Source organism: Zeugodacus cucurbitae, chromosome 5 (genome assembly GCF_028554725.1).
Source record: "Zeugodacus cucurbitae isolate PBARC_wt_2022May chromosome 5, idZeuCucr1.2, whole genome shotgun sequence".
NCBI lineage: Eukaryota > Metazoa > Arthropoda > Insecta > Diptera > Tephritidae > Zeugodacus > Zeugodacus cucurbitae.
Window position 1 is genome coordinate 21463703 of NC_071670.1, and position 72089 is coordinate 21535791.

General features: G+C 37.6%; 1 protein-coding gene, 1 non-coding gene and 2 pseudogenes across 2 annotated transcripts; 3 read left to right on the plus strand and 1 right to left on the minus strand.

Annotated features, from left to right (window-relative positions):
- The first annotated feature begins 30322 nt into the window (after window positions 1-30322).
- Window positions 30323-30529, plus strand: LOC128922391 (small nucleolar RNA U3). The gene has a single exon (XR_008471630.1). It is a non-coding gene; the product is annotated as a small nucleolar RNA U3 (small nucleolar RNA).
- A 21401-nt stretch (window positions 30530-51930) lies between these two features.
- LOC128922329 (uncharacterized) lies at window positions 51931-53634 on the minus strand (annotated as a pseudogene).
- Window positions 53635-57112: 3478 nt separating this feature from the next.
- Window positions 57113-58091, plus strand: LOC105220392 (39S ribosomal protein L16, mitochondrial). The gene is made up of 3 exons (XM_011196828.3): window positions 57113-57270; window positions 57335-57376; window positions 57432-58091. Exons 1-3 carry the CDS (start codon window positions 57222-57224, stop codon window positions 58031-58033), a joined length of 693 nt encoding a protein of 230 aa, XP_011195130.1. The 5' UTR covers window positions 57113-57221; the 3' UTR covers window positions 58034-58091.
- Window positions 58092-66468: 8377 nt separating this feature from the next.
- Window positions 66469-66567, plus strand: LOC128922395 (small nucleolar RNA U3; annotated as a pseudogene).
- The last annotated feature ends 5522 nt before the right edge of the window (window positions 66568-72089 follow it).

The following is a 72089-nucleotide window of genomic DNA, read 5'->3' on the forward strand; positions in this document are numbered from 1 at the left end:
TTTTACACCTAAAACTAGCAGATCCCAACTGCAACACTCCATCACAAATAGATATTCTATTAGGCAGCGACCTTATACCGCAAATCATACTAGAAGGTGTTGAAAAAATTTCAAACACCCTTCTAGCTCAAAACACAATATTCGGTTGGATACTGAGTGGGCTAATTCCGGAAACAGTTTCCACCATGACAACTCAAGTTGAAGAAATTTCAAATGAATGCCTTAATTCACAATTAAGGAAATTTGGGAGTTAGAAGAACTCCCCCCTATACCACTTGAAACCCCAGAAGATCAGTATTGTGAAAACTTCTACAAAGCCACAACTACTAGATCAAGAAATGGTCGGTACGTCGTACGACTACCCTTCAAACAAGAATTCCCAAAAACACTCGCCTTAGGTCACTCTCGCACCTCTGCAATACAGCAGTTTCTAAGTATGGAAAAAAACCTACTTAAAAAGGGCGAAATTAAACCAGAATATGGTGTCTTAGAAGAATACCTTCATTTAGATCATATGGAAGAAGTAAGCCCATTGGAAAAAATAATTAACGGCAAATACTATTCATTTTACTTGCCACATCATGCGGTAGTAAAGCCGGACAAAAAAACAACAAAGGTAAGAGTTGTCTTCAATGCATCGAGATCCACTAGTTCGGGAAATTCCCTAAATGACATTTTATTTACGGGACCAACACTGCAGCCGGACTTAATGCTCCTCGTTCTAAATTGGCGTTTATTCAGATATGTATTTAACGGGGACGTTGAAAAAATGTATCGACAAATAGTCGTGCATGAAAAATATCAAGATTTTCAACGAATTATTTTCCGAAAATCTCCCAATAGTCCGCTACGCGACTTTAAATTAAAAACAGTTACCTTTGGCGTCAACTGTGCTCCATATCTGGCCATTCGTACACTTCACGAATTGGCAGAAGACACAAAGTCATAATTTCCTCTGGCAACCGATGTATTAAAAACTCACACGTATGTTGACGATATTCTGTCTGGAAGCCACAGCCTTCCACAAGCATACGAATCACTATCACAGGTCATAAAAGCTCTCAATACCGCAGGGTTCCCCTTAAGAAAAATCGCAGCAAATCACCCAAATATCATAAAAAATATACCAATAGATAATTTTTTGGATACTAATTTCTTTATATTCGAAAAGGAAAGTACAACAAAAACTCTAGGCATACAATGGAATGCGATATCTGATCAGTTTTCATACACTAGAGATTCAATATCTGCATTATCCGCCAAAACAAAGAGACAAATTTTATCATCTGTGGCAAAACTTTTTGACCCCGCAGGATGGCTTTCGCCAATTATGATACAAGCTAAAATCATGATACAAGAATTATGGCTAGACGGAACCGACTGGGACGAACAAGTGAAACCTCTTCGCTTAGAAAAATGGTCGCAGTTCGCTAACAATCTCAATGATATCTCGCAAATCCAAATTCCACGGTGGGTAAACTACTCACCCGAATATAAAGTTGAACTACACGGCTTCTGCGACGCCTCTGAAAAGGCATATTGTGCCACCATCTATGTGCGCACACAAAACGTTACCGCAACCACAAGCCACTTACTGGTGGCCAAAGCAAAAGTGGCTCCTTTAAAGACGTTAAGTCTACCACGACTTGAGCTCTGCGGCGCGCTGCTACTAGCGAAATTAATATCCATGGTACAGACCCATTTAAACTTGGCGACGTATAAGGTATATTTATGGTCTGATTCCGAAATTGTTCTTGCCTGGTTGGAAAAACCACCACATGCGTGGAAAACATATATTTCCAACCGCTCTTCTCAAACACTTGACCTAGTGGGAGCAGCCACATGGCGACATAGCCATATAGCCAGTGCTGACAACCCTGCTGATCTAGGTACAAGAGGATGCAAACCTCTGCATCTTGCCACCACCACCCTATGGTGGAATGGCCCCAGATGGTTAACAGAATCTCCCGATTCTTGGCCACAATCGCCCATGCGCAACATCATTGCTCCGGAAAGTCGAAAAATAGAAACCTATCTTACAACATTGGATGATACGGACATCCTTGAACGATTTTCATCGTTCCCCCGAGCCCTCAGAGTAGTTGCCAATATACTAAAATTCACAGAACGACTCAAACTTAAAGTAAAGGGGGCAACTTACACTCAATGCGATACATTAACGCACCTAGACTTACAAAAGGCAAAGGTCGCCCTTATCGCATCAACTCAAATGCGCTACTTCAGCCGCGATATATCGTTACTAAGAGAATCAAAACCGATTGATAAAAGGAGTTCACTCTTAGTTCTGAACCCATTTCTGGACACAAAAGGTCTGCTTCGTGCAAATGGCCGGCTTGTAAATTCCTGCCTAACCTATAATGAACGTCATCCCATAATAATTCCAGAGAAATCATCATTTGCCAGATTAGTTACATCCACATCCTAATGCCACATAACGCCGAACATCACCTCATGCAATAGATGGTTCGCGAAGAATACTATATTCCCCGTCTCAAGCACCAAATAAAGAAGTGAATTTTCAAGTGCAAGATTTGCACCATGCACAAGCAGAAAATGCGAACGCAGATTATGGCAGCACTTCCACCCGAACGCTGCAATTTCGCTCCGCCTTTCACCACTACAGGTGTCGATTTTGCTGGGCCTTTTCAGATAAAGGCGTCCATGCTAAGGTCCCCCACCCTTATGAAAGGCTATGTGGCTATCTTTGTCTGTTTCACGACAAACGCAGTACAACTTGAGCTATGCACTAATCTGACAACGGAGGCTTTTCTCGCGGCATTTGCTCGCTTCGTCGGACGACGTGGATTCCCGTCAAAAATTATGAGCGATAACGGCAAAACATTTAACGGAGCTCAAAGAGCCACAGAAAAGCAGTTTGTGGATTTCATGAAACAGGTCTCACCTGACATAGTACAAAAATATGCCCCGCAAGGCATCAATTGGCAATTTATCCCGCCAAGCGCTCCTCATATGGGTGGTTTATGGGAATCAGCTGTAAAAAGCTTCAAATCCCACTGCAAAAAAATAGCAGGCAACTACAAATTTAACTATGAAGAATTCGCAACACTATTAGCTAGAATCGAAGCCGTTCTTAACTCACGGCCTATAGCTGCACTCTCGCAAGATCCCTCTGACTTCACAACCTTAAACCCAGGACATTTCCTGAAAGGAGCACCCATTCTGGCCACACCTGAGTCAGGCATGGAGTCGCTATCCTTATCCAACAGATGGGAAAGAATCAAAATTCTCCATCATAATTTCAGCCGTCGATGGAAGGAAGAATATTTAAAGGATCTCCATAAGAGGTACCGATGGCAAACGCCAGAAAAGGCTCCAAAGCTTGGAGATTGCGTTCTAATCCACGATGATTGTCTTCTTCCTACCGAATGGCCGCATAGTGAAGCTTTATTACGGCTCCGACGGTCATATTCGCGTAGTTGATCTCCGTACGCAAAACGGGACACTAACCAGACCGCTCGCCAAACTATGTTTCTTGCCAACTACCGACTCTATCGAAAAGTAATTAAACCGATCAAATTAATAAACCGAATAAACCATTTAATAAACCGAATAAACCAATTACAATCCACAAAACCGACAAAGCGCAAACGAAATCCAAATCATATAGATGTCAATCAGAATGACAATAAATTCATACCACCTAATGTGGCACCAATATTCATATCCCTCATATAAAACTCATTTTAATCATTAAAACCTTTTCCCATTCAGGTAAAATGGACGTAGAAATGGCAAGCCCCATAGCTACCCCCCGGTCGGCGGTCAAGACGCCTCGTTCAGCAGCTATTCCCATAGCTGCACCTCGAGCAATCCCCGTAACAACGGCGTCAACTATTCCACGAGCTGCCTCCCGGGCAACACCACAGTCGCCGCTAACACCTTCCGAGCGGCCGCGCGTTCAATGCCCCATATGCCTCCGCCAACATCGTCTGCAGCACTGCAACATTTTTAAGGGTATGACTCCAGCGCAACGTCAACAGGTCGCACATGCACATGGATATTGCCTGAATTGCCTGTCGGCTGCGCATGTAACCCAATAATGCATATCCGGCAATCTATGCCAAATATGCATGCTGCCGCATCATACACTACTGCAGCGCGACCTGAGACGCGACGTTGTCCAACGACATGCACCACGCAGCCGCAGTGCAGCCCCTCATCCGCGGATAAGCCGAGCATCACGACCACGACGATGGGCAAACCCACCAGAATCCAGTTCGAGGCACCCACCGACAAGGACATCGAAGCGCCCCAGACAAACTAGACGACAATCTCGTCACAACACTGGTATCAGTAGTGTTGTAGCTACGCTGCAACAACTACAACGTCTGCTAGGCTAAACATTCGCCTAGGGGGGCCGGAATGGACAAATGAGATTCGGTCATCCACGCATCTAAACTTACAACCTAACACTGCACACTCACCACACTTACCACCTCACTCAAGAGAACACTGCGCACCAATGCACACACAACTACACCCATACACGATGAAACTACATGATGACCCTACACGATGACACCACACTGCACATCCGAATAAAATCAACAAAAGGGACGTACAATGCGACCCGAACGCCACTTTTTTTTATCGTTCGAGATTCCGCATTCCCGATCACCCGATCAGCGACTATTCTCCGCCTTCCGTTGTAATTTTAAACAAATAAAATTGTCAAAATCATTCTATAAATTCCATTTGAATCATTCTGTATATACACTTAAAGAACACATATAATACATCAAAACATAAAACATATCAACACTATTACTTGCGCTTTCTTATTTATTAACATTTAAACTAATCTAACATACGAAGGTGAGTCACAGTGACGAAAAAGTAAAATGCTTTAGTTACCATAGACCAATTGTTTCAGTTTTAGAAATTGATGAAAATCCTGATAATAATGATGATGTAAGAGTTGTTGAAATTATGGATGAGAATTGATAAATTTTGTATTTACTATTTACTAATATTTACTCATTTAAATAAAACCGCTCCTTTCGAATATAGTTTCTATATTATTATATTTCATGTCCATTCAAAAAGTGCCCACATTGTTTTGATAAACTTGATTTTTATGTACAATTTCTCATGTTGCGAGCGCACCTAAAAATGCTCACCCAAAAAAGTGCCCAACGCGCGATAAGTTCAAGTTTTCACTTTTGCCTGCACTCCCGGAGTGCAACCCCACTAGGTTTACTTACCTCTTGAATAATATTTTTCAAGGTAGACATAAATTTAGTCATACATTGCATATGGTTTAAAGTCCATGTTTCAATGCTTCCATTTGGTTGATTTTGGGGTAATTGCATTCGTGCAGTGTTGCCTTTCACCACGTTTGCATAGTTCCCTTGTGTAGCATTATTTTTAAGAATACCTTGTTTTGAAGTATGTACAAGGTTTTCAATAATTTCGTTAGAAGGAATATTTATCATTTGAGTACGGCCTGTTTGAATTCCAATAGACAATTTCGTTTTTAAATCTTTGTATATAGGGAAACCCCTATAGTTTCCAGTGTGATTTCCAACACAATTACTAAATTTTTTATTTAAACCCTCTTTTTTAAGAGTACATTTTGATGTAGGATGTAGATCACCGCACACCACACACGCACTTGGTACGGTACAATATGCTTCCGTGTGACCGCACTCGTGGCAGTACAATGCACCGTACCGGACCATTTCTTTTATGTTGTTCCTCGACGGTATATATATATATTTGGCGTAGGAACCGCTTTAAGCGGTGCTTCTTTAACATCGTTAGGCTTTGCTGGTGAGACTGCGCAGCACTCATTATTGTTTACTTTAATTTTTTCTGTTTTTATCTTTTGGTTTTGTGCACTATTTGTTTATGTTTATTATTAACAATTTGTATGCAATGTTTTATTTTATTGTTTGTTTTCAAACTTAATCAATCTTATTGACTTTTCGTTTGTTTACTTTTTGAAATGATCAGAATTCATGGAGCGATTTAAAAACACATCCGTACACCTTGATCGCTTCTACAGTATCAAAGGTAGGTAGGAGCTCACACACTAATCCGAAAGACTATAGACCAATTAGTCATTAGTCTTTTATTCTAAAAACGCTTGATATATTGATTGAAACACATATAAAGCCAAAATATCTATAGAAAACTGGCAGACTAAATATTATTCAAACCGAGTCCTGTCTTGTTTTATGTTTTTATCCATTTTTATGAAAGTATCTATCTTTTAGTTAGGAAGCAATTATTTCGCAATATTGTTTGGGTAACATGTATTTCAGTTTTAGCAGTAGACCCGAATGCCAAGCTCTATCAAAAGCCTGAGACACGTCTAAGAAGGCCGCCGAACAAACGTTCTTTTTATACTCTCGCAACAAAAGTTGCTAAGAGAGTATAATAGTTTTGTTCACATAACGGATAACTAGAGTAAAAATTGAGATTTTTTAACGAAACTTGGAACACGTATTCCTTGGCACCTTGTGGAGGTTGCTTTCGAAAATGGGCAAAATCCGACCATTGCCACGCCCACAAAAAGGCTAAAACCAAAAACCGTTAAAGTGTCATAACTAAGCCATATATAAAGTTATAGAAGTAAAATTGGGAATAAAAGATCGCACTAGGAAGGGGCATGTTTGGTGTAATTTTTTTTGGGAAGTGGGCGTGGCCCCGCCCCCAAATCAGTTATTTGTATATATCTCGCAAACCAATAAAGCTATATAAACCAAACTTTCTGCAGTCGGTTCTCCTACATACCCCACCACGCACTATGAAAATAGTTGAAATCGGATAATAACCACGCCCACCTCCTATACAAAGGTTAGGTTGAAAATTACTAAAAGTGGGTTAACTAACTAGCGAAAAACGTCAGACACACTAAATTTCACAGCGATAATAGCAGAAGGAAGCTGCACTGAGATTTTTTTACAAAATGGAAAATGGGCGTGGCATCGCCCACTTATGGGTCAAAAACCATATCTCAGGAACCACTCGACAGACTTCAATGAAATTCGGTATATAATATTTTCTTGATACCCTGATGACAAATCGAAATCGGTTCACAATCAGCACTACTTCCCATGTATTTTTGAATTCCATCGGATTCCTTCACTTTATAATGTAAACTTAAGGAACCAATGAAGACAGCGGAATAAAACTTTACACAAATAGTGCATATCATCTCTAGCTTCACTTGTGAAAAAATTGTCGAGAACGGACTATAACTTTTCAAAGCCCCAGATATCGAACATGTTGAACTCAGCTCCTAAGGGTAAATTTTAAACGAAAATATGGGTAAATCTCTGAGATAATTTAATGTAATTCAGAGGAAATTGTTTTCTTCTAATAATGTGTCTCTGTTCCAAAAATTATTAAAATCGGGTCATAACATCTCCTAGTTCCCATATACTTAATTATAGGTTTTTCAAAAATATCATCTCCTAACTCCCATATACTTAATTATAGTTTTTTGAAGTGAAAACTTCTAATGGCGCTTTAGGCACTTTTGTGGGTGAGCATTTTTCAGCCGTTTTCGCAACAGATGAGATTTTCCACAGATATACACCTGATTGAGTACTAATGAAATTAGTGCACTAACTCATGAGCCAACCAAATTAGTGCAAATGAGTACTAATACTAATATTGAAAATTACTAAGACTCATTTCCACGAAACCAAAAAAACTCATAGTATTTCTACACTTATATGTGCCGTCAATTTATGACTCAAACGAGTGTATAGTAACAATTTCATTTTACTCAATTATTCATTGGTCACGATGAAAATAAACATGAATGAGTTCGGTACACTGATCGGAACGAGTGGAATTGTGACTTCGTAGCTGAGCACGAACGTTAAGATACCCAGTGAGAATTTTGTCACATTAAATTTTTCATTATTTCATTGAATATGCATTTTCGTGCCTAGCGGCGGCACAGACTGTGTGCTGTGCGTAAATGTGTTTTAGTGGATATTAGTGTTTGATGAGTTTTGACTTATATGCACTAATGCTATTTTTTATGTTACTCAGCCAATGACTCAATGGAATAATTGCAGTTATCTGATATACATCGCGTGTATTCTTATAATATACTATGTATACTATACGCAGTCTTTGCCTGGGAATTCGTTCGTGCCCTCGCGACAGACAAGATTGAGAGTTTTTTATAATTATTTTATAAATGAATATTAAATGGAAAATTAATTTATTTAAATATTTCATTTGACATTTATTGATTGAATTTCTACAAAAAAAATGGTTATCTATTTTTCATTCAATTGTCAAAGCTTACGACGACATGTACAAGACCTATCAGTTGATGCTCTTGTTGAGAAAATGAGTGTGTTAATATTATCAGAAACTCATGTGAGTAACGAAGAAACCATTGACATTCCAAATTTCAACTTTATAGCAAGAGACAATCGTCCAGCAGGTGGTAATATCCGATTATACTATGGCCACATTTTCTACAGATAATATGGAAGTGCATGCGATATATACCAGTATGTTTAGCACTAATGTTTCGAATATTGGTGATATATGTATTTCCCAATGCCATTCTAATGGACAAACAATAATAATGGCTGCCGTTTATATTTCACCAAAACAGTCTTTACAAGCAATACGAGAGTTCTTGTATTCAAATTTATTCATTTATTCTAAAACTGCTTCCGCACTATTTATGATGAAAATTAATAGAAGATTTGACCATTATCCTACGATTTTGAGTGGAGATTTCAACATAAACTTTGCAGTTGTCAAAAATCAATCATTAATTGAATTTTTATATAAATTTGATTTAACGATGTCCAATGATCGCAATCTTAGCACAACAAAATACAAAATTACTATTGATGCAGTATTCACAAGATAAATAAATAGATTTAAATCACAATTGTTCATTTCATACTTTAGTTACCATACACCTATTGTTTCAGTTTTAGAATTTGATGAAAATTCTGATAATAATGATGAAAATGCTGATAATGATGATGTAAGAGTTGTTGAAATTATGGATGAGAATTGATAAATTTAGTATTTACTATTTACTAATATTTAATCATTTAAATAAAACCACTTCCTTCGAATATAGTTTCTATATTATTATACTTCATGTCAATTCAAAATCCTAAAAATGCTCACCGAAAAAAGTGCCCAACGCGCCATAAGTTCAAGTATTCACTTCTGCCTGCACTCCCGGGGTGCAACCCCACTTGGTTTATACAAATTGCGAGAGTATAAATTGTTCGGTTGCACCCGAACTTAGCCTTTCCTTACTTGTTTGAACTGTATTTGTTTGACCTTGCCATTTGCGCAAATGTAAGTTTAGAAGTTGAGGGTCTTACTTCGTTCCTTCCTTTGTCCGCAAAGGGATTTTTCGCCAAAGCATTGACATTCTCCTCAACTGTATTACCATTCTTTTTCTCTCTAATTTTTTGCAGTTCTTTTGCAACGACACAATCAAGGTAGCTTGCAGGATGAGAATCGCCGCAGTTGCAACATTTGGCAGGATATTTTTCGGCTTTGGTGCATTCAGTTGTAAGATGTTTGCCTCCACATTTCACACATCGCGATGGCTAACCGCAGACGTTTTTTGTATGTCCAAAAGCTTGACAGGGGAATAATTTAGAGGCTTTGATAGGCTCAACCTTGATAAGGTCGTTCAAGATGGATAGAGTATCACATGAGTGGTGTAAATTTTTTATCATTACCTTTATTGGCCTGTTATATTTGTTCTCGTAGCTTAACCAAGATATATTTTCGTTTGACTAGAATTTTGTTGTTGTTCGATAGTCAGTAGGATCAAATGTATTTAGTTTGTATGCACCGTTACTCAAAAACTTTAATAAAAATTTGTTTTTTGTTAGAGCGGTAATATTTGAATGTAATTTATTAAAATCTTTAACATCGTTTATTATAATTGGTGGTGGTCGATGAATTTTTGTACTAGCAGGCTTGCTTTTGCTGACTTCCAGTTCTTCGTTTTCTTTTTTGAGTTTTACACATCGCTTCTAAAGTTTTAAGCCTTTCATTTACAAGAGAGTTAGCCTTTTGTAACTCTTTAATTGTATTTATTCTAAACGTGCTTAGACTATTTCTTGGCGTCACCTCATGTTGAGGTTCAGCTATTTCCCAACTGGGTGTTAGCAACCTGTCGTTTGGTCAGTAATGCAGTTGGGAATAAAACTTTTTATTCTGCATTTATTAAACCTGTATGGCAGCTTTGATCACAGCAGGTAATTGTAAGAATAGAACAGCTGATTGTACATATAATCATTTGCTTACGCACGTGTTTAGTACGGCTGTCCCCATCCACAAGAACGCTTTGTGCTGTTTTTTTCTCCCTTCTCCTTTCTCTTTCTACAAATTGTTTTTATTAATTTTCGGTTCACTAACAAAACGCAGATTCCGCATACCACATAAGTGAAGACACATTCAATCCACGCCAGGACTCTGTTACTTTATTTCATGCACAAAAATTCGGTTTCGCATTCAGTTTAACAATGTAATTTAGACTTTTCCACGGCACCGAAAATTGCACTTGCGTTCACTTCAACTTTTCACTTATATCTGAAAAAATGTAAATGTATTGATTTTAAATGTAATACATTGTTCTATTTTTCGATATTCAAGGTGGTCAAGGTCAAGAAAGTCGTTTGTCGTTATGCAAATTGCAAGAAAGTGAATTTTGAACATAAACCAGAGAAACTGCAAAATTAATGATTATGAAAAAATTGTTTTTATGTTTCTATTTATCGATACACACCTTGCAAGAATGTTCTTTATGTTCCCATTTGTCAATATACAACTTGCAAGAATAAAATGTGCTTCAGGATTCCATTCGTCGACATAGAACTTGGAAGAACGTGAATTTTGATAACAAATCTTAGAGAACCGAAAAATTCTTTATGTTTCCATGTTTTTAATATACAACTTGCAAGAAAGTGAATTTGATAACAAATCTGAGATAATGCAAAATTAATGATTATGAGTAAATGTTCTTTGCAAGAATAAAGCTATCTTTATGATCCTATTTGTCGATATACCACTTGCAAGAAAGTGAATTTTGATACTAAATCTGAGAAAATGCAAAATTAGTGATTATGAGTAAATGTTCCTTCTGTTTCTTTTTGTCGATATACATCATGAAATAAAGTGAACACAAATGCTAGAAAATGTAAAATTAATGATTATGAGTAAATGTGATATATGTTTCGATTTGTCGATATACAACTTAGAATAAAGTGAATTTTGAACATAAATCAGAGAAAATGCAAACTTAAAACATGAATCTGAACAGATGTCAAGATATTGATTTAAAAAAAAGTAAAAAAAATTGTTCTATTTGTCAATGTACTAGTTACAGGAAAGTGAACTTAAAAGATATATCTTAAAATATGGAAAGGTATTAACTGTAAATATATGTGATGCATGGTTCTATTTGTCGATATTAAATTTACACGAAGGTGAATTTTGATATAAATATATGTTTCTATTTGTCGATATACAACTTAGAATAAAGTGAATTTTGAACATAAATCAGAGAAAATGCAAAATTAATGATTATAAATTAATGTTCGTTATGTTTCTATTTCTCGAAACACGCCTTGCAAGAAAGTTTTTATGTCTATATTTTTTGATATACAACTTGCAAGAAGGTGAATTTTGATAATAAATTTGTGAAAATGCAAAATCAATGAATATGAGTAAATGTTCTTCATGTTTCTATTTGTCGAAATACAACTTGCAAGAAAGTGAATTTTGATTCTAATTGTAAGGAAATGCAAAAATAATGATTATAAGTTAATGTTCTTTATATTACTATTTGTCGATATATAACTTAGAATAAAGGGAATTTTGAACATAAATTGGGGAAAATGTAAAATTAATGATTGTAAGTTAATTTATTATACTCTCGCAACAAAGTTGCTAGCAAAAGTTCAAATCCGAATGTCTGCCTGTCCGTCCGCCCGTCCATCTGTGCAAGCTGTAACTTGAGTAAAAATTAAGATATCTTGATGAAACTTGGCACACTTATTTCTTGGCAACATAGGAAGGTTACTTTCGAAAATGAGCAAATTTTTTGGGGAGGTGGGCGTGGCCCCGCCCCCAAATAGGTTTTTTGTAAATATCTCGGAAACCAAACTTTCTGCAGTCGTTTTTTTTTTCGCCACTTCCTAATACAGTCTAAAATGTTCTTTATGTTTCTATTTGTCGATATCATCTTCTTGACTGGTGTAGACAGCGCTTACGCGATTATAGCCGAGTCCACAACAGCGCGCCACGCATCTCTCCTTTCGGCAGTTTGGCGCCAATTGGTAACACCATGTGCCAATGTACGTAGTAAACACAATACCATAATTTTTTTATCATGGTATTTTTACCACATGTGTGTAACGGGTATTAGATTGCCTTCATCTAATCCAATAAATTTATACAATTCATTTTACATTTCAGTCAATGACGTAACCGATTGCACTGTATATGCATATGTCCCTGATGCTAATTGTTTCATTCCTGAAAAAAATCCTCATAATGTCACCATTTTCTCTTAGTGCACTATATTCTGTTTTATTATCTACGATTTCCTTTATTCTTTTACATAATTCCGCTATACATTTTACCCTAAGTTGGGAAATTTATTTTCTGATCGTCATTTGATCTTTTGTGTGTCTGTAATGCTGCCTTAGTTTAGATTTACAACTTGCCCTATCTCAAGGTTTGTTTGCAAGAAATTTTTTGTTGAACCACCAATTTTTATACTCTCGCAACATGTTGCACAGAATATTATAGTTTTGTTCACATAACGGTTGTTTGTGTCACCAAGAAAGAAAAAAGTTAGGTATGGGGTTATATATATAAATGATCAGGATGACGAGTGGAGTTGAAATCCGGAAGGCCCCGCTAAATCCCGCTGAAGTGCCTCGAGCTACTTACCAACTCATTCTTTTAGAATGAAAATCAGATTTATTTCTTTTTAATAACAAAAATACTTATTAATAACAATAAATATGGAAAAAACATTACAAAACTATGTACAGTAGTTTTCCGAAATAACGAATATTGGTTTTAACGAAAACCGCTTATAACGAACAAGCAAATTTTTACATTCAGTACCATAAATAACGAAAATCGGGACATTTGAAGAACACATATGTAGAAAGAGTCAAAAATAAAATAAAATTGTGGTAAAACAGAATTAAAAAGAATAACTTGAAAGAATCAAAGAGATGTGTATATTTAAAAACTGAGTACAAAGAAAATATTGACTTTGATCGGCACCAAAAAAAAATTACATATAATTGTGTAAAAAAATTAATTGAAATACTAGTCATTCGGATTTTTCCCGTAGAGAAGAGTCGGCCGCTTCTCACTCTCGAGTCTCTCACAACGCAGGGTTACCAGTACCCATACTTTGTATTAATTAAATTTAAAATTTTCTCAAAATCGCATTCGAATTCAATTACAGTGGAACTTCTTTATAGTGAACTTCCCTACAATGAAGCTCTCCCTATAATTAAGTCATTTTGAAGACACAGCTTTTTGGTTCTATTTTCGGTGCATTTTTGTCTCCTTATAATGAATTTCTATATAGTGAAGTTTTCTATATAATGAACAAATTTTACTGCTTGAAAATCAAGCTTCATACGTTTTTTTCTCCGTATAGTGAATTTTTTTAAATATGTTTTCGGTTACACTCAATTATTTGTAACTGCGTATTCTCAGAAATAAACGAAATGTAGAAATGTAATACGGGGAATCTCAAAATGAAAATACATACATATGTACATTGTAGTAGGAGTTCAGTTGTGTTAAGAAATTGAAGTAAAAATGACGCATCGAAGCACCACTTCACTTGAAAAAAAGCTATTAATTATTAACAAAATTAAAGAAGGAAAGGTATGAAAAAAAGATATTGCTAATCAGTTTGAAATACTTCCCAGCACTTTATCAAATATTCTAAAAAATAAGGAAATGATTTTGAAAAATGTAGAATGTATATGGAAGAATGTAATTCAAACCAAACTTACTGATTATTTTAAATAAAATTAGAAAAGAAAAAAATGAATTTCTATATAATGAAGTCTCCATATAGTGAAGCGATTTTCAGGTCCCCTGCGAATTCACTATAAGGAAGTTCCACTGTATTTATAAATCGTTAGACTATTTTTATTTGTTGGATATGAGTTTTGATCTTTTATATTATGAAAAAAAAAACAAAACTGAAAATCTAAATGTGTGAAAAACAATTTAGACAAGTTGTGCTATGGCAACATTCATTTCTCATTTTTTCTTTGCTTCTACGGTCATATCTTTTGACAAATTTTGGTAGCTAACTATAAGTGAGTACTCGAATTAACGAAAAAATCTTTATAACGAATTGATCTGACAATTAATGTGTTCGTTATTTCGGAATACAACTGTATATTTTTTCCTTTTGACAATTCTCAGCGCATTAAATGTCAAAAATATGAAAAGGCACTTAAAAGAGGAAAATTGCAAATAATTTTGTATTTGTGGCTAAAATATTACAGGCATTTAAGCGGATGATTTTATATGTAAATTTAGAAACAACGATGTCGCAAAATATGGTCACTTAAACGGGAAAGGCACTTTTTTGGGGATGTGGGCGTGGCCCCGCTTCCAAATAGTTTTTCTTTACATATCTCGGAAACCAATAGAGCTATATAAACCAAACTTTTTGCAGTCGTTTTTTCTAGCCACCTCTTAATACAGTCCAAAAATGAAAGAAATCGGATAATAACCACGCCCATCTCCCATACAAAGGTTAGGTTGAAAATTACTAAAAGTGGGTTAACTCACTTACGAAAAACGTCAGAAACACTAAATTTCACATAAGAAATGGCAGCTGGAAGCTACACTCAGACTTTTTTACAAAATGGAAAAAGAGCGTGGCGTCGCCCACTTATGGGTCACAAACCATTTCCCAGGAACTACTCGACCGATTTCAATAAAACTTGGTTTGTAATAATTTCCTTACATCCCAACCACGACTACTTTCCTTATAACACAATTTTGAATTCCATCTTATTCCTTAACTTTATAATATATACATAAGGAACCAATGAAGATAGCGGAATAAAACTTTACACAAATAGTGCATATCATCTCTGGCTTCACTTGAGAAATAATTGTCGAAAACGTACTATAACTTTTCAAGGCCCCTGTTATCGAACATGTTGAACTCCGCGCCTAAGGGTAAATTTTAACCGAAAACGTGGGTAAATCTCTCTGATAATTTAATGTAATTCAGAGGAAATTATTTTCTTCTAATAGTGAGTCTCTGTTCCATAAATTATTAAAATCGGGTAATAATATCTCCTAGCTCGCATTAATCCCCTAATTATAGGTTTTTCAAAAATACGGTGGGAGGAGGAAGCATCGAAAGCCTGAACCCCATGTCAGTGTGGAACTTTAATCCGAACTAAACCTCCTACCGTCCTGTACCGTTCCCCCCGGTACCACCGTCAAGTATTACGTCGGGTGGATGGTTGAGTTACACTCATGCGTACGTGATGGTCACAATGCATTCAGTCAAAAGTTACATTTACCTTGCCCCACCTCCGTTGGTCTATTACCCCGCCTCGTACATTGTTCGTCGCCAACCCTTCCCGACACGTTAACGTTTGTGTGTTCAAGTCGTAGTTGTTCGTTGTATTTAACAGCTCACTTCTCCGCCGCTGTTCGCTGGTTCGTTGAGATTTCATGATTCTGGCAGCAGCTTCGCAAACTGCTTTCCAATTCTCTACTGATTCGACCATTTGGTTTACAAGGTTATCAAAAGTAGGGTCTATACCAAGCGAATTTTTGAGATGTTGCCTCTCATGGTTATATTTCGGGCAATGGAAGAATGTGTGCTCTACATTTTCCACGGTTGCGCCTCCGCAATAATCGGATATACCGTTAGTTTCGTGCCCGAATCGTTTCAAATATGCTTTGAAGCAGCCATGTCCTGTGAGGATTTGAGTTAGGTGGAAATCCACTTCACCATGCGTTCTAGTTAACCATGGTTCAATGTTGGGGATCAAACGAAAAGTCCAACGCCCGTTTCCGCTGTCTTCCCAGCGTTTTTGCCAGCAATTTATCGTTTCATTCCTGGCACTTCTTTTTAGTGCCGTGTGCGGTAAACTACCATTCATCACATACTGAAGCTCCTTGGCTAAGAGGTCTAAGGGGTATAAGCCCGCAATTACTAGAGCTGCGTCTTCCGATACTGTACGAAAAGCGGAGCATACTCTCAGTGCGCAAGTGGCATATATAGAAAAAAGGCCATGGCGCACAGTGGGGCCAATGGAGATCATTTCTCGGATTAATTAAAAAAAAATATATGAAGATCCTTCAAAACTAAGTATACTTGCTTAAAGTACACAAAATTCTACATCAGTAAGCAAAAAAATAAATGTCAAATACGTAATAGTGCTTACTTAGTGAAGCTACAAACTTGATATTTGTGAAACAAAAATCTAATTTTTTGTTTTTTAAAGCCGCAGATCTTTTGTACGTAAATTGTGTTTTTGTAAAGTAATTCTAAAAATTTGTAAAACTTAACCATGGAACCATCAAACTCAGGTAATAATTGAACTAGTTTGCTAAATTGTGTGTAAAGTTACAATTGCAAAAGTATGTCTTTTTGAGATTATATATATGGTGTCCAAAAAAAAATTAATTAGAGAAATTTAGGTTGCGCATCAGTGCGCCTCAGAAGATATCCTCGCATTTGTAATAATATTCAGTATGCAATTTATAAATTAAATTTGCTTCTGGACTGTAGCTTGTGCGCCTAACGGTTTTGTTGTTGTTTTTGTTGTTACATTTACTGTTGTTGTTTATATTGTTGGAGTTTCGTTGCTTTTGTTGTTGTTATTTTATATTTTTATTTTTTGTTTTGTTTTAATATACCATATTTTAAGAGTCATGTGATTAAATTTTGCAGGAACATGCTCAAACGTCGTTTTTTTTTACTCGCCTCAGCTTGTACAATATTTTCAATTGTGTCAGCTGTAGGACAATGGATGATAAAATCATGCATTTAAAAGAAGAGCTAAAAAAACGTACTGGTTATTCTGAAGACAACTCTCAAGTTTTCAATGAACGAATAAAAAAATTTGTATTTGAGTTTAAGAAAAAATGGAATAAGGCCCATAGAAGGGAAGATAGATTTCTATCTGATATTAATAAGAATTGGCTACAATCGTCAATTGGGTTTCCACTAGGTCAAGCATGTAAAAGAGGTCGAAAAGAAATTTCATTTAGTGACTCTAGTGATTCGTCTAAATTAAAAAAAAAACAAAATTTTTAAGAGATACCACAGAGTTACCAGTTTTACTTCATGCAGCAGAAACTAAATTAAGAACAACCGGCTCCGTAGAAAAATCAAAAGCGATACGTAGTATCGTACATTTTTCACCATCAAGAGCCAAAAGGTTTAACGAAAGTTTAAAGAAACCTGTAGTCAGTTCAAAAATGTCAAATCTTAAAGCTCTAGCTGTCTTCGTAGAAGCTAAGCTATCTCGCTACCAATACAATGTTGTTAGACAATCTGCTCCAGATAAGTTTCCGTCATATAAAATTATACAAAACGAGAAAAAAAAGTGCTATCCAGAATATCGGTGCATTACAATAAGCGAAACTTCCGCTGAAGTAAGTTTACAAGCACTATTAAACCACACAGCAGAACGATTAATACAAATTCATGAAAACCGTATTGACTCGTTAATTAACCAAAAAATCCAATTGTATACTAAATGGGGATTTGATGGAAGCTCTGGTCACAGTTCGTACAAGCAAGCTTTTCATGGATGTGATGGTATCGATTCCTCCGTATTTTTAACTACAATTGTGCCTCTAAAATTTATGTTGGCTGAACAAGTAATTTGGAAAAATCCTCGACCATCATCAACTAGATTTTGTAGGCCCCTAAAAATTGAATTTGTGAAGGAAACCAAATCTGTGGCGATTACGGAAAAGGAAAGGGTAGAACAAGAAATTAAGAATTTAATTTGTACAATTATACTAGTTAATGACAAAGTTTTATATGTGGATCACAAATTAATTTTGACAATGATTGATGGGAAGGTGTGCAATGCTTTAACTGGAACTACATCAACACAAAAGTGCTATTTATGTGAGGCAACTACAAAGGATTTTAACAATATAGAAGACATGATCGAAAGACCTGTAAATGTAGAAAACTTGAAATTTGGCTTATCTATTCTTCACGGCTGGATTAGATTTTTTGAAAACCTCCTACATATTTCATACAAATTGCCGATACAGAAATGGCAAGCTAGAACCGATTCAGAAAAACAAATCGTTTCTGAGACGAAGCGAAAAATTCAGAAGCAATTTAAAGAAACTTTAGGATTAATAGTGGACCAACCAAAACCTGGCTTTGGAAACACAAATGATGGTAATACCGCCAGACGTTTTTTTCAAAATGCAGAAAAGTCTGCTGAAATAACCTCTATAAATTTAAATTTGATAAAGCAAATGCACATTCTTTTAATTGTGGTATCTAGTGGGTATGAAATAAACAACAAAAAATTTCGATTTTTTTCACGTAAAACAGCAAAACTTTTTGTTAAGTTGTATCCGTGGTACAACATGCCCCCGACTTTGCACAAATACTTTATACACGGACCTGAAATTATTGATAACGCACTTTTGCCTATTGGCCAATTATCAGAAGAAGCACAAAAAGCTCGCAATAAAGATTTTAAAAAATATCGGGAATTCCATTCAAGAAAGTGCAGCCGCGAAAAGTCTAATCAAGATATTCTCAATTCTTTTTTTTTAACCTCAGATCCAATAATTTCAAGCATGCGAAGATTGCCAAAAAAGAACTTGCAAAATTTACCAGAAGAGGCTGTCGATTTACTTATAAGTGATGAGTATGGAAATAGCGATGATGATAGTGAAGATGTTGATGATGATGATAATGATGATGATGATGATGACGTCGACGATGACGATGATGATGTTAGTGACGGTGACAATTATTACAATGAGAGTTTAAATACAGATGACATCGATATTAAATAAGAACTTTTTGGAATTGCTTCAATTCTATAGTCATATATAGTAAACCATTATTTTAATATTACAGCTGCATCCAAATCTTCTTAAAAACTACATATTTGTTGTGACTAACTGGATTTGAATAAAATATAAAATAATCAAAAATTATAAAAATAAAGCTCCAGTTAATTAATCCGAGAAATGATCTCCATTGGCCCCACTGTGCGGCGATATGATTTTATAGCGAGGGCTTTCCCCCATATTTGGGCGCCGAACAGCGAGACGGACTTGAGTACCCCAGCTAGTAGTCGTCTTCTATTTTGCTTTGGCCCACGAGTATTGAGCATTAAATGGTTAAAGCTCTGCACACTTTTGTAGCTTTTTCGCATGCATAAGCTACGTGTTCGCGGACTTTTCTGCCGGTAATAAGTACCGCTTCGGTCTTGTTCTCTGCTAGGGTCAATCCGTGAGTTTCGAGCCAGTCGCCTATTAACGCTATTGCCCTGTTGGTTATCAGAACTATATCCTGAATGTGTTTTGCTATAACAACAACAGCAATATCATCTGCGAAACCGATTATGTGAACGTTTTTGGGTACGTTTAGTCTCAGTATTCCGTCGTACATTATATTCCAGAGAAGCGGCCCAAGTACAGATCCCTGGGGTACTCCACTAGTGACTTTAGAGACTTCATTCGTATTGTAGCTCAATGTTCTTTCCTCGAAATAGCTTAAAATTATGTTGTAAAGGTATAGAGGAGAGAAGCTTCTTAGTGCACTCAGTATACTTTTCCAGGATGCCGAGTTAAAGGCATTTTTAACATCCAGAGTTACAACCATACAGTACTGTATAGTGCCTCCCTTCCATCTTTTACCGCTTATAGCCCGCTCGGCCAGGGTTTTTACAAGAGTTACAGCTGCGGTTGTGGATCTTGCCTTCCTGAATCCGAATTGGTTTGGGGACAGTCCACCAACGTCGTCGATTGCCTTATTTAGCCGTTGGTATATGATTGCACTCCTGCTCTCTGAGAGCACTCATCAGCATCTCGGTATAAGGGAGCTGTGGGACGGCATATCAAACTCCTTACGTACAGCTGCAACCGAAACCATTGGCTTTCGGAAAAGCCAAAAAAACAGCTGGTATGATGAGGATTGTCGTCTCGCAGTGGAGAGAAAACAGACTGCCTACCTCGCAATGTTGCGATCGACCGCAACACGAGCGGGATGGGAAAGATACCGAGAGCTGAAGAGGGAAGCGAGACGCATTTGCAGAAAAAGAAAGAAAGAGGCAGAAATGCGTGAGTATGAAGAGCTTGACAAGCTGGCCGACAGGGGTAATGCTCGAAAATTTTACGAAAAGATCCGGCGACTAACTGAAGGTTTCAAGACCGGAGCACACTCCTGTAGGACCCCCAGCGGTGATCTAGTGGTTGATGACCAGAGTATACTGTGTTTGTGGAGGGAACACTTCTCCAGCCTGCTGAATGGCAGTGAAAGTACAACACCAGGAGATGGCGAACCCGATTCCCCAATCGACGACGATGGAACAGATGTTCCATTGCCCGACCGTGAAGAAATTAGAATAGCAATTACCCGCTTGAAGAACAACAAGGCGGCGGGGGCCGATGGATTGCCGGCCGAGCTATTCAAATACGGCGGCGAAGAGCTGATAAGGTGCATGCATCAGCTTCTTTGCGAAATATGGTCGGAAGAAAGCATGCCCGACGATTGGAATCTCAGTGTACTCTGCCCAATCCACAAAAAGGGAGACCCCACAATCTGCGCCAACTATCGTGGGATAAGCCTCCTTAACATCGCTTATAAGGTTCTATCGAGCGTACTGTGTGAAAGACTAAAGCCCACCGTCAACAAACTGATTGGACCTTATCAGTGTGGCTTTAGACCTGGAAAATCAACAACTGACCAGATATTCACCATGCGCCAAATCTTGGAGAAGACCCGTGAAAAAAGGATCGACACACACCATCTATTTGTCGACTTTAAAGCTGCTTTCGACAGCACGAAAAGGAGCTGCCTTTATGCCGCGATGTCTGAATTTGGTATCCCCGCAAAACTAATACGGCTGTGTAAGTTGACGTTGAGCAACACCAAAAGCTCCGTCAGGATCGGGAAGGACCTCTCCGAGCCGTTCGATACCAAACGAGGTTTCAGACAAGGTGACTCGCTATCGTGCGACTTCTTTAACTTGATGCTGGAGAAAATTATAAGAGCTGCAGAGCTAAATAGAGAAGGTACAATCTTCTACAAGAGTGTACAGCTCCTGGCGTACGCCGATGATATTGATATCATCGGAAACAACACCCGCGCCGTTAGTTCTGCTTTTTCCCGCCTGGATAAGGAAGCGAAGCGAATGGGTCTGGTGGTGAACGAGGACAAGACGAAATATCTCCTGTCATCAAACAAACAGTCAGCGCATTCGCGTCTTGGCTCCCACGTCACTGTTGACAGTCATAACTTTGAAGTTGTAGATAATTTCGTATACCTAGGAACCAACATTAACACCGATAATAATGTCAGCCTTGAAATCCAACGCAGAATCACTCTTGCCAACAGGTGCTACTATGGACTGAGTAGGCAATTGAAAAGTAAAGTCCTCTCTCGACGAACAAAAACTAAACTCTACAAGTCCCTCATCATTCCCGTCCTACTTTATGGTGCAGAAGCGTGGACGGTGTCAACATCCGATGAGACGGCACTAGGAGTTTTCGAGAGAAAGGTTTTGCGGAAGATTTACGGTCCCTTAAACATTGGCAACGGCGAATACCGCAGAAGATGGAATGATGAGCTGTATGTGTTGTTCGACGACATAGACATAGTCCAGCGAATAAAAAGACAGCGGCTACGCTGGCTGGGTCATGTTGTTCGAATGGATGAAAGTGCCCCAGCTCTGAAAGTTTTCGATGCAGTACCCGCTGGTGGAAGCCGAGGAAGAGGGAGACCTCCACTCCGGTGGAAGGACCAGGTGGAGAAGGACCTGTCTTCACTTGGTATTACCAATTGGCGCCAAACCGCCAAAAGGAGAGATGCGTGGCGCACTGTTGTGGACTCGGCTATAACCGCGTAAGCGGTTTCTACGCCAGTTAAGAAGAAGATATGATTCGCTCCAAAACTTTCCCCGCGGAGTCTAACATGCAAAGGGGTCGGAAGTGGGACGGTTCTGTAATTGTTTTATTAGGTTTTGGCAGTAATATGAGATGTTGCCTTTTCCATATGGTGGGAAAGCGGCCTTCTTGAATGCATATATTATACATTGTTCGAAAAGGATCTATGTTTCGAAAAATCGCTGTTTTTAGCGCTAGGTTCGGGATTCCATCTGGTCCTGGGGCTTTAGATGGGTTCAACCGATCACATGCTTCTCGAACTTCTTCATTAGAAACAGCGGGTATAGTCTGGCTTTGTTGAACCCTAACGATCTCCTCAAGGAATTGTGGTCGGGTAGGGAAGAGTACCGAAACTATTTTCCCAATTGTTGAAGGGGAGGTTGGCATCTGTCCGCGAACGCGAAGTTTTCCCATCACCGCTTTATATGCGAGTCCCCAAGCGTTGTTTTCAACTTCGTCGCACATTTTAAGGAAACATTCCTGCTTACTTTGACTGTTTTAATAATTTTCTTTTGTCTTTAAAATGTCTTTGGATAGTGGTATATTTGGGGGTACCACGTGACCTTTGGTATAAACGCCTTGCTTGCTGGCATTCTTTGCGTAGGTTAGCTATCGTTCCGTTCCACCAATGCACTGGATGGTGGTGGTTGCGTCCAGATCGCTTGGACATTGAAGCATCGCATGCGTTCTTGATACAACTCATAATCGAGGCAGCAGCTTCGTTAGCCGACAACAAATTGTCGGAAATAACGGTGGATCTAAATACTTCTTCAAAGAGGTCTGGGTCGAACGTTTTGGGGCGCCAGGTACTTCTGTTTTGGGTCGGTAAACATTGGCGTGCTTGTATAGTATTTATCTCGAATATGATGGCATAGTGATCACTAAAAGTGTAGTGGTCACTGATTTCCCATTGAGATCTACATACTAGGCTTGAGTGTACAAAAGTTAGATCTATAACCGATTTTCGACCACCTTTGTTGAAAGTACATTGATTGCCTGTATTTAAGAGCACTAGATCCAGAGAGGCAAAGGCTTCTAGTAAGGTCTTTCCTCAGCTATTGGTTCTTTTGCATCCCCATTCGATAGCCCAGGCATTAAAATCAGCTATTATTATTTTTGTTTTGCATCGGGCATCGGCCACCAGGTTATTGATAATGCGCTTATAATCTGCATCATTGATGCTGGGAGGTATATAGCAGCTGTATATATTAAAATTATTAACAGCTGTGCGAACAAATCCATCTGAAGAGAAGGGTGCTTCGAGTTGAGAAAAGTTGGGGTTACATTTCCATATAGCCGCTTTATTTCGTGTGTCGCTTATCCAATTTAAGTCTTGCCCGATTTTATACGGTTCGCTTAATAGGACCACATCAATTTGCTTTTCGGCAACTGACTGTTTTAATAAGTCGTGAGCCGCTTGGCAATGGTTTGCGTTAAGTTGTAAAAACTTCATGTGACCAGTTGAGCAGCTTTCTTGTAGACTGGGCACCTGAAACTACCAGTGAAGTGATCAATTTCATCTGAACCTGCTTTCAAGCATAGCAAACATTTGGGCTTATTGTTGCAGTCCTTTGCCTGATGCTCACCTTCGCCGCATCTTCTACAGAGTTTGGACCTATCTTCGTTTTTGCCCGTTTTCGCAGTGTGCCCGAAGTCCAGACATTTAAAACATCGTTGTGGTTGTCTACATTCCCGAACTCGGCAATAAACCCAACCAACTTTCAGCTTTTTATTGATCAGAAGCTGTCTAGCTGCTTCATTAGGGAGTTTAACCAGTGCTGTTTGGGTGTCTCCGTAGGACTTTCTTAAACTCTTGATTGCCGAGTTCGTCAGCTCTGAATTTCCTAACTCTCTCTGTAGGGCATAAAGAACTTCTTCCTTGCTTGTGACTTCATCCAAGTCTTTGCACTCGATTAGGGTCTCCTGGGTCAGAAGTTTAACGCTGGCTTGATCGCCAAGGCATCTCCTCATATTGTCTTGGGAGTCGGTTGACATACCTGTTCCGCTAAATTGTAGCAACATTTCTCCACTTTGAGTTTTTCGTATCTTTGTGACTATATTTCCGAATCCGTTAAGAGTTGAGTCGGACTTGATTTTCCGTAGAATCTCCGCATATGTGAGGCACCCTCTTTTTGAAATTAATATCGCTTGGGGTTTTGTTTTTGGCAGTTTAATAGACTTCTTATTAGCTTTCTTAGTTACTGTATTCCATTGTTCCTCCAAAGGATTTGTTTTTGTTGGGTTATTATCAGGCCCTTTCATTGGCAGTGTGCTTAACGGCGACTTTGCAGTGGCTTCAGACATTTCAGTATTGGGAGCAGCATTTGTTATTATTGATCGTTTGAACTGACCAATTAAATTGTTCTTGCTCGGGTTTTTGGCGAATTGGTACTTGATCGCTTGTTTTGTTGTTGGGTCTGCTCCTCTGCATATATGTATTGGTTAATATGTGAGATATCTTAGCGAAATTAAGTGAGTGTATAGTCCTGGATATTGTGTACCTTGCTGGTGAAAATGAATGAAATCGGTTCAGGAATTACTTCAGCCCTAAGACACTATATATGACGATTTTCGTTATTCTATTAATTATGCCGAATTTATAGGTAAATTTGTGTGTTATCTTAATAAAATTTCTTCAATAAATTGCGAGAGTATAAAATGTTCGGTTGCACCCGAACTTAGCCTTTCCTTACTTGTTTTTGATATACAACTTGCAAGAAGGTGAATTTTGATAATAAATATGTGAAAATCAAAGTAAATGATTATGAGTAAATGTTCGTCATGTTTCTATTTGTCGATGCACAACTTGCAAGAAAGTGAACTTTGAGCATAAATCTAAGAAAAAGTAAAATTAATGGTTAGGAGTAAATGTTCTTTATGTGCCGATATACACCTTGCAAGAAGAAAATGTGCCTTATGTTTTTATTTGTTGATATACAACTTAAAATAAAGTGAATTTTGGTAATGAATATGAGATAATGCCAATTTAATGATTATAAGTAAATGTGCTTTATGTTTCTAACTATTTGTTGGTATATAACCTGCAAGAATGCAATGTGCTTTGTGATTCTATTTTACGTTATACAACTTGGAAGAAAGTGAATATTGCTTATAAATCTGAAAAAAACGCAATATGAATTATTAGTAAATGTTCTTTCCGATTCTTTTTGTCGATATACAACTTGCAAGAAAGTGAATTTTGATAATAAATCTGAGAATATTCAAAAGTAATGATTATGAGTAAATGTTCTTTATGTTTCTATTTGTCAAATTGCTAAAATGTTCTTTATTGTTCTATTTGTCATTATACAAATTGCAAGAACGTGAATTTTGATAATAACTCTGAGAAAATGTAAAATTAATGATTATAAGTAAATGTTTTGTTTGTAAGTCCTAATACTAAACGAGGGAGATATAGGGTTATATATAGCAACGCCATCAGGGTGACGAGTCAAGTTGAAATCCTGATGTCTGTCGGTCCGTCCGTGAAAGCTGTAACTTGAGTAAAAATTAAGATATCTTGATGAAACTTGGTACACGTATTTCCTGGCACCATGAGAAGTTAAGTTCGAAGATGGACGAAATCGGACCACGGCATCGCCCACAAAATGACGATAACCGAAAACATATAAAGAGTTATAACTAAACCACAAATTAACCTATGAAATTTGTTAAAAAGAATCGTTCTAGGAAGGGGTAAATTTGGATGTAAATTGGCGAAAATGGGCGTGGTCCCGCCCCCTACTAAGTTGTTTAAATATAGCTCGTAAAGTATTAAAGCTTTAACAACAATCAATTATATATTTCAATGCAATTCGATAGACTTTGAAGTCAATCTGAATCGTTTAGTTTACAATATACATATATAATAAGCACTAGTGTTGTTATCGGAATAGAACTTTGCACAAATACTACAAAATAAAAACAAAGAGGATTAAAACAATCTTTTTAATCAATTCACGCAAGCTTATCGACAAGCTTAAGAGGTGGCCTGTCTGTTAACACGCAGTAGCTGAAGACCTGGGCTCTCTGGTAGCCACAGAAAACTGCAGAAGGCAATTTTAGAGGAACTGCTTGGAATTTTTTGCAGTGATATAGTGAAAAATCCTACAAAGTCTGCTCATAACACAGGATATCTTCAGAAGCCGGATCATGGCAGCACGACATCCAGTGAAGATTCCCTGGGACTACCAATGGATACCTACTTCCCAAGCAGCTCAGAAAACCATGCAGCTGCATTATACACAGGAGAAAAGGTAGATCCCATTCCATGGTTTAAAACGTTACAAAGTGAATTTTGAAAATAAATCTGTGAAATGCAAAATTAATGAATATGAGTAAATGTTCTTCTTGTTTCTATTTGTCGATATACAACTTACAAGAAAGTAAATTTTGAACATAAATCAGATAAAATGTAAAATTATTTTTTTCAATGCAATTCGGTTCATAATATCTTTCTGGCTTATCAATGATATGTTATGAAAATAATCCAAATCGGTTCACAACCACGCCTACTTCCCATATACCAGAACTTAGAGGTCAATCTGAATCGTTTAGTTTACAATATGTATAATGAGCACTAGTGAACATATGGGAACAGAACTTTGCACAAATACAGTAAAATAAAAACAAAGACAAAAACAATCTCTTTAATCAATTCACGCAAGCTTATTGATATTGTTGCAAAAACACTCATATGTTAGTTGTTAATTGGATTGATTTTAGGCATGCGATTAGCCTGTTAGTAACAGTTGATCCAGGAATAATTGGAAGAATCTGGCGTAAATCACCTGCTAACAAAATCATGGCTAAACTAAAAACGTTCATCGACAATCAAGATCTTTTCAAGTCCTGTGCAGTACCTCCAGCGAATCCTCGTTATAGTGGTATTTTTGTTCGTTCATTTGCATTTTAGGTAATTTCAAGGCCGAATGTGCCGTTTGTTTGCCTACTTACAAGTGCCAAGTTGCCCATATTCCCGTTAACCTTGGTGGTGAAAATGAGTGAGATTGGTTCTGGAATTACATCAGCCCTCATATACTATATATGATGATTTTCTATTGGACTTTATGCCGAATATATAGGTAAAATTATATTAGTTAAAAACTTAGCTTTTCCTTATTTGTTACAAATTGTTTTGGGTTATCGACACAACCTTATACCATTGAACTATAACAAAAATATTTTAACAAAGCTACAATTACAACCTTCAAAATATTATAATATTTTTTTTTTTGTCTTTTTATATTTTTCTTGTCTACTCGAATAAAATTCTCTTAATGTTATCTTCCTCGCAATTTTTCCATATTTACTCACTTTCTAATGCTTCCACGAATATTTCAATACTAAAATTACCGAGATCGGTTTGGCCGTTCTCGACTTTTTGCGAGACTAACTGTGGAGGTCTGTACCTGTAAGGGAGTGACAATACACTCTCATAATTTAGCAATAATGAATATCATATGTAACGTGCCTGAATTAGTAGTTGACTCCGACCGTACCGGGCGGGGGAATTGAATAATTATTAATATTTAATTAAGAATTATATTAGTTTAACATTTGTACGGATATATCTGTGAATTATATGAACTATAATAAATTGAAGGATATTACATTGGCGACGAGGATAATCGGGAAGTAATTTAAAAATTATAAAACCTAATATCGGCAGCAGCATAAAATTTTTGAACTCAAACGAAATGTAATTGGGTATCGTATTGAGAGACTATATTCCAAATGGAATAGCAACGCTAAGCACACTCACATTTGCACAAATTCATACAGGTATTTTGGTTGAGTATGTGTGTAGGTAATCGTAAGCAAAAGAAAAATTTATTCAGCGTTGACTGAATGACGGGGTTCATTCCAAATGGAATGAGATTGAAATAAAATGAAATTTCAATGGAAAAATTGAAAATGAATTGAGAAATGAGAAAAATGGAAAATTTTAAAAAGTAATTGAGAATCAGTATAAAAAGTTTAAAATTTGAAGGTTTGAAAATGAATCAAAAATTTCAAAAAAAAATGAAAAGAAATAAATGTAAGAGCGAAATGCATGGTTGAGATTTCTTATAGACAAAATATGCGTAAATATGTATGTATATATATTTCAAATGAAATAAAGAAGGCGACGAAATATAATTAGGTATCGTATAGATATTCTCATGCCCCTATTCTCATGCCCTCACAAAAATCAACACACTCACTACTGTGAGGTTTTTGGATTTTGTGATGATTACCTTATGCTGGAGAAAATTCAAAAGCTCAAATGCTCACAATTTTCTCAAAAATATTTGTGTTTGTTTTGATTTTTAGCAATATTTGGAAACAAATGTATAAATATTTGCGTGCTATAACGAGCATGGAGGAATTGTTTTTTGAAAAAAAGGGCCTCTATAAAAGTTCAGTTATCGAATAATTGTGTTTAACCGAATCTGGAGCAATATGGACGTACCTTGCATTTTCATTTGTTGAGCGATTTGCTGCCAACCACCAGCCCTATTCTGAAAAAACCTCATAACTGAGTTGTGAGGAAAAATTTGTGAGGTTTCTTGTGACGTATATTTTGTGAGCTTTAAAAAGTCACCAATTGAGGTAAAAAGCATTTTGCTGTCAAACAGTTGTTTCAAAAGAAAAAAATTCAAAATAAATACAAATTGATGTAAAATTTGTAAACAAATGAAACAAATGAAATTGCGTATTTACAGTCGAAAGTTAAAAAACAAAAGAATTATAAAACAAGTAAGGAAGATATGGTTTTTGACCCATAAGTGGGCGGAACCACGCCCATTTAAAATTTTGTATACCATTTTGAGAGCAGATCTTCTGTTCCATCTTTACAATGAAATTTAAGGTTTCTGGTTGTTTTCCTTACTGAACTTACTGCATTTTTAGTAATTTTCAATATAACCTTTGTATGGGAGGTGGGCCGTATGACCCGATTTCCATCATTTTTGGACGGTATAAGGTAGTACCTAAAAGAAACGACTCTAGAAAGTTTCCTTGATATAGCTTAATTAGTTTGCGAGATATGTACAAAAAACATAGTAGCCACGGGGCCACGCCCAATTCCCCAAAAAAATTACATCCAAATATGCCCTTTCCTAGAACAATCCTTTGTACCAAATTTTCGGTTATCGCCATTTTGTGGGAGTGGCAATAGTCCGATTACGCACATTTTCGAACTTAACCTTCTTATGGTGCCAATTTCAATTTCATTTTCATTAAGATATCTCAATTTTTACTCAAGTTACAGCTTGCACGGACGGACGGACAGACGTCCGGATTTGAACTTTTTTCGTCACCTTATCATTTTGATATATATAACCCTATATCTAACTCGTTTAGTTTTGGACTTGCAACCAACCGTTATGTAGACAAAACTATAATACTCTCGTAGCAACTTTGTCGAGAGAGTATAAAAATAACCTGGGTGTAAATCTTCGTCTATAGAGGCTGTGCGTCAGTGTCCTTTGCTTTACAAAAATAATACGTCCTTATCGGATTGTAGAGTTTTAGGACTCTAGAGTTTTAGGACTTAGGCAGCAAATCGCTAACAAATGAAAGTGCAAGGTACGTCCAAATTTCTCCGGATTCGGTTAAACACAATTATTCGATAACTTAACTTTTATAGAGGCCATTTTTTCAAAGAACAATTCCTCCATGCTCGTTATACCACGCAAATATTTACACATTTGTTTACAAATATTGCTAAAAACCAAAACAAACACAAATATTTTTGTATTGTGATGGCTGCTTTCACACGTCACAGATATTTGAGAAAATTGTGAGCATTTGAGCTTTTGAATTTTCTCCAGCAAAAGGTAATCATCACAAAATCCAAAAACCTCACAATAGTGAGTGTGGTGATTTTTGTGAGGGCATGAGAATAGGGCTGCACATCTACGATCCGATAAGGATGTATTATTTTTGTAAAGCAAAGGACACTGACGCACAGCCTCTATAAGACGATGATTTACATCCATATTATTTTTATACTCTCGCAACAAAGTTGCTCCGAGAGTATTATAGTTTTGTCCACATAACGGTTGGTTGTAAGTCCTAAAACTAAACTGTTGTCAGAAAATCTGTGCCTATAAGAACGCGTGTATTTTAATATTTGACAGATGTCGCTCGTCGCTTGTCGTCTTCTATGTGTTCAGCACATCAGTCTGCATTCTTTCTTTGCAAATCGAAAGTATTAGCACCCGCGATGAGGAGGTATATCGTTTTATCTGACAGCGTGAGGTTTATGAACTTCATTTCTAATTTTGTATTGTGGCATATTAAAAAAAATGTTTCTTCGATGATCGCTCGGTTACAACGGATAAAACGACTTCTGAGTGGTGATTTTAATGAATAAATTTCAAGGTTTTATACAAATAATTATATATAATAATGCAGTCAATAAGTACAGTAGGGCAATTCACAATCTGGTGCAAATAGTCTTGCATATTTGCAATTGCAAATTCGATGTAAATTTTGTTAGTGTAAAAGCAACAATATGCCTCAATATGTCAACTGCAGGTTCGCAAGCTTTTGCAGATATTATCGGAGAACCAGTTGAGTGCAAGGTACTCCTTGCGGGAGATATCAATGTAAATTTCTCATTGCCAGAAGCTGAACCACTACTGGCATTCCTCAGAGGGAAATTTTCATTAGATATTTTCAATGGAAGAAATGATCCTACGACAAAAGGATGTACGACTATTGATGCGGTATTCGCGAGAAATTTAGAAAAAATAGATGTTCTCTTATCAAAACTGTGTGTTGCTGCCAGTCCGGCAGCACTTATATAGTCGATTATAAGCGATCTGGCAAGTTATCGATTTCGATTGTCAATTCTAGTTTCTGTCATCGGATCGTGGATGTGATGCAGCTTCAAATATTTTCCGGACACATAGCTGCTGGCACATCTCCCAACTTTTGATGTCCACGTACACCATCTCGTCAGTTTCTTGGCTTAGAATTGGGTATTTCTTCATCCTAGCCATCAAACCACTCCTGTTTCCTGATTTGCTGGTAGCTAAAGGACCCTCTACAACCATGGCAAATCGCTCACATGGAGCTTGGAGTGGTACATATCCACCAATTTTTTAAAATGCTCTTCCAAATTTCGGATGAATCTTTCCACCCTGTCATCGGATCGTGGATGTGATGCAGCTTCAAATATTTTCCGGACACATAGCTGCTGGCACATCTCCCAACTTTTGATGTCCACGTACACCATCTCGTCAGTCTCTTGGCTTAGAATTGGGTATTTCTTCATCCTAGCCATCAAACCACTCCTGTTTCCTGATTTGCTGGTAGCTAAAGGACTCTCTACAACCATGGCAAATCGCTCACATGGAGCTTCCGAACTGTATTGCTTCATCTCGCTATGAATCCTGAATCTCAATGCTTCAATGTACTGAGCACTATTAGCCTTGCACGAAGTGACTGAATGACGACAACCAATCCAATAAAATCTTTGCTTTAAGTTTCCAAAGGTTTCCGTGATTCTTATGTGCCCTTCTCTTGGACCTTTGTGCATATCGTAGCGAGCTTTAGGTGATCTTTCGTTTCGAGCAACCATGAGAGATCGTGAGCAGAATCCTCCTTTGCCTTTGTCTTTGTGACTACAGGTTCTACAGATGTATCTTCTTTCTTTGGACGTTTCACAATTGGAGCTTCATCTTGAGATTCTTGTTCCTTCATATCACAATCTTTTGTCCATGACACGTCTGTCTTCTCTGGGATCATCTGCGTCAATATATGTGCCTCCTGCTCCTTCAATTGTGTAGACACCTGTGTTGAAACCTGCTATGGTATACACTCTCCATGCACTTCCAACTGTGTTAACACCTCTGCTCTATTTAAGGTCACATCCATAAACTCGTCCTCCTTCAACTGTGAGGACACCCCATTCGATTCCAACTGTGTTGACAAAATCTCTCCATGTGTTTCCAAAGGTCTTGACATACGCGCCTCATTCGCTTCCAAGTGTGTTGACAAAATCTCCTCGTGCGCTTTCAGCTGTGTTAACACGTCTGCTCCTTTTGAGGTCACATCCATTGGCTCCTCCTCCTCTTCCAACTGTGTTGACACATCCACTATATATGAGTTCACCTCATTCGACGGACTTTCCTCCTGCTCTTTCGACTGTAATGTAATTTTCGGTGGCATACTAGAGCACGTCCTCTTAAATTGGCTACGCATATGATCCCCATACGCTTCTATCTGGCTGGACATATGCGATTGCTGTTCTATGAACTCTGACAATTGTGTTGATATCTGGGACATAGCGGTCCACAACGTGTTCAAGTCTTCTTGAGTAAACTGAGCCATTTTTTTTCTGCAGTTTTATTTGGCAATCCCACTTCTGACACCAATTGTAACGGATTTCCAAAATCTGTCGTTAACGCTGAAACTCTACCCTGAGTTCGATCACTGGATTGTCAAATAAAAGTCACACTTTAATAGCTATACACTAATCTTTACTTCTAAATCCTCATAACTTAACACTTTATTGCTCAATACTCTACTTTACAACTCTAACTTGTTTACACTTTACTCGACAACTCTCTCCTTAGAATTGTCTTCACTCGACAACTCTCTTATCAAAACTGTGTGTTGCTGCCAGTCCGGCAGACATTATATAGGCGATTGTAAGCGATACATGGCCACTCGAACATTCTGGCAATTACTAATATCGATGTCTAGATACATCTGGCAAGTTATCGATTTCGATTGGCAATTCTAGTTTGTTCTGGTACCATATTCGTTACAGTAAGTTAGTGATAACTAAAATCATAATCCAATTGTAAATATTATAGATATCAAGTGTATAACGGCGTAAGAAAACGAAAATTTAAAGTTGCATTTATAACCTAACCTGCAACAAGTAAAAGCGTGCATCATCTTGATCATTCGATATAACGGCTAACGGTACATCATCTTGAACATTCGATTTAACGGCGTGTGTATATATATACATATATAAAACGAAGTACATAATATTTTAACGAAGTACATAGTACATAATTTAAAAAAATGAGAAAAATTTCATCATTGAGTGTAGTGCAACTAAAACGGCTGTTGTTGGAGAGAAATTGCTCTACAACAGGCACAAAAGCAACACTTATAAGTCGTTTGACTGAAACGATCGGGTCGGACGAAATCGAAGTCGAAGAGGACGAAAACGAACAAGTCGAACAACAAACATCGCCCTTAGAAGACAGTGAACAATGTGATGATAGAACACAAAAGACATTGAAAGAACAAATGGACGAAATGCGCGGCATTTTACAAAATGTATTATCACATATACAAAGTAGCACCCAAACTCGAAGTGTGCCTAATGAAAATACAAGTAACATTGAAAACAGAAACGTCAATAACATTTCCCCTTTTGGAAATTCGAATTCAACTGAAACAATTATTCGGTCCGCGAAATAGCAGAAACGATACCAGACTTTGATCCAACAAATGACTATTCGTTGTCATCAGCACAGTTCGTTGAACGAGTAAATAGTGTTATCCGTGCGTATGAATGGGACGAAAAGTGTTTATTGCTTGCCGTGTATAGAAAATGAAGGGAGCAGCACGATTGTGGCTCGATGCGACAGAAAGACTGCATTCCAATTGGAACGATTTTGCGAAAGACTTAAAAAACGAATTCGGTAATTATCCTGATGAGGCAGAAATACATTACGAAATGCAAGGTGCCGTACGTAGACAAAATGAAAAAGTAGACGACTACTGTTTTCGTGTTTGTGTACTTGGGAGGCGATATAAGTTGAGTGAAACAGCAATAGTAAAATATAAAAGAAATGTGCCGATAAATTCAAACCGAAGTGTAACGAAAGTCGAAATAAAAGAATATGAAAATAATAATATAAACAAAAACGAAAATTCTAATAAGAAGTTTGAACCACAATGTGTAAAGTGCTATAATTGCGATGAATTCGGACACATATCGAAAAATTGTCAAAAACCTCAACGTAAACAAAGATGTGAGAAATGTAATAAAGTGCATACAAGATATGATTCTCAGTGAAAATCCGATGCAAAAATACGAAATACATTTTGTGTAAATGATGAAGTTTTTAAAGTTGACGTATTATTAAATGGACAAAAATTAAAAGCATTTATTGATAGGGGTGCTCAGTGTAGCATGATTCGAAAATCGTTATGTGAAAAACTTAATTGCAAACACATAAAGTGTGATATACAAATCAGTGGACTATGTGGTGGTAGTCGACATGCGAAAGAGTTAATGAAAACAAATTTAACAATCGATAACATTATTATACCAGTTACCCTGTATTTGGTAGACGATGAATTATTACCTAGTGACATTCTATTAGGACAAGAAAACTTTATAAACAATATGCGGTTAAATATTAAAAACGGAAAAATAAAAATAGAACAAGAATATGAACAAGAAATTAAAGTTGAAGACATAAAACGTTGCGTTAACGAAAATGAGATTATATGTGAAATAAACGATAAACCTGTAAAAACAACGTTAATGAAAATTATAAACGATAATAAAAATGTTTTTGCAAATAACTTAAATGAACTCGGAAAAACCGATTTGGTAAAAATGAAAATTGAATTAAATTCAAATGAAATTGTGTCTCAATCTCCATATCGTGTACCAGTACCTAAAAAACAAATTGTCTCTGAAATGATAAACGATTTACTAAAAAACGATATAATACAACGTTCAGAATCACAATACGCCAGTCCAGTTGTGATTGTAAAAAAGAAAAACGGTAATGATAGGTTATGTATTGACTATCGACGTTTAAACAAATTAATTGTAAAAGAAATATTTCTACTTCCAAATATTGAAGAATGTCTTCAGGAAGCAGCGCGTTATAAATATTACACAACGTTAGATTTGAATAGTGGAAATTGAACCAGATAGCCGAAAGAAGAACGCTCCAATAGTATTCCAACGCTTAATGTCAAAAATCCAAGAAAAAGCAACGAAAGATAATATGATTCATTATATGGATGACATACTTATCTGCAGTAATACATACGGAGAAATGTTCCGAAAACTTACAAAAGTTCTTGAAGTTTTAAAAGAAGCTAATTTGACATTGAATATTTCAAAATGCGAATTTTTGAAAACGACAATAAATTTCCTTGGACATCAAATATCACCGAATGGATTAACTCCAGGCCAAGCGAAAACGAACGCATTACAGAATTATGAACGACCAACGAATGTTACAGAAGTTAGAAAATTCCTAGGATTGAGTGGATATTTTCGAAAATTCATTCCAGGTTACGCAATAATATCTGAACCTATCCGAAAACTATTACGTAAAGATGAAACCTTTAATTGGAACTACGACCAAGAAAAAGCCTTTAACGAGTTAAAACAGAAACTGACGTCAAAACCTCTACTAGTCGCATATCGAGTAGATGGAAATCACGAAATTCCTACAGATGCTAGTTCAGCTGGTTTAGCAGGAGTATTGTTACAAAACGAATGTGACGGATTAAAACCAGTTGCGTATTACAGTAGATTGACGAGCGATACTGAAAGAAGTTTCCATAGTTACGAACTTGAAACTTTAGCTGTAGTTGAAACGTTAGAACGATTCCGGTACTACATCGACGGAAAAAAAGTAAAAGTTGTAACCGATTGTAGCGCTGTTAAAACTGCTATGAGTAAGAGAGAACTTATTCCACGAATTGCTCGATAGTGGTTAAGGATACAAGAATTCGATATCGATATTGTACATCGTCAGGGTAGACGCATGGAACACGTCGATGCATTAAGTAGGTGTCCAAACGAGAGTGCTAAAGAAACGGATGTAGCAACTCTACGAGTAGATAAAGTCTCGATAACATCAGACGATTGGTTGTTTAGTATGCAGCTACAGGACGACAATATAAAACAGATCGTCGAAAAGATTAAGAACAAAGATAAACAAACTTTGAAAGAATTTTGTATCGAGAAAGACAGATTATTTAGAATCGAAAAAGAGAAGAAACTATGGGTAGTTCCGAAAGCGTTAAGACATAAAATGGTAGAAGAATGTCACGACAAAAATGGTCACTTGGGTTTCGAAAAGACCATTGACAAGATGAAAACGTACATATGGTTTCCACGAATGCGCAATTTCGTGAAATCATATTTTAAAGCATGTGTTGAATGCGTATATAACAAAAGTCAAGGCGGAAAAACAGAAGGACAGTATCATTTCGATAACATCGTACCAATACCATTTAAAACCGTTCATATGGATCATTTAGGACCATTTATCAAAAGTACGAAAAGAAACGAACATATCTTAGTGATAGTTGACGCTTTTACGAAATATACGATCATTAAAGCAGTAAAGAGTTCAGCAACGAAGCACGTATTAGAAACGTTACGAGAAGTTACCAGTTATTTTGGAGTTCCTGAACGTATCATTACTGATAGAGGTACAGCCTTTACCTCAAAATATTTTAAGAGCTACTGTGTTAACAACGCTATTAAACATATACTAAATGCAGTACGAACACCGAGGGCAAATGGTCATGCCGAACGAGTTAATCGAACACTTTTGTCAATGCTACTTCCAACGACAAACATAGACAAAAAGTGGGACGAAAATCTATACAAAATACAATGGTCAATGAACACAATGAAAAACAAAACTACGGATAAAAGTCCATGAACTTTTATTTAGTTTTTCATCGAGAGATATCCTTCAAAACAAAGTTTTGTTAGCATTACACGACAATCTAACAAGCGAAGAAGATATACAAAAACTACGAACAGCAACTTGTGCAACAGTAAACCAGAAACGACAACAAGCTAAGAAGCGATACGATGATCATCATGCAAAACCAAAAGAATTCCACGTTAATGACTTAGTGCTAGTCGAAAATGAGCCTTCTAGTACTGGAACATCGAGAAAGCTGGCGTTACAAAGGCCCCTTTCTAATTAAGCAAGTGCTTGGTAAAGACCGTTATTTACTTGAAGACTTGCCAGGAACAGACCGAACGTCACGTCACTATACTTCAGTCTATGCATCCGATAAGATGAAGTCATGGTGCCAACTTCCCCCTAATTTCGAAGACGATAACGATGAAATTAATGATGAAAACGACGAGTATAGCGAAGGCGCTATACATTGCCAGGATAGCCGACTGTAAGGTAACCCTGTCAAAGAAACATTAATTTGACTTGAGTGGCAGCACCAACTCATCAGAAGCGACTATTGAAGAAGACGATCAACAAGAATTACGAGAAGCAGTCGCCATTCAACAGCCGAAGGATCAAGTCAGACCTTTCAATTCAGAAATAGGATTAAGTCTCCCCTTTTAGTTGATTATATTGTTAATAATAAAATGGGATTTAAGTCCCCTTTCACTTGGAATAACTATATAATAATAAGTATAACTTCTTCCGCGCGAAGGGACTCCACGCACCTTTTTTAACACAATACCATAGCAGCAACACAAGTCAAATGAAATACTTAAATAAATACATTTTCCGTTTAATATTCATTTATAAAATAAATATAAAAAACGAACGAATACCCATGCAAATAGCGCCTATAGTATACATATATTATAAGAATATACTCGGAGTATATCTGTATAAAATCTCATCTGTCGCGAGAACGGCTGAAAATGCTCACCCACAAAAGTGCCCAACGCGCCATAAGAAGTTTTCACTTCAAAAAAAGGTTACTTTAAAACGAAATAACTTTGGATGACGTCATTAAAACTTGTAGTATTGAAGAACAAGTTAACAAACAAACATAGTCTATGACCGCCCAAGGTAATCCAAGCGGCATCAACAAAATTGTACAACAAAGTATAGATAGCGAGTGTGAAAGATGTGGTAAAAATGGACATCGTGAAAATAGTATGGAGTGTCCCGCCAGAAATATTAAATGCAGGAAATGTGATAGAGTTGGATATTTTTAACGGAAATGTCGCACAAGGATACGGAAGCCCAACTTCAAAGTAGATGAACCGGATAGCGAAATAAAAATTGTACTCGACAGTTCGAAGGAAACTGAGTTATTCAGAGTGGAGGATAAGTCGTCACAAGAGGGAGAGACCCCGTGTAAAATAGGAGGTTATAGAATTACTATGATCATCGATTCGGGCTCTAAATTAAACCTAATCAGCCAAACAGATTGGCAACAATTATGCGAGAGAAAGGCTGTTATGTTTAACTAACGTACTGAATCAGAGAACCAATTTCGGGCAAATACTTCAAATCGTCTACTCAAGATATTGCATGTTTTAGAAGCTCCAATTTCAATACAGAACAGATTACTACATTTTATGTAATCGAAAATGGTAAACAATCTCTGTTAGGACGGGACACAGCTATCGAACTCAACGTTCTAAGAGTAGGTTTAAACGTGCATAGAGTTGAAAAATCAGAACCGTTTGCCAAATGGCGGGATGTTTCTGTTAAGCTGTCTATTAACGAAACTGTAGTTCCAGAGCAGCAACCCATGAGACGTGTGCCGACGGCGTTGGAGGGCAAAATAACTGAGAAACCAGAAGAGGCTTTAAAGTTGGATATCATCGAACCAGTAACTGGCCTTGCCTTTAAAGATGGTGGTGATATTCGGGTATGTATAGATATGCGCTTGTAGGATGGGATCATGTGTAGAAGTTCACGCAAGTGAGGAAAGTTTTTGATTGTCATTCACTTGGGAGTGGCCAGAAACGATTCTTCTTCACATGGTTCAAGTAGTTCACGACTTCCGGTTTTAGACCAAGTATCCTCTGGGTAGCGTTTGAAGGCGAGCTAAAGTGAGAAGGCGAAGCCCACTTCTGCGGTTGTGCGTAGGGTTTGGGACCCACCACATAAAAACGAAATACCAATGAAAAATAGACGAAAGCCTCGGATTAGACACCCCCCTTTTGATGACGACCCCTGCAAACGTTTTAAGGATAATGATTTAAGGGCATGCACTTGGAATGTCCATGCACTTGGGAAAGTGCCTCTGCCCAGCTGGACGGGACAAGGAGTGAAGAAGGTGGGCTCTTGTGACATCTATTACAGCAGCCATATAAAGGAGCACAAATTTGGTGTTGGATTTGTGGTGGGAGAGAGTCACTCCGTCGCCGAGTCCCGGTGGATGAACGTCTTGCCACAATCCGCTTCAAAGCTAGGTTCTTCAACATATCGCTTATTTGCGCCCACGCCCCAACGGAAGAGAAGGACGATGTGACCAAATATGCTTTCTATGAGCGCCTAGAACGCATCCCCGCCACGATGTCAAAATCGTGCTTGGCGATTTTAACGCCAGGGTGGGAAAAGAAGGTGACTTTGGCACAACAGTCGGAAAATTCAGCATCCATGACGAAACATCGCCAAACGGCCTGAGGCTGATCGACTTCGCTGGGGCCCGAAATATGGTCGTCTGTAGTGCCAGATCGAAAAACGCGTAACCAAATCGATCACGTTGTGATAGACGGAAGACAGGACCAAATATAGACTCGGACCATTATCTGGTTGCAGCGAAGATACGCACCCGCCTCTGTGCAGCAAAGAACGCCCGTCAACAAACACAAGGAAAGTTCGACGTCGAAAAGCTGCAATCGCAACAGACAGCCACGAAATACTCTACTCGACTTGCACTCTTGCTCTCTGAGAGCACTCATCAGCATCTCGGTATAAGGGAATTGTGGAACGGCATCTTAAACTCACTGCGTACCGCTGCAGCCGAAACAATTGGATTTCGGCAACGACAAAAAACAAGCTGGTACGCTGAGGATTGCCGTCTCGCAGCGGAGAGAAAACAGACTGCCTACCTCGCAACGTTGCAAACGACCACAACACGTGCGGGATGGGATAGATACCGAGAGCTGAAGAGGGAAGCGAGACGCATCTGCAGACAAAAAAGAAAGAGGCCGAAATGCGTGAGTACGAAGAGCTTGAGAAGCTGGCAGACAGAGGTAATGATCGAAAATTTTATGAAAAAATGAAGCGACTTAACGAAGGTTTCAAGACCGGAGCATCCTCATGTAGAGACCAAGGTGGTAATCTGGTAATCGATGTTCAGGTGATACTGGGATTATGGAGGGAACACTTCTCCGACCTGCTGAATGGTAGTGAAAGTACAACACCCGGAGATGGCAAACCCGATCCCCCGATCGATGACGATGGAACAGATGTTCCATTACCCGACCATCAAGAAATTCGAATAGCAATTACCCACTTGAAGAACAACAAAGCAGCGGGAGCCGATAGATTACCGGCAGCGCTATTCAAATACGGCGGCGAAGAACTGAAAAGGTGCATGCATCAGCTTCTTTGCATAATATGGTCGGAAGAAAGCATGTCTGACGATTGGAATCTCAGTGTGCTCTGCCCAATCCATAAAAAGGGAGATCCCAAAAATTGCGCCAATTACCGTGGGATAAGCCTCCTAAATATCGCATACAAAGTTCTATCGAGTGTACTGTGTGAAAGACTAAAGCGCACCGTCAACAAACTGATTGGACCTTATCAGTGTGGCTTTAGACCTGGAAAATCGACAACTGACCAGATATTCACCATGCGCAAATCTTGGAGAAGACCCGTGAAAAGAGGATCGACACACACCACCCTTTTTTTGTCGATTGTAAAGCTGCTTTCAACAGCACGAAAAGGAGCTGCCTTTACGCCGCGATGTCTGAATTTGGTAAAGTCCTCTCTCGACGAACAAAAACCAAACTCTACAAGTCCCTTATAATTCCCGTCCTACTTTACGGTGCAGAAGCGTGGACGATGTCAACATACGATGAGACGGAGGAGTTTTCGAGAGAAAGGTTTTGCGGAAGATTTATGGTCCCTTAAACATTGGCAACGGCGAATAAAGCAGACGATGGAACGATGAGCTGTATGTGTTATTCGACGACATAGACATAGTCCAGCGAATAAAAAAACAGCGGCTACGCTGGCTAGGTCATGTTGTTCGAATGGATGAAAGTGCTCCAGCTCTGAAAGTATTCGATGCAGTACCCGCTGGTGGAAGCCCAGGAAGAGGGAGACCTCCACTCCGATGGAAGGACCAGGTGGAGAGGGACCTGGCTTCGCTTGGTATAACCATTTGGCGCCAAACTGCTAGAAAGAGGGATACGTGGCGCGCTGTTTTGGACTCGGCTATAACCGCGTAAGCGGTGTCTACGCCAATCAAGAAGAAGAAGAATTGATTACTACTGCAGATATATGGAGTTCAACGTGATCAAATCGATAACATCCAAAACCATTATAGATGAAATGGAAGAGATATTTTCAAGATTGGGATTTCCAGAGACACTAACGTCTGACAATGGAAGGCAATTCATAAGCGTTGAGTTTAAAAATCTTTTCAATACCAATGACATACGACTAATGACTACGCCCCCATACTGGCCCCAGGCTAACGGTTAAGTAGAGAATATGAACAAGTCCCTAGTGAAACGTTTAAAGATAGCTCACGCAAACAACGAAAGCAACAAGAAAGAAATTCAGAAGTTCGTTTTAATGTACAATGTTACTTCACATGGTACAACCGGCGTTCCACCGACAGAAATAATGTTTAACAGAGTAATAAGAGACAAAATTCCCTGCATTCAGGACCTTGTAGGGGAAATGGCATACTCAGAAAAGAAAGATAAGGACATGCGGGAAAAAGCAAAGGGAAACAGTTGACTGACAAGGCCAGAATTGCGGGAGATAATGGCATCCAAGTTGGAGAAACATTACTCGTAAAGAACGTGATATTTCCGCATAAATTGACACCCACATTTGATACTACAAGATATAATGTAGTAAAGCGAGAAGGAAACGTTGTGCAGATTTCAGCTGGCGGTAAAACATACACTAGGAATGTTGGTAATTTAAAAAAATTGTAACCACAAACCCGTTGAGTCCTGCAGCTCCAGTGTGGTGTGGATTTCAGACCCTTTCAGGCAATTTTCAAGGAATATTGTAAAAAAAGAATTAACAAAATCGTTTCAGCTGTTCTCAAGTTATGCGCTTTGCAGCACATTTACTGCCGGATCCTATGTACATAAGTTGTGCTAAAATCAACAACAATTTTTAAAGAAATAATATAACTAAAAAACAATATCTAGTTGATCATATTGTGAATCTAAACCATCCTCAAACCCCCTGGAATACACACAAAAAATTTCATCAAAATCTGCCCAGCCGTTTTGGAGGAGTTCAACGACTAACACACGTACAGAAGATTTATATATATAATGTCGATATACAATTTCCAAGAAACTGAACTTTAATATTAAATCCGAAAAATGCGAAATAAATGATTATGAATACATGGTCCTTGTGGTTCTATTTGTCGATATGCAAATTTGCATAAAAGTGAACTTTAAAAAAATTCTATAACTCGAAGTCTCTCTAACTCGAAGTTTTTTTGTGGATTAAGGTGATTCGAGTTAGAGAAGTTTCTCTGTATCTGTTTTTTATGTTTCTAGTTGCCAATATATATATATATATATATAGTTGCCAATATACAACTTGCATGAATAAAATATTCCTTATGGACAAATGAACTTCGATCTCCTACGCATCTCAACATACAACACTAACACTGAACACTCACCACCTCACTCAAGCCAACACTGCGCACCAATGCACAAACAACTACACAAATACACGATGAAACTACATGATGACACTACACTATGACACCACACTGCACATCCGAACACAACAAACAAAAAGAGACGTAGAATGCGACCCGAACCCCACTTCTCTTTTATCGTATCGAGACTCCGTATTCCCGGTCACCCGGAGGTCTCCGCTCTCCGTCGTATTTTAAATAAATAAAATTGTCATAATCATTTTATAAATGCCATTTGAAGCGTTGTATATATGTATATACCTTGAAAGAAAACATATAATATAATATATTACTACAGAACACACATCAATACTTGCTCTTCCTTATTTTAATATCATTAACCAATCTTCCATACGAATGTGAGTGAAGAAACAAAGTAAATACTTAAAAGTATACACCTTATGTTTCTATTTTTGATGCACAACTTACAAAAAAGTGAACTTTAGTAATAAATGTAAGAAAATGCAAAGTAAATGATTATGAGTAAATGGTCCATATGTTTCTATTTGTCGATATCGAAATTGCAAGAAAGTGAATTCTAATAATAATAAATCTGTAACCACAAACCCATTGAATCCTGCAGCTCCAGTTTGCCTCAACACCGATTCTTTTTCTCGAACTACGTCTTTGCAAACTTATACCACAGGAAATTTCAACATCTGGGGAACAGCAAAAGCCAAGCGAGAATCTTAAACTGAGTCTGGAGAAGAAGAAAGGAGTGTGGAGGTCTGTACCTGTAAGAGAGAGTGACAATACAGTCTCATAATTCAGCAATAATGAATATCATATGTATCGTGCCTGAATTCAGATTAGATGTGTAGTTGACTCTGTGCCGGACGGGAAATTGAATAATTATTAATATTTAATTAACAATTATATTAGTTTAACATGTGTACGGATATATCTGTGAATTATATGAACTATAATAAATTTGGAAATTGAAGGACATTACACTAACGAACAGTAATTCTATTTTATATTATATGTAGATATTACAAAGTGTTTGTATTGGAGATTAGGAAAGTGTGGATTTTAGACTTTTTCAGGCAATTTTTTTTTTAAAGAATTAACGAAATCGATTTAGCTGTTCTCGAGTTATGCGCTTTGCAGCACATTTACTGCCGGATCCTATGTACATAAGTTGTGCTAAAATCAACAAACAACAACTTCCATAACTCGAACTTCTATAACTCGAAGATCTCCATAACTCGTACACTTGAACCGGCAATAGCGTTTAGAGCTGGGGCACTTTCGTCCATTCAGGACCTTGTAAGGGAAATGGCAGACTCAGGAGAGAAAGATAAGGACATGCGGGAAACAGTTGACTGACAAGGCCAGGAGTGCGGGAGATAATGGCATCCAAGTTGGAGATACAGTATTTGCAAAGAACGTGATATTTCCGCCTAAATTGACACCCACATTTGATACTACAAGATATAATGTAGTAAAGCGAGAAGGAAACGTTGTGCAGATTTCAGCTGGCGGTAAAACATATTTTCAAGGAATATTGTAAAAAAAGAATTGACGAAATCGATTCAGCTGTTCTCGAGTTATGCGCTTTGCAGCACATTTACTGCCGGATCCTATGTACATAAGTTGTGCTAAAATCAACAACAATTTTTAAATAAATAATATAACTAAAAAACAATCTCTAGTTGATCGTATTGTGAATCTAAACCATCCTCAAACCCCCTGGACCATCCTCACACCACCTCACTCAAGCGAACACTGCGCACCAATGCACAAACAACTACACAAATGCACGATGAAACTACATGATGACACTACACGATGACACCACACTGCACATCCGAACACAACAAACAAAAAGAGACGTAGAATGCGACCCGAACCCCACTTTTCTTTTATCGTATCGAGATTCTGCATTCCCGGTCACCCGGAGGTCTCCGCCCTCCGTCGTATTTTAAATAAATAAAATTGTCATAATCATTTTATAAATGCCAATTGAAGCGTTGTATATATGTATATACCTTGAAAGAAAACATATAATATAATATATTACTACAGAACACACATCAATACTTGCTCTTCCTTATTTTAATATCATTAACCAATCTTCCATACGAAGGTTTTTTTTTTTTGTTTTTTTTTTTTTTTGCAATATTTGTTTATTTATTGAATCTGCTCTTTGGAGCCTAACAATAAGATATAAAATCTTAATTCTAATTAAAACTAGTCACGCTCAACCAAGTGATTGAGTTGTTTGCTGAAACGTTGCTCATCAGTGTGCTGGCATATCTCTTCTTTTTAGACGTGATTGATTGCCTTGATAATATAATATATTATTACAGAACACACATCAATACTTGCTCTTCTTTATTTTAATATCATTAACCAATCTTCCATACGAAGGTGAGTGAAGAAACAAAGTAAATACTTAAAAGTATACACCTTATGTTTCTATTTTTGATGGGCGACTAATGACTACGCCCCCATACTGGCCCCAGGCTAACGGTTAAGTAGAGAATATGAACAAGTCCCTAGTGAAACGTTTAAAGATAGCTCACGCAAACAACGAAAGCAACAAGAAAGAAATTCAGAAGTTCGTTTTAATGTACAATGTTACTTCACATGGTACAACCGGCGTTCCACCGACAGAAATAATGTTTAACAGAGTAATAAGAGACAAAATTCCCTGCATTCAGGACCTTGTAGGGGAAATGGCAGACTCAGAAAAGAAAGATAAGGACATGCGGACATGCACACGTACAGAAGATTTATATATATAATGTCGATATACAACTTCCAAGAAAGTGAACTTTAATATTAAATCCGAAAAATGCGAAATAAATGATTATGAATACATGGTCCTTGTGGTTCTATTTGTCGATATCCAAATTGCAAGAAAGTGAACTCTAATAATAATAAATCTGAAAATAATGCAAAATTAATGAAGTATATGTGCTTTATGTTTCTATTTTGCGATGCATAACTTGCAAAAATAATATGTTCTTTATGTTTCTATTTGCCAATATACAACAGATTAATTATTAAAGTTCACTTTTTTGCAAGTTGTGCATCAAAAATAGAAACATAAGGAACATTTTATTCATCAAATTGTATATCGGCAACTGTAAACACAAATAACATTTTATTCTTGCATTTTGTCAAATTTATTATCAAAATTCACTTCGTTGCTAGTTGTATATCGACAAAAAAAACGGAAAGAACATTTACTCATAATCAGTAATTTTACATTTTCTCGTATTTATTATCAAAATTCACTTTCTTTCAAGTTGTATATCGAAAAATAGAAACATAAAGAGTATTCTTGCATGTTATATATCGACAAATACTCTACTCTGTTTAGCTCTGCGGCTCGAACTGTTTTTTCCAGCATCAGGTTAAAGAAGTCACATGAGTCACCTTGTCTGAAACCTCGTTTGGTATCGAACGGCTCAGAGAGTTCCTTCCCGATCCTAACGGAGCTTTTGGTGTTGCTCAACGTCACCTTCCACAGCCATATTAGTTTTGCGGGGATACCAAATTCAGACATCGCGGCATAAGGCAGCTCCTTTTCGTGCTGTTGAAAGCAGCTTTAAAGTCGACAAATAGATAGTGTGTGTCGACACCATAGCACCATGAATAGCTCGGCCGGCAATCCATTGGCCCCCGCCGCCTTAATGTTCTTCAAGCGGGTAATTGCTATTCTAACTTATTCATGGTCGGGCAATAGAACATCTGTTCCATCGTCGTCGTTTGGGGAATCGGGTTCGCCATCTCCTGGTGTTGTACTCTCACTGTCATTCAGCAGGCTGGAGAAGTGTTCCCTCCACAAACACAGTATACTCTGGTCATCAACAACTAGATCACCTCTGGGGGTCCTAGAGGAGTGTGCTCCGGTCTTGAAACCTTCAATTAGCCGCCGTCTCTTTTCGTAAAATTTTCGATCATTACCTCTGTCTGCCAGCTTCTCAAGCTCTTCGTACTCACGCATTTCGGCCTCTTTCTTTTTTGTCTGCAGATGCGTCTCGCTTCCCTCTTCAGCTCTTGGTATCTTTCCCATCCCGCTCGTGTTACGGTCGATCGCAACATTGCGCGGTAGGCAGTCTGTTTTCTCTTCACTACGAGATGACAATCTTCACCATACCAGCTGTTTTTTTTTACTTTTCCGAAAGCCAATTTGACTTTTGTTTTTATTTTGCTGTATTTGTGCAAAGTTCTTTTCTTGTATCTTCACAACTGCATATTTTATATATTGTAAAGTAAACGATTCAAATTGCAAGAAAGTGAACTTTAATAATAAATCTGAAAAAATTCAAAATAAATGATTATGAGTAAATGGTCCTTATGTTTCTATTTGTCGATATATAAATTACAAAAAAGTGAACTTTAATAATAAATCTGATATAATGCAAAATAAAAAAAGCACTTAAACGCGATGAAGAATACAATACTGAAAATTATATAAAGCACCTGTGTCCAAATTCTAGCAAGAAAAACTCCCTTTGGAAAACCCAAAAGTATTTTAAGCCTCCAGTAGATTTCAAGATACCTATAAGACGGTCGAATGGTAAATGGGCGTGCAGTAATGAGGAAAAGGCAAATTGCTTTGCAAATCACCTAGAAAAGGTATTTCAACCCAATGGCCCAAAAAACAAATTGAAGTTGCCAACTTTGCCCAATATTGCAAACGAGTCAAGCGTGTCTACTAGGACGTCTACTTATGAAATTATCAAGATCCTAAAAGAGCTAAATCCGAAAAAGTCTTCAGGACACGATAATATTACTCCAAAAATGTTAATTGAGTTGCCAAATATTGCTATATCAGTGCTCTCTTTGCTCTTTAATGCAATTCTTGGTTTCGGGTACTATCATATTTCGTGGAAAAAGTCGCAGATCATCATGATAGAGAAACCAGGTAAAGACTTGACACAGCCGTCTTCATACAGACCAATCAGTCTTCTACCATGTCTTTCCAAAATATTCGAAAAAGTTTTAATATCAAAAATGTCTCCTTTCCTCCACGAAAATGATATAATACCAACCCACCAATTCGGGTTTTGTGCTAAATATGGCACAGTAGAGCTAGTGAATATAATTACAAACGAAATCAGGAAAGCATTTGAGCACAGAGAGTACTGTTCAGCTATTTTTCTCGATGTAGCTCAGGCGTTCGATAAGGTCTGGCATGAAGGCCTTTTATGGAAAATCAAAAACGTTTTACCTTACGAATTGCATAAAACATTGGAGTCATATTTAAGAAATAGGAAATTTACAGTTAAAGTAGCAGATTTTATATCAAGAGGACAGCAGAAAGAAATATATTTCTAAACTTCGTGAACATCCAAACCCATTGGCAAAAGCCTTGGTACATTCCAATCAAACTCGTTTAAAAAGAAGAGATCCACCTGCCTACTAAAGAGCAACGTTCTACCAAAAAGCTCAAACACATTCTTGAGCTTACTTAGTTGTAAATAGATTTAAGATTTTAATACTTATTGTTAGGCTTTAAACAAAGCAGATTCAATAAATAAAGAAATATTGAAAAAAAGAGTCTCTACATTTGATCTCTCTTCCTTGTATTTCGGGCTGGTAAAGAATATGTGCTGCGCGCTTTTTTCGTCGTTACCGCAGAACGTACCGTTCTATTATCGTGACCGTATTTAAACAGATAATCTCTGAAGCCTCCATGTTCGGTCAGAAATTGTGTTAAATGGTAATCCGTCTCTTTCCAACCAAGCTTGCACATTCCCGATTAGCTTGTACGTCCATCTCCCTTCTACTCCTCAGCCTATCTTCATTCCGCTCTTCTGTTTTGAGTTGTCTTCTAGTATCTCTTGACTTTTTGTACACTCTTTTGATTTCCATTGCCAAAATATCTGGCGCCTTGGTGCCATGATTCCAGCTGATTCGTGCGATTCTGTGCGGAATTCCCTTATAACCCTGATTGCACTTAGCCTAGTTATAGATCCTGCTTTCATTGCATATGTTTTAGTTTGCATTGCGGGTCCTCATATGGGTGTCACATACATTAGCGCCGACTGTCAACGTGAAGTGTAACATTTTGTACTTTTTTCCTGTTTGTAATTAAAACTGCCTCGATTTTTTGTCCTGCTAGTTGAAGCTTTTTTCCGTTCACATAGGGTTCCTATGTCAGTGGGTTCTCCCGCTGGTTTATTTGGTTTCTGCAAAAGAACCAATCTCTGCTTCCTCCATATTTTTGGAAACACACCTTCTCGAAGACAGCGGGTAAAAAGTTATGAGAAGGGACTCGTTTGATGTTTAATAGCGATTTTTAAAGCCTTGTTGGGGATTTCATCCAAACCTGGTGTTTTGTTATTTCCAAACCTTTCTGCTGCTTGTATCACTTTCTCATCGGTGACCAATGGTGCGTCTGTTATCGCCGACTTGTTTGGTAGTAGTGGTCGTTCGTCTGTTTGTTTTAGAAAAAAAGTTTCTACAACGGTTTTCAAAAGTGTGGGGCAAGTTGGTTCGTTCCCTTTGTCACCTTTAACGTTTTTCATTACAACTCGTTTCGCATCGCCCCATGGATTTTCGTCAACGTTTTCGCTGAGCTCTTTAAAGCAGGACAGTTTGCTCGTTTTTATTACTTTCTTAAGGTCGCGTCTTTTCTTTTTAAAGCATTCGTGCAGATTTGCGTACTCAAGCGATCTACGTCTTCTCCAAGCGTGGTTGCTTAAATTGTACAGGTTTTCTGTAGGCGACCTGTTTATTTCTGCATATGGCGGCATCGCATGCTTTACTAATATGTCTCACTAATATCTGCGGAAAGGAACAACATTCCTTATTCGAAGAGACCTTCGTTACGACTTTAAATCCTCTAGTTTGTACTTTCCTGACGCGCAAATGTTTTTTTATTCTGGGAGTTTCCGATCTCCATGATAATGGCCGCATTGTCACTATGCGTATAAACATCAGTTACTTTCCAGCTTGTTAAGCGCACCAACGAACTGCTAGCGAACGTGATGTTTATCACGGAACCACGGTCGTTCTTTTCGAAAGTTTTCCTATTCCCAGTGTTTAAGAGCACCACCTCAAGCGAGAAGGCTTTTAGAAGTGCGTCTCCTCGTTTGTTCGTACTGACACTGCCCCATTCCAATGCCCAGGTGTTAAAGTTTCCTGCGACCACATTTTTCGTCGATAGCAGAATTTCTCGTACTAGGTCATCCAGTGTTCTTTCGAAAACGTCTTGTGAAAGCTCGGAGGTTATTGTAACTGTAAAAATTGATTCCACAGATCTTTGCACTCGTGTAGTGGGCCTTTCCCAATAGCGGCTTATCTTGGGAAGCTTTGTTACCACAGGACCATATGGCTGCTTTGCCCATGTTGCGCTGTCTATATATTCATACTGCTCGCTTAATATTGCGACGTCCACTTTTTCTTTGTACACCGTCTGTTTCAGCAATTCTTATGCCGCTTCACAGTGATTTAGGTTCAACTAGATAACTTTCATTTGTTGGGCTTGTTATACGTGCTTTGATATAAAGGACACTTCTTGCTTCCTATATGATGATTTGTGTTATCTCTTCCTTGGTTTTTGCACGCACTACAAGACGGCGTTTTGTCACACACCTGTGAAATATTATCTTTTCCCGCAATTCCTGGGCAGTACTGGCTCCTATCTTCCAAATTTGAACATGCTTGTGCGACGTGTCCATATTCAAGGCACCTAAAACATCTCTTTAGATTTGGCTTCTTCTTGGCTTTTTTGGTTATAACTTCATTCAGATCCCGGATTTCCACTACAACCTCGTGTGTGAGCGCATTAATTTGTACCTGATCTCCTAGTAGTTTACTTATCTCGCTCTTAAATTCTGCCGTATTTTCCAATTGTGCTTGTTTCAACTCCAGCAGGATTTCGCCTTTCGCCGTCTTCCTAATGCGTGATACATTTTCTCCGAGTTTCTGTAGTCTTTCTTCTATCCGGACTCTCATTAGGTTATCTTTGCAGGACATATCTCCATAGCGCGCAATGACTATATCATCAGGTCACGTTGGTGGTTTACGTACGATCTTTTTGGGGTTTTGTGGCTTATGCCTGACGCTTACCCACACTTTTTTCGTTTATTCTTCTTCTTTATATTTAGCTGCACTGTTTTCTGCTAACTTTTTTTGGGTTGTCCGGTTCTGTCTTCGGTGTTTCGCCATGAGTTGTTTTGCTTCTTTTAGGCGGTGTATTTCGCTTCGGCTGATTTTCGTCACGGGTCCTCTTTGGCGTTGTTTCCACAATTGCTGCCTTAATGAGGATATTCCGTCTTGTTTCTTTAATTACTGTATGTTATTCATAGGCTTTCGTTTACAGTTTCTATAGAACTGAGGATATTCATCAAATTATTGTTGATGGAGCGATGTGGAGAGCGCATTGCTACAGTCAGCTTCTTTATAGCATTTTCCAATTCGCACGTACCGATATCATTTCATTTTTAAACGACAAAGTAGGTGACCTGTAGAATGAATCTGGGAGACTATTGAACCAAATTTAAGTAATAAAACGGTAACCCTACAAATGACCAACTCATTTACTTTCTGTGACTAAGTAGTGATCCTGAAGATGATAAATCAAACAATCTCCACGGGTAGTTGGCTGATTAAATAAAAAACTACTGCAGACGGCTCTGCTAACCATAGAGTGACATATGGCTTTAGAGTTGTTAAGTAGAGTATTGAGTAATAAAGTGTTAACTTATAACATTTTATTAGAAATAAAGATTAGTGTATAGCCATTAAAGTGTTACTTTTATTTGACAATCCAGTGATCGAACTCAGGATAGAGTTTCAGCGTTAACGATATATATTCGAAATCCGTTACATTATTATGGTTTCTGGATAGAGATGCCAGATGTGCAGAAAAAAACTTGAAAACTAGTATACAAAAAAATCTGCACTATCCAAACAAGCGCATTAATGATAGGTGAATAAATAATTTATTCAAATTGTATTTGAACATTTAGAATAAATTTTTTATTACATTAATTCGCAAAATAGTTTTGTCTGAGCAGATCACCACAAATTCTTGCAGAGATTTGCAATAATTATGTTTGTGTTGCAAAAGTTACCCTCATATTGTACCTATTAGATTTTATTGGTTTATTGCACTTAAAGTTAAACAAGTTTTTACGTTATAAATAAAATATAAAAAAATATATTTATTAAACGCTTTAAAAAAATAATTGTTGTGAAAAAACTTTTTTTTTACTGAATCATCTTAACTTTTCCTATTTTTGAAGATTTATAAATATTAAAGATTAAAATTTTAACATATTTAATTTTAACCGAAAACATTCAGGCAACACTGGAATAGTGTTATAATGAGAATGAAAAGAGAAACAGTCCCTGCAAGATAGGTACCGGCGAATTCTTCGGTGACAGCCAGGGAGCGGTACTAAGACTTTCAATGAAAGTTTCTATGTGATTCTTAAGGGCGAATTGACAAAAGTACCCGAAACTGTTGTGTACGTTTGATCGTTCATCCCTTTCTTGCACATTACATTCATCATTTAGCAATTAATATATACCTCTTGCACAATTCTGTGAGTGATCTTGGATGAAAGACCCAAAACTACATCTGCACTTTCAGTACTGTTCTTGGTACTATTACGGATGAAAGAACCAAAACTGCGAACGAAAACTCCACGTGCACTTTCAGTACTGCGACCCACAAAAGCCCAAAACTATGCCCGCTACTTTCGGTTAGTTCTAGCAAAATCCCAAATAAGAATTTAATAACAAAATCATTAATTATATTTCATATTGATTGAAAATATCATGTCATTTAGGTGTTTATTATTATATTTACTTTATACATGTATTATCGTACTACACTATATACATATGTAAAAGGTATTTAATAGTTAAACAATTTTCGCTATCTGACAAAGGCTGGAGGAAGAGTGGCAAATGTCAAATACCCCGTACGGCCTGGAAGTGTAAGCTGCGCACATTATGTGAGGACTCTTTTGGTTTCTTTAGGAGTTTTTATAAGATCTGTTCTTTCATTAATTTCACTAGTACTAGATTCATCCAATTTCTGGGGGGAGGGTTTCTAGAAAATATAAAGTAACATTTTAATTTTTACAAAATAAAAGTTGGTAATAATTATCTTGTGTTTCAGGAATTCTAAATCTAGCGCGGGAAACGTTCTAGTCATAACATCCATGCTCTTGCTGTGGTATTTCCATTGAACTAATTTCGGTGAATCCATGTCCTTGTAAAGCGATACAACAACGTTATGATTCCTCAATACAAGGTGAAAATGAATCAAAAAAGTCCCCCTAATTAAATAAGAAGTTTTTAAATTCTTATGATTACAAACATTTCTTTAAATTTACCATCTGATTTCTATGTTTCAGCTGGTATGGCCAACTGAGGTGCCAGTAAGTCCAAAAATACTGCATCTGCTTTGCCCTCTAGCTCATTGGCAAAACCTAGTTGACACACGTCGCGATGATAAACGGTTTCAAAATCACCTAAACCATGTCGTTCCAATTCTCGTGCTTGTGTTGACCAAAAGGTTTAATTGCACGTAAAGAAGTGACATTAAACTGAATATCTGATGTGTAAATGATTTGTGTTCCATGTAGCAGCGTTTGCATCCATAGTTCTGGATTTGCTTGCAGCACATATTACATCGCTTCTAAAGTTCTACGCTGCTACCATTAGTGACACTAATAAGTTTGCTTACCTTTAACGCGCCGTATGAAGTTTGAAATATCTGTATGGAAAATTAATTAGAATTTAAGGCAAGATAATATTATTATATTCAACAATTATTTACGTATTCAATGGTTTCGCCCTTGATGTTGACCATTGTGGGAGTAGCTTCTTCGAATTGACAGTGCAATGAATAATTACTGTATCACCCTCTTCAATTCCATATTTTGGCTTTAGAAAACTTTTATTTTACGTTTAACTTATTTAAAAATGCGTGCTTCAATAATTTAAACTTTACTTAGGCTGCAGATCAGTGATTTAAATAAAACACGCAAAATAATACTTAACAAGCAGCCATGATATAGCTCAAAACAAAACTTGTTCAAACACGAGAACTTTGGTTGTTTCTTTCTATCATTCAGGGTGCTGTACGAGAGAAGAGTTGTGGTAAATGTTTATGCACATTTTGCCCTTTGTTGCATATGTGTGTATGTAGTGGTGTTATTAAAATTTCTTTGAATTTGTTGGAGTTTCAGTACCCATGTCTCAACGCTGCTTAGATTTCCAAATTCAACCGACTTTCAAGTCAAGTCAAGCGTTCGGTAATCAAATACATGCAAAGTATTTAAACAGATTTTCTATGTGACACTTCTCAGGCCTGGATATGTCAAGTCAAGTATGCATAACTTGAACTGGGTAATATGGAATCTCGTTATATGGAATCTCGTTATATGGAATCATATATATATATATATTGTAACGGATTTCCAAAATCTATCGTTAACGCTTAAACTCTTACCTGAGTTCGATCACTGGATTGTCAAATAAAAGTCACACTTTAATGGCTATAGAGTAAACTTTATTTCTAATTCCTTATAACTTAACAATTTAGTACTCAATACTCTACTTTACCACTCTAACTTATAACTTGTTTACACTTTGCTCGACAACTCTCTCCTTAGAATTCTAAGGACAACTCGAATTCTCGACAACTTTCTTATCAGAACGAAGTCTTGCCGCCAGTCCGGCAGCCCTTATATAATCGATTGTTCTGGTGCCATTTTCGTTACAATAGCGGCCTTTACACGGTCACACATCCTCGCGAACATGGCATGATGCAAAAGTATGATGTTTGGGTTCACACGGTCATGCATGTGTGTGAACTTCACTTTCGTTCAGATTTCAACGAGTAAACATGGCACGCGCATTAGTGGCAGCTCTTCTTATTGAAGAAATTTTGGAAATGGAGGAAGAAATTGCAAAAAGTGGCAAGAAAAAACGAATTTGGGTGCAAGATTGGCGTAAGAAAAGACCAACACTCTCGCATACAAATTTGTTAAAATAACTAGAAATATCTTTCCCAAAGCATTACAAAAACTTTCTAAGGATGGATGTTGCAGTTAACAACGACCTCTTGGCGCTGTTAACGCCATAATTAAACTCTTCCCAAAATTGCTCGTTCATGCGCGACACCATCTCTGCACACTGTTTTGTTTTCGACTGAAAAAATACACTGCGTGCATCATGCAGCACTTCCCACGATCACACTTGTGTGACACACCAGCAGAAAAATTAAACAATTTTGAAAACTTTGAACATGTGTGCCATGCATGTTTTTTCCCCCTTTACACGATACAACTTGGTGTGATGCCACACATGTTGTCACACATATGTGACCGTGTAAAGGCCGCTAATATATTACAAGCGACTAGAGTAGTGACCATTGGAATACAGCTATTGTGTTTAAGTGGAAGCTCTCACAATGACGCAGTGACAGTCGAGCAAAACGTCATTTTCGCGCTTGCGTTTAATTGGTGTTTTTGGTGTCATCTTTGAATCGGTAGTGAAAAATAATAATTAACTACAATAATTTAAAGTTTTAATTGGTGTTGTCGGTGTCATCTTTGAATCGATAGCGAAAAATAATAACTAAATACAATAATTTAATGTTTTATCAATATTATACAAAAAAATGGAAGAAAAAATTGTCGTGTTTGTTCAAAATAACAAATTATTTTATAATAAAACCGCGGTGTTATAAGATATCATAGCCAACGAAACTAAATGGGAGGAGCTTGCTTATTCGCAAGGAATTTCAGGTAATTTGTTGAAATTAAGTTTTATTGGTTCAATTCTAGAATATTTATTATTATATTAATATATTTAAAATATAAATATTGTTTAAAATATTAATACATAATTTAATTTTCAGTATTATTGGACATTTTACGTTTGAAGAGGCTGACTGCGGAAGAAACCCCAAACGGCCGACAGAAAATGATGTTTGTAAGGGGATGCTAGATGGGAGCACGATTCCGATTACCTTGGCGGTCGGGGTTTGATCGGTATAAACGGGTATCGGGTGAAAGAAGAGGCTCCCCAGAGCAGGAATATATATAAATATTCTTTATTGGACTTATAGTTTTTGAAATATTCATGTTTAAAAGTCCAATTTTTTTTATAAATAACACATGGTATTTCACACACTGTAATGCTATTTTTCACATTTTTCACTTTACATATTGAAAATTACACTATTAACATTCAATTTAATTCAAAATATAGATTTATTTAAGGTCTTTAATGCAAAAATTACTTATTTTAAAGATCACTTAGCACACTAATAGTTGAAAAGGTTTCTGTGTTTACAATTATGTGGAAACCGAGCGTTGCCACATGTTAGTGACCATAGATGATAGCTTTTTTAATGACTGTGTTTTATTTATTTGCATATCCTAGTTTTTTGATGTAAAACTTTCTTCTGCATCAAGTATGTATATAAAAAATCTTTCCAAGGATGTCCGAAGTTTTTTTCGTGTAGAACTCCTTTCTGCACTAGCGGCCTTCGGCCCCGCTTTAAAAAAATAACCCTGGTCGAGCCAACACCGGGGTGTCCAAACTTTTTGTGTTTGTGGTGTTCGAAATTTTTTCGCGTAGAACTCTTTTCTGGTCAAGCCAATACAAGTGTTAGCAATATAAGAGACTGTCATCGATATGATTTTTAACATTTATTTTGTTAAATAAAAGAAGAGGAATTTTGGCAAAAAAAGAGGAATTTTCGCAAAAAGAAGAATTTATGGATGAATTTATATATGGTATCTACAATGTGGCAGCGCTCGTTTTCCGCATAATTGTAAACACATAAATCTTAGAGTAAAAAGTGATTTTTAAAATAAGTAATTTTTGTTTAAGAAACTTTAAATAAATGTAAAATTTGAATTCTATTGAATGTTAGTAATGTAATTTCAAATATTTGAAGTGAAAAAAGAGCGTAAAATGTGTTAAAATGTGAGAAATTGCTTGTTGAAAATTTTGATTTATTGATCTTTAAAGCGGAATATCTCGAAAACTAGTCGTCTGCGGTACCTATAACCCTATATATTTTTTAATCGGGAGGACGTCCTCTTTCCAACGGTGCCCTCAGATCGCGGCGCCATAGTAATTGGAATTGTGCCTAGATGGGATAAATTTATTCAATAAGGAATAAAAGGAGAGCTTAATAATGTTTTTTATATCTTTTTCATTGCTAATGATTTGAAACAATTTTGACTGCTCACTGCTTATTGCTTCATTGTCCCTGTCACTGCCACTGACACCTAAATGTTACTGTATTGTAATTTGGCTAATATATTTAACACACTTTTATAAATAGAAAGCGATATATTTAACAAGATACCGTATATTGCTTGCCGATATCCTAATTATTTTGTGGAGATGGTAAATTAGTTGATATTTTCAAAATCAATTCCGTATATCGTCTAACGACATATGATAGAGAAGTATATAGAGAAGTTGGTTAGAAAAAAATACTTAAGGTTTCTAAAATGTTGGCGAACATTAGAATGAAATTTTGGTGTCCTATGCAGTTGAACGGTACTATTTAAGATTTCTTTATTTTATAATTGATAATTTGAATATAATGATTTTATAATTACAGCTGCTGGAATGAAATACTTTGCACCCCAGAAAAAAAGTGATTGTAAGTTTTTTAATTTTATTGGATATATTAATCCATAACTGAGTATGTTTTGAAGATGTAGAAAAAGTGGAGCGCCCAAAACTTCGAGTAATGGAGAGAGTGCCACAGTATCCGCCAAATATCCGACCCCCAAAAATGCAGAAGCGCTTAAAATTTATGAGAGGGCCTGAAATTGTTCATAACGATTTTATACATAAACAATATGGAATAATTGCGGAAAGTGGTGGTCGTTTGCGATGGGGTCATTTTGAAATGCTAAGGCTAACAATCGGTCGCAAAATGGACATTAACAGAATGTTTGCAATATGGAGAGTCCCGCCTCCCTGGCAACCTGTAACAAAAAAAGGCCAAGGACAGCGTATGGGAGGTGGGAAAGGCGCTATCGACTATTATGTTACACCAATAAAGAAAGGCCGCGTTATTCTAGAAATTGCTGGCAACTGTGAATTTTCTGAAGTGAAACCATTTTTGGATATAGTGGCGCAGCAATTACCTTTCAAAGCTCGTGTTATATCACACACTATGTTAAATGATTCGGAAAATACAGAACATGATCTGTCAAATAGTTATATAAAGTATATAATACAAAATAATTTGAGCGGTTGTCATAAATGGTTATCTCCTGTGGACCACAAATGGTTTGGGAAATATAATTAGTTATAGTTTATTTTTCTTTTTTGAACTGTAAAATAAATTTTATCTTGTTATTACAATATGTTATAGGCTTTATTAGTTTTACATAACGATAAAGATTGTTTTACTAGCTAATAAAAGCTACTTAGGAATATAGGGAATTGCGGGAATAGTAGGTCCTACCTATTCATCATTATCAGATTGAATTTTGCTGCTTGCGAATTGTCAAGCCTCGGGATATCTCTCCATCAGATCAATCATTTTATCAAACTGTTGTTTGGTTACAAAACTTTTGTTTTTAACATTAAAAATGTAAACATTTACATATAAAAGTTTCTTAATCCATTTTATTTACCAGTTTTTCATTTTGTTCTAAACATATTTTGAAACACCTACACGAAAGTTTAACGACAACTGCTAGCAGGTGTAATGAGAAGTTCAATGAAACACCCCAATTGTGTAAGGCTACTGGAAAATAGTCGCTAGTGTAGTTGCCTTAGATTTCATATTACGATAAGTTATTTATCTCAATTGTCTAGAATTAAATGTGTGAGGTAAAGATACAAATACGTGAATAAAAATCTTTTATTTGAATCGAAATATAATAAATAAACTTCAGTAGTAATGAATTAAATTTCGTGAGTCGGGAGGAAAGCTTGAATGTCCCATTAATTCGACGGCTAATAAAGTACGCTAAAAATTAATATGTTTTTCTTTGTTATGTTTAATATATTTTAAAATAGATTTGAAAAATATTTCGTCAAAGCATTTTCATACTTGTTGGCTGTATTTTGAATCCATCAACCAGTCAACTGCTGTCCCTCCATTTATGAAGATTTGCGCAGCACTAGAATTCTTTGCTGAAGGTATGTAGCTATCTGAAAGACCAAGGGAATGACTTCGGAATTTCACAACTTAAATACAATGCCAGCAATTCAATATAAAATATTCCCAAAACATATAAAATTTAACACAGATGTAGAAGATCAAAATACTACTAAAATAATAAATACAGTACTTTTCGCTTAATTGCACATCAAAATTTGCACAAATTTTCTTTCAATTAAACGGGGAATCAATTAACAGATACTCGCCTAATTGAACAATTTGTTCAATTAAAAGAATCCCGTTTAAATGAGCAGTGTGTTCAATTACAGGAATCACGCTTATTTGGACCATTTGGAGAATTAAGCGATTACGTGGGAATCAAAATTTGAAAGTTTTTTGTCTTATTAAATAAAACAATATTAAAATATTATCCAAAAGTATGAAATTGGGGGATGGGGTCATATGTAGAAGTTCACGCAAGTGAGGAAAGTTTCTGATTGCCATTCACTTGGGAGTGGCCAGGAACGATTCTTTTGCATATGACTCAAGCAGCTCACGACTTCCGGTTTTAGACCAAGTATCCCCTGGGTAGCTAACAGACATCCGTTTGGAGGCGAGCTAAAGTGAGAAGGCGAAGCCCGCTTGTGCGGTTGTGCGTAGGGCTTGGGACCCACCACATAAAAACGAATAACCAGTGAATAAGAAACACAGGCCTCGGATGAGAAACCCCCCTTTTGATGACGACCACGGCAAACGTATAAAGGACTATGATTTGAGGGCATGCACCTGGAATGTCCGGACTCTTAATTGGGAAGGTGCCTCTGCCCAGCTGGTTGATGTCCTCATACAACTAAAGGCTGACATCACCGCCGTCCAAGAAGTGCGATGTACGGGACAAGGACGGAAGAAGGTGGGTCCTTGTGACATCTACTACAGCGGCCATATAAAGGAGCGCAAATTCGGTGTTGGATTTGTGGTGGGAGAGAGACTACGTCGCCGAGTCCTGGCATTCACCCCGGTGGATGAACGTCTTGCCACAATCCGCATCAAAGCGAGGTTCTTCAACATATCGCTGATTTGCGCCCACGCCCCAACGGAAGAGAAGGACGATGCGACCAAAGATGATTTCTATGAGCGCCTAGAACGCATCTATGAGCGCTGCCCCCGCCACGATGTCAAAATCGTGCTTGGCGATTTTAACGCCAGGGTGGGTAAAGAAGGTGTCTTTGGCACAACAGTCGGAAAATTCAGCCTCCATGACGAAACATCGCCAAACGGCCTGAGGCTGATCGACTTCGCTGGGGCCCGAAATATGGTTGTCTGTAGTACCAGATTCCAGCATAAAAAAATTCATCAAGCAACGTGGCTGTCCCCTGATCGAAACACGCGCAATCAAATCGATCACGTTGTGATAGACGGAAGACATGTCTCCAGTGTTTTAGACGTGCGTACGCTCCGAGGACCAAACATTGACTCGGACCATTATCTAGTAGCAGCAAAGATACGCACTCGCCTCTGTGCAGCAAAGAACGCCCGTCAACAAACACAAGGAAGGTTCGACGTCGAAAAGCTGCAATCACAACCGACAGCCGAACGATTTTCTACTCGACTTGCACTCCTGCTCTCGGAGAGCACTCATCAGCATCTCGATATAAGGGAGCTGTGGAACGGCATCTCAAACTCATTGCATACCGCTGCAGCCGAAACAATTGGTCTCCGGCAACGCCAAAAAACCAGTTGGTACGATGAGAATTGTCGTTCCGCAGTGGAGAGAAAACAGACTGCCTACCTCGCAACGTTGCGATCGACCACAACACGTTCGGGGTGGGATAGATATCGAGAACTGAAGAGGGAAGCGAGACGCATTTGCAGACGTAAAAAGAAAGAGGCCGAAATGCGTGAGTATGAAAAGCTTGAAAAGCTGGCCGACATGGGTAATGCTCGAAAATTTTATGAAAAGATGAGGCGATTAACAGAAGGTTTCAAGACCGGAGCATTATCATGTAGGGACCGAGAAGGTAATCTGGTAACGGATGTCCAGAGCACACTGGGATTATGGAGGGAACACTTCTCCGACCTGCTCAATGGCAGTGAAAGTACAACACCAGGAGATGGCGAACCCGATTCCTCAATCGATGACGATGGAATAGATGTTCCATTACCCGACCATGAAGAAATTCGAATAGCAATTACCCGCTTGAAGAACAACAAAGCGGCAGGGGCCGATGGATTACCGGCCGAGCTATTCAAATACGGCGGCGAAGAACTGATAAGGTGCATGCATCAGCTTCTTTGTAGAATATGGTCGGAAGAAAGCATGCCTGACGATTGGAATCTTAGTGTGCTCTGCCCAATCCATAAGAAGGGAGACCCCACAATCTGCGCCAACTACCGTGGTATAAGTCTCCTCAATATCGCATATAAGGTTTTGTCGAGCGCATTGTGTGAAAGAATAAAGCCCACCGTCAACGAACTGATTGGACCTTATCAGTGTGGCTTTAGACCTGGAAAATCCACAATGGACCAGATATTCACCATGCGCCAAATCTTGGAAAAGACCCGAGAGAGAAGAATCGATACTCACCATCTTTTTATCGATTTTAAAGCTGCCTTCGATAGCACGAAAAGGAGCTGCCTTTATGCCGCGATGTCTGAATTTGGTATCCCTGCAAAACTAATACGGCTATGTAAGCTGACGTTGAGCAACACCAAAAGCTCCGTCAGGATCGGGAAGGACCTCTCCGAGCCGTTCGATACCAAACGAGGCTTCAGACAGGGTGACTCACTATCGTGCGACTTCTTCAATCTATTGCTGGAAAAAATAATACGAGCTGCAGAACTAAATAGAGAGGGTACAATCTTCTACAAGAGTGTACAGCTCCTGGCGTACGTCGATGATATCGATATCATCGGAAACAACACCCGCGCCGTTTGTTCTGCGTTTTCCAGACTAGATAAAGAAGCGAAGCGTATGGGTCTGGTGGTGAATGAGGACAAGACGAAATATCTCCTGTCATCAAACAAACAGTCAGCGCACTCGCGTCTTGGCTCCCACGTCACTGTTGACAGTCATAACTTTGAAGTTGTAGATAATTTCGTTTATCTGGGAACCAGCATTAACAACACCAACAATGTCAGCCTTGAAATCCAACGCAGAATCACTCTTGCCAACAGGTGCTACTTTGGACTGAGTAGGCAATTGAAAAGTAAAGTCCTCTCTCGACGAACCAAAATCAAACTCTGTAAGTCGCTCATTATTCCCGTCCTGATGTATGGCGCTGAAGCGTGGACGATGACAACATCCGATGAGACGACTCTTGGGGTTTTCGAGAGAAAGGTTTTGCGCAAGATTTATGGTCCTCTAAACATTGGCAACGGCGGTTACCGCAGACGATGGAACGATGAGCTGTACGATTTATACGACGACATAGACATAGTTCAGCGAATAAAAAGACAGCGGCTACGCTGGCTAGGTCATGTTGTACGGATGGAAGAAAATACTCCAGCTCTGAAAGTATTCGATGCAGTACCCGGTGGAGGAAGCCGCGGAAGAGGACGACCTCCACTCCGGTGGAAAGACCAAGTGCAAAGTGACCTGGCTTCAATTGGTGTTTCCAGTTGGCGCCAAAAAGCAAAAAGGAGGAATGAGTGGCGAGCTCTGGTGGATTCGGCTATAATCGCTTAAAGCGGTTCCTACGCCAAATATATATATATATATAATTTATAAATGTAAATACATCATACAATTATAATAAATAAATAAAAATAAAACAATTTCAATTTTTCATTTTTAAACGGAAACGTAGGTGACCTATAGAATGAATACCAATGAACCAAATGTAAGTAATGAAACGGTGACCCAACAAATGACCAATATCTGTGATTAAAGGGTTACCCTGAAAATGATAAATCGAACAGTCTCCACTGATAGATGGCTGATTAAAAAAAAACTACTACAGGGGGCTCTGCTAACCACAGAGTGACATATGCCTTTCCAAAACAAAGAAAAATTGGAGCAGAAAGACATATGCAGCATTGGCACCAAAATCAATTAGAGAGAGCGAGCAAGATAATCACACCGACATGCCGTAAAAGAGGAGAAATGGTAACTATATCCTGCTGCTAGAACAAAAGAGACCAAAAAAATAATACAAGCTTTCTTTACCGGTAACCAATATTCCATAAGATAAGTAACTATACTCGTCTTGCAGGGGCACATTTCAGCAACTAAAAAAGAATGCAACCTACAAAATTTATACCTACAGAAGTAAATTAAATCTTAAAAATTGCTTAAAAATATAGTATTATTAAAATATTAGCTTCTGCCTTTCTTTTCAGTCCTATGTGATGACCTGAATCAATTTATTTCGGCTTCAAAGCCATTCCGTTATACCTCCGGATGGTTTTGCATTTATTGTCAATATTATTTAAAAAGCAACTTATTCAATCATATATTAATGTAAATTAATTTTTTATTTGTATTTACAATTTATTCGACATCTCAATATATATACTGCTTAACTCATAAGTACAATCTATAAATAAGATACCGGTATTGGTAGCCTGCTTTTGACATATTTGGATACTATATTGAGGGTTGATAGTAATAGATAATATGCAAAAAACTCTCTTAATGTATTTTTCGGGCTACGGTAGCCCAATTGTGTATCTGTAATAGCCTGAGTATAGTCGCCTTTAGGCTACGGGTGAATATGACAGACTACTGATCGCCAGTGATTGATCAATACCAGTTTCTTCATTCTAGCTGCCATCGATTGGTCACTTCTCTGCTCGCTATCTTTGGGCGCTGCTCGTCTGTCAAAAATTTTACATGTGAAAGCAACAACAAAGATATCTAGTTGAATTCGTGCTGGAGAGTATGCGAATACCTCATTAAAATTTCAATAGTCGCTTGCTGAGTGCTACCAAGTTTTGTTTTACTCATTTTAGAACCATTTTACTATTGTGAACGGCTCAAAGGACAAATTACTGTCAAAATAATAAAAATTGTTATACACAAATTTGAAATTGAAAAGGGCAGGCGGAGATAAATCGTTAGTATTTTTGTATTGCTTAATAAAAATTAAATTTGTTGCAGAAAACGTTAGAGATAGACGATGGTTGAAGAATTCAGTGCGACCAAGTATATACAATTCGATTTCAATGCTGCCAGTTTGTATGAAAATTTGGAAAATTTGTTCGATTGGCTTATCTATAGCAGTTAGCCAATCGATGACAGCTAATATATTGTAGTTTTGAGTAAAGCAATATATATGTATGTACTAGCTGTTACCCTGTGCGCTTCGCCACACCTAAATCGATTAAAACTCTTAAGGGTTTTTACTTTGTGTTTTATTTGTTGTTGTAAAATTGTTACTTATTTATAAAACATTTATAAAACATATTGGTATACAACATTTTTGGTTTTTCCACCTAGCGCGTAAATGAATAACCACCTTGGTGTTCCCACTCTCGAGCATGCGACGAACAATTGGCCGTGGGAGAAGCACGGTTCTTCCAAATTGACGCCGCACACTTGAAACGTTTGCCCTTGCGATTTGTTGATGGTCATCGCAAAGGCATGGGAATGCGTGGTAAGAGTACAACTTCACCTGTTGCCTAGTGCCATTACACAAAGTCGGTGGCTTCAGATTTCATAGAAGTATAATGGGTGAACCGACTTTCAGGACTAAACGATGCGGTGGCAGACCGGGGGGATCCAAATAATTCAAGAATTCAGTTGGATAATTGACTACTTCATCTTGATTCAAAACGCTATCAATCGATGTATATGTTGTAGCTTCTCCTGACAGTTTTTCTTGAATGTCAAAATTGATTTCGTTGACGTGTACATTTTTCGGTGCCAATATTGCGCGTTCACTTAAATAATCGTGGCGATGATAGTGTTGAACAATATTCGGAAATACACTTTCAATCAATTCTTCTTTCGATTGTAAAAGTGTACAAAAGTTGTTCGGCAATGTGATCAAACCGGTATCATCGATTGGTATTTTGCCTTAGCCAATGTCCAAAAACTGCTTCGAAAACGCCGCTGCGGATCGATCGATTTGCAATTGGACTCGCATGTTGACGGTAAGAGTCAGCCTTTGAACATGTCTCCACAAAACTGACGATTTTAAACAAGCGTTTATTTCGTCGCCAGGAGTTGATCGAGGAATGACTGGCAAAGTTTGCCGAAAATCGTCGGATAATAAGACTAATGCTCCGCCAAAAAGTTGTTGCTTTTGGCGTAAATCTTGCATTGTTCTATTGAATGCTTCTAATGACTTTTTGTTAGCCATTGGGCACTCATCCCATTGAACTATTCCAGCTCCTCGCAAAACTTTTGCCATTGCTGAATTCCTCGATATGTTGCACGATGGTGTTTCAACGACTTGGATGTTCAACGGTAATTTCAATGTGCTGAATGTGCTGTTCGACCGCTATCAAGTAGAGTAGCAGCGATGCCTGACGAAGCAATTGCCAGCGCAATTTTCTGCTGTGACCGTTTAGTAGCAAGAATCAAAGAGATCAGAAACGTTTTCCCTGTACCATCGGGCGCATCCAGAAAGTAGAATCCACCTGCGTTATTGTCAACCGCTCGTATAATCTTATCATAAGCATTTTTCTGCTGAATATTCAATTTGGTAATGTTAGCTTGTATGAAAGCACGCAATTCATTGCAATCGTATTGTTGTTCACGTTGAAGCTCATGGTCAAACATTTCAATCGCTGAACGATTGGGCGCAGTTATGCCAAGTTGCGCTAATGCCTTATTCGCGTTGACTAATAGCATCGGTTTTACGGACATTTGGATAACCATCAACACGCTCCCCTTGCTTTCGTCGTTGAAATGTTTTCGATGATGGATTCCAAGTGAAATATTGTGGTATTTCGGAATATAGCAATGTTCTTGCAAATTCATCGTTTTCACAACTCAAAAAAGGTAGTTAATGTTGTCCCCGGTGGTCGTGCTGCGCTCTGTTGTACATTGTCTGCAGTGAAATATACACGTTGACCATTTTCGAGATGAATTGCCAAATGAAGGCATTTGACAGGACTGCCAATCGTGCGGCAAAACATTATATCATGAGAATTTGTATAAGCGGGATGTATCATTTTTGTTTTTTTTTTTGCAAAACGTGCAATGATACACACATTAAATTTCTTATGTGCACCCTTCAAACAGACCCCAATCACCCCTGAAAATTTCATTGAAATCGGGCAAGCCGTCTAGGAGGATTATACGAACAGGAAGTTTTGCCACTTAATTTTATATATATAGAGATATGGTAATTGTAATCGGATGACACCTGAGAATTCTGTTTTATTGTTTCTTATTTAAGTAGTATTTAACGCGTTCCAACAATAATCGCCTACAGCGTTAAACAATTAACGCGAGAGAGAGAGAGAGAGTGAATGAGAGTAAAGCACACATGCTATTTGAGCAATTCTTGTTTATGTAGAACAATGTTTAAATTTTTGGTTGATGACATATTCACATGTGTACGCACATGTATGATTGTATGCTTGTGCATTATTTTTCTTTCGTTTCTGTTTCATTTCTGCGAATTCTCAACTATTTTGTGTGACTTTTGGTTGAAATACTCTGCGTGGGCCGTTGAAAAGTTAAGGCTATACTTCACAGGATCATTTCTGTAGTCAGTCTTCATTTACTTTCTTTGCAAATCGAAAGTATTTGCAAATTCGCTGTATAATTTGTTAGTGTTAAAGCAACAATATGCCTCAATATGTCAACTGCAGGTTCGCAAGCTTTTGCAGATATTATCGGAGAACCAGTTGAGTATAGCGAACAACCGGTACTCCTTGCGGGAGATTTCAATGTAAATTTCTCATTGCCAGAAGCTGAACCACTAATAATAGATGTAAGATATTTCATATCGTATTTTAGTTATCATAATCCAATTGTAAATATAATAGATATCAATCCGTCAGAACCCAGAAATGATAATTGATTTGGACTTTGCTTTATAAAATGTGCATAATAAATTTATAAAATGTGAATTGAAGAAAGTGTTGGCAACTCCACCATATTTTTATCCTTTCCCTCTCGCTAGTTTTCTTTCATAGAAAATGATATGCATTTCTTGGAATATCACTAAGAAGTATAACTTCTTCCGCGCGTAGGGACTCCACGCACCTTTTTATATATTGGTCACTTCTGGAAGAATCACTGACATTGTATTTAGGTTATGAAATTTCGAAGTAATTCCCTTGGCATCTCTGATAGTTAATTTTCAGAATTGGAGGGACAGCAGTTAGTCGGTTGATGGATTTAAAATCCAGCCAACAAGTATGAAATGATTTGTTTAATACACCGAAATATGTTTTACATCTATTTGAAATTGTACAAAATATAAGCTGTAATCGATTGGTCACATCTCTGCTCGCTTATAAAAAATTTAACATGTGAAAGCAACAACAAAGTAATCCAGTTTAATTCGTGCAAGAGAGTATGCGGATACCTCTTTAATAGCTCTATCACCGGTTGCTGATAAAATTTGCTACCTAGTTTTGTTTTAAGTGCTGAACACATAGACGACGACAAGTGGCGAGTGACACGCGTTCTTATGGGCACAGCTTTTTAGACAACAGCACAACTTCGCGACGAAAGGGTTGAAGGCTTCGCGGCCGCCAAATTAGAAATGTTTCTAATTTTGCCTACGACAATGGCCGCTGTAGATCTGCGACTAATATGTGAAATGTAAAATTATTCAATGTTCTCACAAGTATGACATTATTTTGTCAGCAGAAGCGTAAAATAGCTTTGATATATCATTTATAATAACAATCGATTATTTAAAACACATACATATGTACAAATATATAAAGTCACTCACTAAACTTCAATGATGTCGCGAATTCTGTGTTGATTTCTAGTGCTATATTCTTCGAGTCAGCCAATGGAAAATGAGGTCGCCCCTTATCAGCAACATTAATATAATATCCACATGATTGATCCTAGGAACTCAATAAGCAGTCTACAAGTTTATTCCTACACATGCTAATGCGAAACGCTACGATCAAAATGGGTATTGGGTTGTGTTTGGTGAAACAGGACGTTGTAGACTATACCAAATTGGGACTCCATTGGACAAATGGCTCAAATGTGGTGTTCCTCTGCGCTCCAAAAACTGTGTTTTTTTTTAACTTTCACACGTTCGTTATAACACATTAAAGTTTTTTAACTCGTCGTACATATAACAACCATGCATAAAATCATTTAAGTAAAGCATTTGTTCATGAAATCAAAAAACAGATAGATAGCACTTATGGTGCAAGCCTGAGCTGTCCTCTTAATCATGCGCAATAGTGCTGCATCATTTTCTTAGGTGGAAAAATACTTAAATCTGGACAAAAATATTTTTTTACCCCTTTGTTCCGAGCTGCGTCCATGCCTTGCGCTTAATTTAATCAATTAATATGTATTTCAAAATCAAAACAACAAAAATATATATTTATATTGACATTTTAGCCTAAAGTTTGTCCTTTGAGCCATTTTAACCATTGTGAATAGTCTCCATATGTAAAACAAAATTTGGCAGCATTCAGCAAGCGGCGATAGAATTTTTAATGAGGTATCTGCATACTCCCCTGGACGAATTCAACTAGATAACTTTGTTGTTGCTTTCATATGAAAAATTTAACAAGTTAATTAACGCAGTTAAACACACGTTACACTCATTTATTTCTTAAAGTATTTGAAACTAACTGAAGGCATTGTAGCAAAGGTATATTTCATAAAATGTATTTGACCCCGCATCTCGACAGGCAAATATTTCTATTTTGCCATGTTTGACATATTATAGATTGCCTGTGGAGACCGCACATTGATCAATGGCAGCAATTTCTGGCAGTGATTCTTGCAAGCCAGAGATGGCTGCCATAAACTGTCACTCCAGTACTTTGACAGCTAATTTTTCATATGTATATATATTTCCATGATAACAGGTTGTTGTGGTAACATCATTGGCATTTTATTTGTTTTGCGTCTTAAGGCAGTAGTCTGCTTTAGAGGCTTAAAAAAATCGATTTTTTTGTTTTGTTTTAAATCTCTTCCAAAACTATCCAAGAATATGTCTTTCCATGATAACAGGTTGTTGTGGTAACATCATTGGCATTTTATTTGTTTTGCGTCTTAAGGCAGTAGTCTGCTTTAGAGGCTTAAAAAAATCGATTTTTTTGTTTTGTTTTAAATCTCTTCCAAAACTATCCAAGAATATGTCTTTAAAATTCCAGAGCCCAATTCGACATATTTTCGAAGCCAGAGCAGTTTTAGTGGCCGAGCGTCGAGCAGTTGCGAATGCTCACCGAAAACTTTAAAGCGCGTTTTCTCGAGTTTTCATTTTCACATGTGTTAGAAAACGGTGCCGGCGATAGCAAAAAGAATATATGTCCGACCAAAGTGATCTAGCTTCAGCATTAAATTATCTTCTATTTGAACTAAAAAATTTCGACAATAGTATTATTTAAACTACTTGTTTTGCAACTTAAAGTCAATTTTTTTCTTAAAAAAGTGAATTTTTTTTCAAACTTCGAAAAACTTTGGAATTTTATAACTTCTTCGGTATTTTTTTAATTCATAAAGAAAAGAAACTTATAATTTAAAAAAAATTTGGTTAGACTTTTTCAGATGCATCGCACGACCTCCACCACCGGCACCGATTTACAAGTGCAGACTCCAGGGGCTCCAGAAAAATACTTACAACTTTGAAAAAATTCAATATTTTTTAATAATAAGCATTGTTTTTAAGCCTTGCTAAAAACTCTGCTATCGGCTATAGCAATCGATTGGACAGTTCAGATGATAGAAATATTTGCCAATCGAGATGCGGAGTGAGGAGCAATCAAATGTCCACATAAAATGTCCGCTATCGGCCATAGCAATCGATTTGATAGTACAGATGATAGAAATAATTGCTTGTCGAGATGCGGGGTGAGGAAAACAAGCCCTGACGTATTGTATATACCACATAGTATACCTTTTTGCTAAAATTCCTCATCTTGGTATTAGTGTATCATTGACGTTAATATTAAGGTTTAGTCTGTACTCCTTCGCCCAGTTGGTAGAAATGATCGCCGTGGATTAGTGGGTGCAAGTGCCACGCTTCTCGTAGAGAAGAAGCGAGAGTACGAGAGACGTAATTATTCTGCAATCATCTGCGTAGAAGGTAACTGAAATTCCCTATGGTGGTTGAGGGAGTTTGGAGATATAGAATTAAAACAGTAACGGATAGAAATTTTCCTAAGTTTGGACAATTCACCCCGAAGTAGTACGGATGATTGCCGACCGCTCAGGTAGTTCATGGTCCATCTCTTCAGCCTTGAAGAAAGTGTTGACCGTTGCAATAGCTTTTGAAAGGTCCAACGCCACTAGGACTGTTCTATTACATGGTGGTTTCTGATTAAGACCGATGATGAACTATCCGTGCTTTTATGACGTTAAGTGCTGTGGTGATATTGTGCACTTTACGGAAGCCGTGTTTATGTTCCGCTAGGTTCAGGTGGTGCGCGAAAGTCGGTCGGCCTCAAGTGTCCGTGGATAGAAGAGTTATCGGGCGATAAGTCTCCCCTTGGTTTTGAGGCATAGCTGCCTTCTCCTCGGGTTTGACAGGGATTTTTCGGTTGACCAGAGCTTACTCACACCAGTGGAGAGATTACAGGACTTCAAGTGCTCTATCCATTTGGTTCGTTTATGATTGTTTACAAGTTGTCGAATCTTGTCCTTATGCGGGGATCCCAGGGACTGACCTGGCGCAAGGTTTCGTGTTCATTTGCTAAAACTTCCGCTTCAGCCGGAAATTGGGGCGAAATTTCGCATTTATTCCGTCAACGATTACTTGGGAAGGAACAGGTAGGGCTGTGAAGGTATTATCGGTGAATTCTGCGAAGTCGTCCTAGATAGCTTTATTAAAGTTAAGTTCAATTGAGATAATTGTGCAATTTATCAGACCACCTCTAACAATGGTGTTGTCCGGAGAGCTCCTGCAGGTAATAATTCATACACTCATAATTCTGGTGGGGGCTTCGTCATTCATTGTGCAGAATGTCGAATTGTCTATCTGGGTCTGCGAGACCCATCCCTCTGTGATCAGTTGACAGGCACAAGCTTTCTCGCTTCTTCTCTACGAGGAGCCTGGCACTCGCACGCACTAAATCCACGGCACCCTTTTTACCAACTGGAAGATGGAGGACAGACTAAATCTTAATATTCACGTCGATGGCACACCAATACCGACTGTGAATAATCCCAACACAGACAGTTTCAGACACACTGTAGACGCCATTCACAATGGAGCTCCCTTCCAGTGAATGGCGTCCACCACCTTTTGCAGACGAGGAGCTCGAGTTGCCACGTGAAACCAGTGTGACCTTTGCGCAACTTCGTAAACTTCTGGATACTGTAGCAGGTTAAACTCCTACTTATCCAGACTGAACCGCGACATACAAAATACATGTCCTGCATGCAACGAATCCCCGCATGATACAAATCACCCTTTTGCATGCCCGTAGATAACATTCGTGCAAACTAAATGAAAAGTATTTGGCTGACTCTGGCTGGTGACTGATGTTATAATACGGCTTGTGCTAGGCATCTCAATTTCTTCCGTTTCGGTGCCGGTTGGTGTTGAAAATAGTGTAACGGATTTCCAAAATCTGTCGTTTACTCTAAAACTCTGTCCTGAGTTCGATCACTGGATTGTCAAATAAAATTAACACTTTAATGGCTATACACTAATCTTTATTTCCAATTCCTTAAAACTTAACACTTTATTACTCAATACTCTAATTTACAACTCTAACTTATAACTTTTTTACACTTTGCTCGACAACTCTCTTGTTGTTGCTAAACACTAATCTTTATTTCCAATTCCTTAAAACTTAACACTTTATTACTCAATACTCTAATTTACAACTCTAACTTATAACTTGTTTACACTTTGCTCGACAACTCTCTTGTTGTTGCTAAACACTAATCTTTATTTCCAATTCCTTAAAACTTAACACTTTATTACTCAATACTCTAATTTACAACTTTAACTTATAACTTGTTTACACTTTGCTCGACAACAAGAGAGAATTGGAAATAAAGATTAGTGTATAGCCATTAAAGTGTGATAGATAGACATGCGAATGCTGTTTTTGGCAATTGTGTCGTAATATAGCTTAAAAATTAATCAATATAATATTGAATAAATTGTTATTAAAGATTTATTAACTGAAGTAAATG

Coding starts and splice junctions, on each gene's coding strand:
- LOC105220392 (XM_011196828.3), top strand. CDS start 57,222: ATGTTGGCGAACATTAGAATGAAATTTTGGTGTCCTATGCAGTTGAAC. Junction 57,271..57,334: donor GTGTCCTATGCAGTTGAACG/GTACTATTTAAG, acceptor TTATAATTACAG/CTGCTGGAATGAAATACTTT. Junction 57,377..57,431: donor ACCCCAGAAAAAAAGTGATT/GTAAGTTTTTTA, acceptor TATGTTTTGAAG/ATGTAGAAAAAGTGGAGCGC.